Source organism: Myxocyprinus asiaticus, chromosome 12 (assembly GCF_019703515.2).
Source record: "Myxocyprinus asiaticus isolate MX2 ecotype Aquarium Trade chromosome 12, UBuf_Myxa_2, whole genome shotgun sequence".
Lineage (NCBI taxonomy): Eukaryota > Metazoa > Chordata > Actinopteri > Cypriniformes > Catostomidae > Myxocyprinus > Myxocyprinus asiaticus.
In genome coordinates this window covers 25,797,825-25,869,913 of record NC_059355.1, presented here as the reverse complement: position 1 = coordinate 25,869,913, position 72,089 = coordinate 25,797,825, and the positions used below count along the sequence as shown (strand labels likewise).

Genomic DNA, 72,089 nt, shown 5'->3' with positions numbered 1-72,089 from the left:
GGCAACCCCCGGGCTGAAGGTTCGGTGAATATTCTTGCTTTAGTGATTTTGTATTGAAAAAACTTAAATCAAATACATTTCTAAATTAAAATTGCACTCCAAATGAAATGGAAAAGCAATTAAAATAATGAAGTGAAAAATAATATATATACTGTATATATATAAGTAACCACCTTTCCATTTACTGTTAGGCAAGTATCTGTCTAAACATGTAGGTGGAAAATTACTTACACAAATGAAGACATAAACAGTTATAAATGTAAAAATAATAATTATAATCATGATAATAATTGTAGCGAAGACGCCGGGGCAGTAATGTTAAGATCCATATGCAGTTTAATTAAAGTATAAACAGTACAGCAAAGTAGCAAATCAAAGGGTAAACAAAAAGCAGGCAAGGGTTCGGTACACAGGAAGACAGTCCATGAAAGGCAAACCATGTAAATCCGAGAGACAGAGGGGTAATCCAGTAAACAGGCAGTAGGTCCAAAAACACACAAGCAGGCTGGGAAATACAATGAACAGGCAGGAGTCAAAACACAGGGAAAACAGTAATGGTAAATAATGCTCAGAACTGCAGACTAGGCAAAACAAGACTTCGCACTGAATGCGTGTAAACAGAGAACTTAAATAGACAGAGATAATGAGAAACAGGTGGGTGAGTAATCAGTCTGAGAGGAGGGTTATGGGAAATGTAGTTAGTGAATGAAGGGTTAGTACTCTGGAGATGGCGACCTCTGGCGGCGTTCAGGAGAGATAGCAGGCGCTGCCGGTGTAACAATAATAGCTGAAATATAAATCATGGTTCGAGGCGAACGTATTTTTGATTTATTTTGTGTTTAAATCACAGATGTATAGGCTGCAGAGTTGTGGTCACAATGAACTGCTCTGAGGAAATAAAGCGAATTGAACTCAAAGCACCTCCTGAGCTGAGATGTCTGAAGTCATTTGCAGCACTCATTGATGATACTGTTCTTGCAAAAAACAAAATTCAGAAGACAGAAACAAAGAAAGAGTGAGAACCTTTTACATGCACGTGTTCCACGAGTGACGCTTCCTTACAAGTAGCCTGTCATACATGCGCATAGATGGTTTTTCTGTCATCTGTTCTTAATAATATAATAAAGTGTGTTTCTTCAAGCACGTGTCTGTGTGTCTACGGGCAAATTATTTGTAATATTAATTTGATAATAATAATAGCCTAATAATAATTATAATATTAATAATAATAATTTAATACAGTAATGGGAAAACGAGCCAAATATCGTCTTGACATCATCAAAGGCATCAGCTATTGGTGATCACTCTGTCCATCGTCGATCCCAGAGATCATCATCTGTCGGCACAACCCTAATGTACATTTCTTTCTATAAATTAACAAAATGTTCAGACAGTCTCCTTTCTGGTTTTTCCGACACATTCATAATCATTACCGCTTTTGCTGGCGTCGCTGCGGCTCGTTTCGAGTGTGCGCTTTTTTAAAATTTTATATTTTAAAGGCTCATTATTACGGTTTAGTATTTCTCTGTAATGTAGAACAGTGTTAGCCGTGTTACTTATAACATTCTTTCTCAGCCCTGGAACTCAAACCATTTTCTGATGCCCCCCAAAATATATATAAGTAATTAAATTAATATCATAAACGTGTGACAACTTGTCGACTAATGGCTTAAACTAATGACTACTAGTCGATTAGGAAAATCTTTGGTCGAGGGCAGCCCTACAAAGGACCTATCAGCTGCACCATGCGGGCTGATTGGCCTAACATATTACATTCCAAAGGACCTACAATATCGGCTTGCACCATGTAGAGTTTCATGACTGAACTTAGAATCATTTATTAAGAAAATAATTTCTACTGGGTTTAATTATTTTAGCCTTAAGACTGTTAATCAACATCTCATTCCTTGGCCACAAACAGCAATAGTCCTTCTTTCTTTTTCCTCACTCTTTGATAAATCTGTATGTTTTTAAAGTGTGTGCACAGACAGCTTTAACAAAACCGAAGGGCCAAAATGAAAACATGAGGCCAATGCCAGGTCACATATGCATGTGTATGTGTGTGTTGGAATACATCCCTTACTTAAACCCTCCTCCGGGCTTTGAGCCTGAAGCACTTTTTACTTATCCTGTTGGACAATGTGCAACTTCATCAGGAAAGCACAACCAATCATTGAAGAGGCACTTTGTGATCACATCAGAAGCATCAGAGAAAAAAAAGGCTGTTTAACATTAAAGCAGTTATGATCAAAAATACTTTCAGAACAGGTGGCTTTTCTAAGGTTTTGTAACAGTAAATTAATTGTCTCAGTCATGTTGCTTGGACAAATAAACAGGGAAAAATGGGGAGCATGCAGAGGTGGGTAGAGTAGCCAAAAACTGTACTCAAGTAAAAGTACAATTACTTAAAAAAATTATTACTCAAGTAGAATTAAAAGTAGTAACATAAATAATTACTTGAGTAAGAGTAAGAAAGTAACCAATTAAAAGAGTACTCAAATAATAGACGTTAACTCTCCTATATTCCATTACATATTACACATTTAACATGCATTACAGAATTATTATTAATGGAAATTCTGTCATCATTCACCATCATGTTGTTCCAAACCATATGACTTTCTTCCATGCAACAAAATATGGAGATATTAGACAGAATGTTTGCCTGAGTCATTATTTACTTTCAGTGAATGTTTTTTTTTCTCCATATTTTGAAAGTGAATGGTGACTGAGACTGTCAGTCCCTAACATTCTGTCTAACATATTTTGTGTTCCACATAATACAAAGGGTCACCCAGGTTTGGAACAACATGAGGGTAGGGAAATGATGACAAAATATTAAATTATGGCTGAGCTATCACTTTAAAGGGATAGTTCACCCAAAAAATATAATTCTCTCATCATTTACTCACCCTCATGCCATCCCAGATGACTTCCTTTCTTCTGCAGAACACAAATTAAGATTTTTAGAAGAATATTTTATTGATGCTCCAAAAAGCACATAAAGGCAGCATAAAAGTAATCCATAAGACTCCAGTAGTTAAATCCATATCTTCGGAAGTGATATGATAGGTGTGGGTGAGAAACAGATCAATATTTGTCATTTTTTGCTAGACATTCTTCTCCCTGCCCAGCAGGGGGCGATATGTAGAGAAGAACGTGAATCACCAAAAACACAAGAAGAAGAATGTAAAAGTGATCTGTTTCTCATCCACACGTTCTCATATCACATCGCTTCTGAAGATACTGATTTAACCATTGGAGTCTTATTGATTACTTTTATGCTGACTTATGTGATTTTGTTTAGCTTTAAAATGTTGCCACCCATTCACTTGCATTGTATGGACCTACAGAGCTAAGAAATTCTTCTAAAAATCTTCATTTGAGTTCAGCAGATGAAAGAAGGTCATACACATCTGGGGTGGCATGAGGTTGAGTAAATAATGAGAATTTAAATTTTTGGGTGAGCTATTTCTTTAAGGGCTCTTGACAGACATGGATGAATTTGTCAGTAAGAAGAGAGGTTTGGAAACATTTCTAGTAATTATTACAGTGAAAATGTGAACATATCCCACAAGGAAATTATATATAAGGCTGAAATATAAACCAAAGCAAGATCATTCTTTATTAATGCCTACTCTCGCTATTTCATAGCTTTTAAAGTGCTGTGTGGATTCTTATTTCAGTGTAGTTACAGTTTTCAGTGTCGAAAGAAATTAGATCATTAGTTCTGTACAGTAGTACTGCCTAATTCTGTACATTTGATGTACACTTGACAATGGTTAATTGCCTACAATCCACCACGGGGAAGATGTACGAGCTGGGAGTTTACTGCTTCCTTCACTCCTGCAATGTTTTATTTCATACTGAATGTATTAAATTATTTTTTGACAAATCATTACTTGATAAAAATATAATAACATTTAGAGATGCAAAACATACAGATACATTTTAAAATGTATTCTTTATTTGATCAAATGTGTTTACTCTTTATATTTACACACAGTATATATTAAAAATGACAAACAGAATGAAGATTTATTGTATTAATATATTATTTAATAAGAATAACAAGTAAGGCCCAAGTATTTTAAAAGTGCATATGTGACGTTGTTTCTACGACAGCCCCAGAGCTCCGACACTCGGTGTATCCATCAGCATCCGAATTCACTCACTCATTTTGTTCACTCACTGCTGAGATATAGTGCACTAAATGCCATTCACTGCATAGGAATTAGTGTATGAGTGAACGAGTGAATGATTTCGGACATAGCCACTCTCTTCACCATACGATCGCCTCGCACCCGCACATCTCTCACGCGCGTGCTTCGCGCCCCTTGCTGTGCATGCACAGAAATGCTGTCTGTTTGCGCTCCAGTTGTCAATCACGCGAACAGCACAGCAAAAGGCATTTACACTTAACTTGGATGTTTACATGGATTTATACAGTTAATCCGCCCGAAGTAGCTGCAATAGTTTCCAGTAAATGCGTAAATACTGCTCATGACATGCTGGACACGGGACAAAGCGCACTGATATATTGCTACACTGATTTAAAAATGTACACTTAAAAACGGATGTCATAAGTGCCCAGTTACATTATCACCCTGAAAATTACCATCATATTACACAGAAAAGCCCGCATTAGAATTAGAAGCAAAACTTACCTCGACGTGCTGCCTTAAGTTGAAGCTGTGAATTTAATCTTGAAATATCAGCTTGTCTTGGTGTTAAATGAAGGCACTGCATGACGAAACTATTCTTTTTTTCACTGTGCGGAGCGAAGGAAGTGTTTCACTTTGAAGAGTTTGATGCTGCAGCAATATACTGCATCTTCTTCTGGCAACCACCACTTAGACAGGAAAAAATCATCTGGCTGACAAGTAAAGTAACCAATCACAGTTGGTTTCACCTTTACAATTACAATAATAGACCATGCGGCATGGGAAAAACTAGAATTATAGTCTCTGCAATGGTTGTACACAATTAGTTCTTCAGCGGTTTAATACATTGATCGTAACTTCCAGGCAGATACATTCTACTGCATAACAGAATAGTCTATAAATGCTTTCTGAAAAGTTACGCTCAGGACTACAGTCATAAAGTATTGTCAGTTATCTCGCTCTGGATCTTCTCCATATTCAAAGGATAAACAGCATAAGTCTGTGAGTGTAGAGTCTACAAATAACAGACATGCAATGTGCCAGATTCCATTGCTTCACTCCTCTCTTTTCCATCTTTTAACCTCAGATAGCTCCTACTGGCTGCTTCTTGCATACTTTGACTCCATAACTCTCATAGCTCATAATGAGTCATGGTCTGACTGACTTCTCCAAAGTCTTCTTGTGGTCTTTATTTTCTCCAAAACACTTCACCAAGACTACAACAGAATATTGGCCCTGTATTCCTGTGAAACTCAAGGGCCCTGGAGCTAAGATATTACATAAGGGGCAGATACACTTGCAAAGTTATTGAGTGGAATCCATAATTCTGTCTTCCTTACACTGGTTTAGGGTTCATTTTAAAGAAATAGTTCAGCCAAAAATGAAAATTCTGTAATAATTTACTCACCCTCATGATGTTCCAAACCCATATGCCTTTTTTTTTTCTTAATGTGGAACACAAAATAAGATGCACATTGCTTCACTTTAAAGTTTAAAAAGTATCATAAAAGTAGTTTATGTGGCTCGTTCGACAATTCCAAGTCTTCTGAAGGTTACTAAATAATTTTTCAGTGAAAATTTTGACTTCCGTTGTGCACTTAAAACCTATCTCATGCTTTTGGAAGACCTGGAATAAGATGCATGAGCTGCATGGACTAGTTTTATGATATTTTTGTCTTGATAATTTGGTCCTATTTTAAGCTTTAAAGTTAGGCACTATCCACTGCCATTGTATTGAAAAGATGGGCCGCAATATTCAATAAAATATCTCCTATTTTGTTCTGTATTAGAAAGAAAGTATAGGTTTGGAACGTCATGAGGGTGAAAAAATGATCATATAGATTGTATTTTTTTGGTGAACTATTCCTTCCTTTTCGGTAGTCCCTGATATGTTATGTTTTTCTTTTTTTTTTTCTGAATACCAGATCAACAGTTTATTTAAATGTTATCATCAAAATGGTGTCTAAATAAATGAATTAATTAAAACTGTAATGAAATGAATATTGAAAAATAAAATTTCAACATAATGTTACAACATTGGAGTTTTTTGTCAAATAAAGTGCTGCATAACAGAGCATCGTAAATGTGAGATATTTCTTAATGGGGGGTTGGGGGGAATGTTCTCCCGCCGATGTTCTCGGGAGGGCGCATATTTAAGCGTGTTCTGTGGGAGATGCTTATGTAAACACAGAGAGGGTGCGCAATGGCTAAACCCGTCCGTGTAGTGCATGATCATCGAGTGATAACGATCCACTCCCCCCGCTCTGACGACCGGTAGGGGCCAGTGAAACGGTAAGCCCCGGGGTCTTAGACCACTTTATTGCGACCCTGATCTTGCCCACAAGTCACCATCCGATGCATCCTCGATATTCGTCCTGATCAAGAACATATCTGGGTAATTTTATGCATTCTCTGTACTTACGTTCTTGAAGATTGGAATCGAACTTCGGCACTGGATGATGATGTTGAACGAGTCCACGAGAATGTAAGAACACATAAGAACGCACATTGAGAAACAGCCAAAGTGTTTATTGAACCACAAAAGGCTGCTATTTAATCAAATAAATATGTAGTCTGTAAGTGCTTTGCACTACAAAATGAATTTAGCACTCTGTTCACTGTCATCTGCTACAAACAGAGTGTGCGATGCTCTGATTGTGTTTTTCGTGTATGAGCTAAAGAGCTCTAAAAGAAGTTGCCAGCGCTGGCACAACACCGGCTCCACACATTTATAAGCACTCACATTTAAATTGCACAGCACATGCAAACAATACATTTATCAAATTCAATTATCAATTGAATAATCACATTAGAACATAACGTGATTTTAATTTGTGCGCCGAATGTTTACGTAATGACATTTCAACTTCAGATGGTATTGGTTTTTGGTATCGGAGCATTTTTACAAGCACAAGTACAAGTACATGAGCATGGTATCAGCTAGTTTATGCTATGAAAAAAAAAACACTTTCACAGACATACAGTATGTTTCAAGGTGTGAAGTAGAGATTAATCCACAACATTGGTTAGAGTCTACCACTTTATCGGGAAACCCTAAACCACTCTCTACTGTACATTTTCAGATGTCTTTGATCATGTAGCTTCTTATTGATTTACCATGAAGACGAGAAGCATGCCAAAGAAGCATGGCCAGTATGGGATATGAGTAACCGGCAAAACACGGGAATCAGGATCACCCCAAGAGACTCCATAAAACATTAACAGGGTGAAGGGTTCGGGGGCTTATGGCTGCCGAGTTGATTGAACAGTAGATACCCAATTAAACCCATCAAATGATCCATCTACACATGAGAAACAACTTCGTGTGTAATCCAAAAACAACTCATACCATGAGCATAAATGACAGAAGTGAGAAATCTTTGCACACATGATGCAGAGATCAAGGTGACAGAAAAAAACAGTAAAAAGATTGAAAGATATAAGGACCAAATGTGATCCAAGATGATGCCGTTTCACTCGTCAGCTGAATAATTAACAAGACTTGACAAGATCTGATGTGTTCTCACAAAGTTGATGTAACACATCTGAAGCTAGCCTTTTAGAACATAGAGATACACTCTAGTCTAGGGGATAAAAGGTGTCAGGAATATTTAAGCATTTAAGCATGAGACAGAGGGTGCTTTCACACAAGAGCTTTTGGTATGAACTCGAGTCCATTTGACGTCAGAGTTCAGTTCGTTTGGTATGTGTGAACCGCACCTGAGTCCGCTTCAAATGGTGGTTTAAGGGTACGGTTCATGTGAATTATTTTTACTGTTCACAGTTTGTATAAAAGCAATCCATCCAAAGGGTACCTACACACTAGAGTTTATGCTGCATCAGAGAATGCTGCAAATAATTTGATTTCAATAGGGATGAAGTGTTGGAAAAACCAACCTGGTCTCATAGAATCACTTTTCTATACCTACATTTTTGAAAAAAGATTTTTATGTGGCTCATTGTACAGTACGTTTCATGGAAGTTTCCTGGTAAAATAAACTCTAGAATACTTTAAAATACTTTTGTTTACTTTCATACAAATCACGAGTAAAATGGCAGATTATCAGTTTAAAAAGACTATTCACCCTGTTCCTCACAGAATGCTTTCTTATGACATCAAAATATTTTATTAGAGTGCATAACTTGTCAGACGAGACATTTTAACGTTTGCATAAAATAACAAAATACATTTTAAAAGCTTGTTCACGTGCAACCAAATTAGCTCAACTGATGTTGCACGAAAGACCACGGTACAAGACCTGGAGAGCAAGTGAGTCTACACGTGAACCCAAAGTGTCATTAAAGCACCATAAAATGAAATGGTTTGCATTTTTCATGTCACAGTTGCTGTTATGACACTATCTGTTAGATTTAGGTTTAAGGTTTAGGGCAGGGAGGTCAATTATTATTATTATAATTTTTTATTTAAAACTTGATAGAGCATTAACCCTAGAAAACTCATCTGTTTGAGAGAACAACTTATGAGAACTAACTTGCTTTTAGTGCCACACAGCTGTAGGACTTTGATGCAGAAGATAACCATGAGAAATTCAACAATTCCACACAGAATGATTTAAAAACAGAATCTACACTGACTTTCTCCTGAGCTATAAAAAGATTTGGACTAGCGCCAGCAAGTCTAGGTGTCATGCATCTGGCAAATCTTAACTTCCGTAAAACAGTGCGGAATCTTGGGAAAGGCACAGTGAAGCTCATCTGTCTTTATTGTTAATCAGATAAACCCCCAAACTAACTCCTCACATTACTGGCCATTTGCTGAGGGACTACTCTTTTCATGATCACCAAAGAAACCTATTGTTGGAAACCTAGTGCTCTTCAATATTGTAACACAGACTCCGAAGAACTAGGATTTAGATCCATGTGCGGTTTATTAGAAAAGGTGCAAATCATAAACAGACAGGCAGGGTAAATCTCCAGCAATAGAACAGCGTAGACAGATGAGAGACATGGTCATAAACAGGCAAGGTTCAGGGCAGGAAGCAAACAATCAAAGTATAAATCCAGGTGAACAAGACGTGATCAAAAGGCAGGCAGCAGAAAATCAACGGTGGGTAAACAGGCAGGAGTCAGACACAGGCAGGCAATATCAACAGTATAAACGCTCAGAAATGTTAGCAATGGCAAAACAAGACTTCGCATTGATTCTAGTTAGAACAGTGCTTAATTAGTCCTTGAAATTGGGAGCAGGTGTGAGTGTAATCGGTCCAGGTAGGCATGCTTGAAATTGAAGTTCACAAGCTCTTAGAATTCAGGTGAGGGAGACCTCTGGTGGTGAGCAGGAGAATTTCTTGAGTTCGTGACAAATATAACCATCTTTCCACATTTAAAACTATTATACTAATCATAAGGCAAGTTTCCAGCTCACATGAAGCTTCATTCATGAACAGCTGATATGGACCTTGGCCTTTTCTATTTCACTTTAATCCAAAGCTGTGGGCAGCTTGTGCAGAGGGATCAGTCGACATGCTTTAGAGAACCGATCAATAACAGTTAGAATGATGGTATTACCTTGGGAGACAGGGAGATCTGCGATAAATTCGATGGCGATATGAGACCAAGAATGATGTTGAATTGGCAGAGGTTGGAAGATTCCTGCGGGAAGTTGCTTGGAGGATTGGTTGCTGCACAGGTGGGACACCTGCTGATGTAAGAGAAGGTTTCAGCCTGCATAGTGTTCCACCAGAAAAAGGTTCTGAAGCAGTTGAAGTGTGGCTGCGATACCTGGGTGTCCAGAACTGGTGGTGGTATGGACCCATTGTTAGGTTTATTCCAGAAGGAGTTGTGGTACATTGGTCTCATCAGGAGGGCAGTCAGGGGGAGTCAGGTCCTGAGTCTGAGCTTGGGGGATTTCGGTCATGATGTCCCATTGGACTGGAGCTAAGATTAATGATGTGGGAATGATGGGTTCCGAAGTCTGGTTTTGGGTGTCAGACTCAAACTGATGAGAGAGTGCATCGGCTTTGGAATTCTTTGTACCAGGACAATATGTAATGGTAAAATTGAAACGGGTAAAGAACAAAGCCTACCTTGCCTGCCTCGGATTCAGTCTTTTTGCCGAGCATAAATATTCAAGGTTTCGATGGTCTGTTAGCAAGAGGAAAGGATGTCTTGCCCCCTCCAGCCAATGTCGCCATTCCTCGAGAGCTGCTTTCATAGCCAGTAATTCTCGGTTGCTCACATCGTAGTTTCACTCCGCAGGAGATAGCTTTCGAGAGCGCAAGGGTAGAATTTTGGAGGTTTACCATGTCGTTGTGAAAGTATGGCTCCGATTCCTGTGTTGGAGGCATCTACTTCAACTGTGATTGGGGTATTGGGGTCAGGATGGTGCAGAAGGGGGCGGAGGTGAGACGGGACTTCAAGTTCTTGAAGGCCTGGAGGGTCGTTGTAGACCAACACAGTTTGGTGCCCCCTCCCCTTAACATAGATGTCAGTGGAGCAGCGACTGAACTGAAATTCCTGATAAACCGCCTGTAGAAATTGGTGAACCCCAGGAAGCATTGCAACTCCTTCACGGATGTGGGTTGAGGCCAGTTTAGTACTGCACGTACCTTGCTGTCATCCATGGCAACCGCTTCTGAGCTGATGACGTAGCCTAGGAATGACACAGAAGTCTGATGGAATTCACATTTCTCAGCTTTAGCATAGAGTTGGTGGTGGATTAGATGCTGAAGGACTGCTCTGACATGAGTGATGTGTTCTTCCAGGGAGTTCGAGTAAATGAGGATATCGTCAATGTATACAATTACTCACCGGTTCAGCATATCTCTGAACACATCATTTATGAATGACTGGAACACTGAAGGACTATTAGCCAATCCAAAGGGCATGACCAGATATTTGTAGTGTCCACTGCTGGTGGAGAATGCTGTATTCCAGTCGTCCCCCTCCCGGATGTGAATGAGGTTGTATGCACTGCGAAGGTCGAGCTTGGTGAAGTATCTTGCGGTACGTAACTGTTCAAGTGCTGCTGGAACCAGAGGTAATGGATAATGGAACTTTAACGTTATGTCGTTGAGAGCACAGTAATCAATGCAAGGACAGAGCCCGCCATCCTTCTTGCCAACGAAGAAGAACCTGGCTGCCGTGGGTGAGGTGGATGATCGAATGAAACCCTTTGACAGTTCCTCTTCAATGTAATTTCTCATAGCTTCAGCCTCGGGTTCAGACAAAAGAAAAATCCATCCTCCCTCGTGGTAGTGTAGTGCCGGGCAACAGTTCAATGGCAATGGAGTTGAGATGCTTTGGTCTCACTAAAGGCTTCGACGAGGTCGTCATACTCAGAGAGTAGGTTGAGCACTGATGTGAATTCCTCCGTGACCATAGTGGTTCCGATGGAAACAGGTGAAACTGGCATTAGGCAGCCGGAGAAACAAGTTGAGTCCCACTGGGAAATTTGTCCTTCACGCCAAGAAATTTGAAATTTGAAATTTGAAATTTGTTGTTGAAGCCACAGTAACCCAAGTATTACAGGGTTGTGTGGCGAATGAATGATATAGAGGCATGTCCTTTCTGTGTGAATCGTGCCAACTTAGAGAGTGATGTCTGTAGTGGTGTAATGAATGTGGCCGGTCCCCAGAGAGTGTCCATCTAATGCTGCCACTGCCAAGGGAGATTCACAGGGGATTAGTGGCATCTCAAACCTCTTGGCTAAATCTTCATCAATAAAGTTGCCTGCGGCACCTGAATCGATCATGGCTTGAGTGGTGATTATGTTCTGAAAACCAGTTATAGTGACAGGCACCTTAATACAGGAAGTGAACAGTGGAATCATGACGTTACTCACCACCGGTTTAGATGATTGGGCTGGCCGTAAGGGACAGGTTGCTCATAGATGTCCGGCCTGACCGCAATATAAACACAGACGTTGCTTCATGCGGCGTTGTCTCTCCTCCATCGTCAGATAAACGTGCCCAATCTGCATGGGTTCTGTTTCACCTGTGCTGAATGTGGTTTGCGATGTGACTGTAGGGAAGTAGACTGGTCTTCGTGAGCGAATGAGATTATCTAGGCAAATGGCTAGATCAATAAACTGGCCCAGGGTTCTCCCTTCATTGCAGCATGCCAGCTCAGATTGTAGCTCCAGATTGAGTCCCCTTTAGAAAAGTAGTTTGAGTGTGTCCTCTACCAACACTGTCTGAGCGGCGAGAGTGCAGAATGAGAGCGCATACTCGGCAGCGGTGTCTTTCCCTTGTCGGAGTGAGAGTAACAGCTCACCAGTGTTCTTTCCTCCCTCGGGATGCTCGAACACTTCTCGGAAACGCTGGAGAAAATTATCGAAAGTGGTGAACCTCAACCCCTCATTAGACCATATTGCGGTTGCCCAGTCCAGAGCCCTTCCAGTTAATAAGGAGCAAACAAAAAAGTTGCGACATCAGAGGGATATAGCGTGGGTTGTTGCTTCACAAACATCAAACACTGCATCAAAAATCTCTTGCACCTAGATGATGTTCCATCAAACTTTTCTGGGAAAGCAAGTCATGGGTTGGCAATGAAGGTGTTTGGAGAGGGAGGGTTATTTACCGGAATGGGTTGAGATGCCTGTGGTGGTTGGCCCAATGCAGGAATGCGTAGGTTTTGTAAGGTCTTTACTAATTCCTCCGTTAAAGCAGTCAGCCTTGTGAGTTGTTGTTGATGAACAACCAACACATTTGCTTGATTGGAAACCTCTGTAGACAATTGAAGGAGCGCCGCTGGATCTGTAGTTGGCAAAGACTTCTGTAACACAGACTCGGAAGAACTGGGGTTTAGATCCATGTGCGGTTTATTAGAAAAGGTGCAAATCATAAACAGACAGGCAGGGTAAATCTCCAGCAATAGAACAGCGTAGACAGATGAGAGACATGGTCATAAATAGACAAGGTTCAGGGCAGGCAGCAAACAATCAAAATATAAATCCAGGTGAACAAGACGTGATCAAAAGGCCGGCAGCAGAGAATCAAACTGTGGGTAAACAGGCAGGAGTCAGACACAGGCAGGCAATATCAACAGTATATACGCTCAGAAATGTGAGCAATGGCAAAACAAGACTTTGCATTGATTCTAGTTAGAACAGTGCTTAAATAGTCCTTGAAACTGGGAACAGCTGTGAGCGTAATCGGTCCAGGTAGGCATGCTGGGTATTGAAGTTCACAAGCCCTTAGAATTTGGGTGAGGGAGACCTCTGGTGGTGAGCAGGAGAAGTTCTTGAGTTTGTGACAAATATAACTAACTTTCCACATTTAAAACTATTATACTAATCATAAGGCAAGTTTCCAGCTCACATGAAGCTTCATTAATGAACAGCTGATATGGACCTTGGCCATTTCTATTTCACTTAAATCCAAATACACAGACATGTGTAGGATTACACTACAAATATGGAAAAATGCATCCTATGCAGATGATAATCCTGAACATTATGTTTTTCATAACATGTAATGTATTATCCGTGTTAAAACTAAATAAACTAATTAGTAGGAAGTTTTATCATGCATTATAACTGAATTGTAACTGTAATTTAATAAGAAAGTAAAAGTGTTTGGTATGTAACTGACTCTCTCTTAAATTCCAGTATGATGGTGTGAAGTATTTTCGGGTTATTTGCAGTTATAGTTTTCTTAAGAAATTCATGATTAAAATGTTCATTTAGTGAGCGGGAAACTGACAAACCTTAGAACAAAGGCCATAAATTAATTATCTTGAGGGGAGGACACTTCGACCATGGGCCCTCTGAAAAGCCGCCTCTAATTGGCTAAGAGCCTCTTTGGGGTGTGAACAAACCGGATGGGTTAAAAGACCAGCTTGGACAACCCCCTCAGTTCTTCTCTTGCTCTGTGCGTCCACTTCCTCTTTGGCTCCTCATCCTCCACACTCTGGCCCTCGTGGCTTGCAGCCTCGCTTTGGCATCCTTCAAGTTCCGTACCATGTAAAAGTCCAAGAGGGCTCGGATGCCAGGGTCCGAGGAACTTCTTTTCTCTGCGCTATGACCCACACACATGAAGGGAGTCACGAGTCTTCCATGCGGAAGGCCTCGCTTCAAAGCCTGCCTCATCATCCATCGATGCAACAGACAACAGACATCAACGATCTTAACATAGGTCCAAAAGCATTGATGGAACAAACTTTCTACAAAGAGCCAAAGAACCAAGCAATGCAAGGAAATGCAATGACATGCAAGTGCAACGCCAGACATTTGCTGAAAGTGCTGGTGTATTATTTAAATACTTTGGGTAATCCGATTGCAAATCAATTTAGATTTAAAGAAGTATCAATGGTTCTTAAGGCATTGTCTACAGACTACATAAATTTCCTTTTCTCTGTTTAGATAATTAAGAAAGTCACTCTGTTCACTTTACTCACCAACATGTTTGTATGTGTTAGATTAGTTTTATGTTTAGAGTAGCAATAAAGTCTTGTTTGTATTCAAAGATTAATTGACTGTGGTATATTTTGATAAATAATCTCGTCACTTGATTTTCAAAGATCTGCACCCCTAAACTCGAACTATATCGGAAATAGTTGTGATATTATTTTCAATAAGCCATGAGAATAATATTACTCCAATAAGTGAATTCATCATAATTCCATTATTAAAGCTAATTCCTTACAATAGAAATTGTGAATGGATACAAGGAGAGGTTGTATTACGATTTTAATGGTGGAGAATTTTATACAGACAAAAAAATCAAATTATTTGTCATTTACCATTCTTATAATGGTTGTCAAACGTGACTAATTCTGTTATAAATTCCTTACATAATGATTGAGGTACATGGGCACCTTAACCCATACCATGTACATTTACATTAACCAAAAATTCCTACACAGTGGACATTTAATCTTTGAACTGCTGTGATAAGTGTTATGAAACACGTAATATAATTTTGAAAAAATGGCGCCACAGTCACGGACTGTAACTCGAATGAAATCCGCCTTTGTCATGCAATCAAAAGTTGAGAACATTTAAACTTTTGCTATAACACACTCTGATGTAGGCATCCATTGACAAATGACAATTTTAGAGAGGCAGGTCCAGTTGGGCGTTCGGAAAACCAATTCACTCTATTGTATTCCCACTTGATTTAAAACTGACACTGCACTTTTTACACCTGAATTCATTGTTAGGACCAAGTAATTGAACAAAGTGTGAAAACAGCTTGAAACACATTCGAGTTTTATGGCTGAAATTTCTGCTCCTGAATGGTTTCCCTTGTACAAAGTATTGATTGGCTATATTTTTAATGGAATTCACTTGTGTTGGTATGTTAAAACTCAGAATAATAGGAAAGAACCAATCACATGCTGAGCCTTTGATTGCTGCAACAATCATCCTTGAGATAATGTCTGTGCTGAGCAGAAATGTGAACCACTACTAAGTGATGACTTTCCTGTCTCTCTGTGTGTGTGAGGCAGTGTGAATGAGAATAAATCGAAGAACCCAGAGGTTAAGCCAGGGCACATTTACAAACAACGTGCTATCTATTTGGCTAGTGCGTCAGAGCAGCTAGCAGAGGCGGGGGTTGTCATAGTTACATATTAAAATTAACAGTGCACCCTAGCAACTGAAAGGTCAAGGCAATTCGTGTCCGGATGAGATTTCTTGTAGGAACATATTTTCTCACTCTTACTTGCATTCTAACAGCACACCTGACTGCTGTTCAACATGGAGGGGGTTGGAGCTGGGATTTATTTTCACTGTTACTGAGCATTATATGCAGCCACATAAGGATTTATAAAATTAAAAGTGCAATAAAAGTACAATAATGGATCTGTGTAAAAAACCATAAAGACTAATTACTCTGTAATGTGGCCTCTGCATCTATATATGCTCACAATATTTTTTTTACATGGAGAACTCTTTTATGAAAAGATAGAGAAAGAGCGAGCATAAGAGGATGCTTATAAGTTTTTTTATGTCTATGTCTAGAAAAATCACACAGAACAGATATTCAGAGATCTTCCAGTTTAGAGTTGTAACACACAGAGCCAGAAAGAGCTTTTCTCCAAAATAAAAGCTTCCGGCAAAAGAAAAGCTCAATTTAAAGGGGAAAAAGTACAACAGAAATGTATCACTACTGTGTAATAATATGTATGTAATATAAATACTACTACTACTACTACTAATACTACTACTACTTATAATAATAATTATTGCAAATCAATAGTAATTATATTATATTAAAGAAATATCTCACATCTGCGATGTTCTGTTATGCAGAACATTATTTGACAAAAAGAACTGCAATGTATTTTGGATTATGCTGTGAGGTTCTGTATAAAAGCACTTTATTTAATAATAATAATAAAATAATAATACAATATTATGTTGAAAATTAATTGTTCTTTTTTAATTGGATTAAAATTTAGAATTCATTTATTTAGACATTTTGATGATACAATAAAAATAAACTGTTGATATGAAATTCAGAAAAAAATAACAACAAACAAACAGGTATCGGTTATTTCAAAAAAGGAAGTATCGGTACTCGTACTCATTCTAAAAAAATAAAAAATAAAAAATGGTATCAGGACATTCTACACTGAAGTCACTCTGTATAAATGTTATAAAACATATTGTGGTTGAACCCACTACCGTGTTTTGTGTCATTCAAACAAAACCCTTGTGCAGGAATCCTTTGGGATGAAAGTCACTACAATGACATTTCCCTTATGAGGCTGCCCTGCAAAGGAGGTTAAGAGGCTGTGCTTGAAATGCGATGCTTCACAAATCACAGGGGGAAAAGTGAGAGCAAAGTAATTCATGCAAAACATCAATTTGCAAAAATAATATTCTATTTAAAAAAAATAGCAGCAAGATCATCCACAAGTTTGAGTCCCAATAGAAACTTCTAATCTAGAAGTGAACCAGAGCCAAGCTAGCTTTTCATAATGCTTGAGTGTGAAACATTTTTAATGTGAGACTACACAAAGCTGATTGCCTGTGTAAAGCATCACCTTTAGGGCTCTGTATTCAGTGACCTGTCTGTATACAAGGGTGCTAATGCTAGGAAGCACTAGCATAGACTAAATTGCAAATTAGTAGAGCAAAACCATTAAAACAGACTTTAATACATGCATCTGAAGGTTGCATCTTACAGAAAGGAGGAAAACGAGGGAAAAACAACCCAATGGTCTCTAGACTTTGAAGAGTGAAGCCTTTGTAAAACACAGTTGATTTATATATCCTCAGGAAAAGATTCCTTTGTAACAAAGTCACAGGCAACTCCCTCACAGAAACTAAAAAGGAACAGAAGAGGTTCATGAAATAGGCAATCTTACAATAATATCTTGCATACAGGTGCATCTCAATAAATTAGAATGTCGTGGAAAAGTTCATTTATTTCAGTAATTCAACTCAAATTGTGAAACTCGTGTATTAAATAAATTCAATGCACACAGACTGAACTAGTTTAAGTCTTTGGTTCTTTTAATTGTGATGATTTTGCTCACATTTAACAAAAACCCACCAATTCACTATCTCAAAAAATTAGAATACATCAAAAGACCAATAAAAAAAACATTTTTAGTGAATTGTTGGCCTTCTGGAAAGTATGTTCATTTACTGTATATGTACTCAATACTTGGTAGGGGCTCCTTTTGCTTTAATTACTGCCTCAATTCGGCGTGGCATGGAGGTGATCAGTTTGTGGCACTGCTGAGGTGGTTTGGAAGCCCTGGTTTCTTTGACAGTGGCCTTCAGCTCATCTGCATTTTTTGGTCTCTTGTTTCTCATTTTCCTCTTGACAATACCCCATAGATTCTCTATGGGGTTCAGGTCTGGTGAGTTTGCTGGCCAGTCAAGCACACCAACACCATGGTCATTTAACCAACTTTTGGTGCTTTTGGCAGTGTGGGCAGGTGCCAAATCCTGCTGGAAAATGAAATCAGCATCTTTAAAAAGCTGGTCAGCAGAAGGAAGCATGAAGTGCTCCAAAATTTCTTGGTAAATGGGTGCAGTGACTTTGGTTTTCAAAAAACACAATGGACCAACACCAGCAGATGACATTGCACCCCAAATCATCACAGACGGTGGAAACTTAACACTGGACTTCAAGCAACTTGGGCTATGAGCTTCTCCACCCCTCCTCCAGACTCTAGGACCTTGGTTTCCAAATGAAATACAAAACTTGCTCTCATCTGAAAAGAGGACTTTGGACCACTGGGCAACAGTCCCGTTCTTCTTCTCCTTAGCCCAGGTAAGACGCCTCTGATGTTGTCTGTGGTTCAGGAGTGGCTTAACAAGAGGAATACGACAACTGTAGCCAAATTCCTTGACATGTCTGTGTGTGGTGGCTCTTGATGCCTTGACCCCAGCCTCAGTCCATTCCTTGTGAAGTTCACCCAAATTCTTGAATCGATTTTGCTTGACAATCCTCATAAGGCTGCGGTTCTCTCGGTTGGTCGTGCATCTTTTTCTTCCACACTTTTTCCTTCCACTCAACTTTCTGTTAACATGCTTGGATACAGCACTCTGTGAACAGCCAGCTTCTTTGGCAATGAATGTTTGTGGCTTACCCTCCTTGTGAAGGGTGTCAATGATTGTCTTCTGGACAACTGTCAGATCAGCAGTCTTCCCCATGATTGTGTAGCCTAGTGAACCAAACTGAGAGGCCATTTTGAAGGCTCAGGAAACCTTTGCAGGTGTTTTGGGTTGATTAGCATGTCACCATATTCTAATTTTTTGAGATAGTGAATTGGTGGGTTTTTGTTAAATGTGAGCCAAAATCATCACAATTAAAAGAACCATAGACTTAAACTAGTTCAGTCTGTGAGCATTGAATTTATTTAATACACGAGTTTCACAATTTGAGTTGAATTACTGAAATAAATGAACTTTTCCACGACATTCTAATTTATTGAGATGCACCTGTATATAAAATTATTTTATATGAATGGCTTGGAGAAAGCAAAGTACATAAGATTTTGGTGAAAATTCCAGGTGAAGATACCTTTGAATAAATTGCTGGTGGGTTGGCATAACCAGATGCTCAACTTCTGAACAAAAATTGTTTTTCACACCCACTCCAAACTGCAGGAGACAAACACTGATAGAGCTGTAACACTGAGCAGCCCAGAAATTGCACTTTATCAATTAATTAAAAAATGAAGTTGTAAAACCACACTTAACTCAGGCAAATTAGAAAACATAATTTTCCAAATGATTGTCCCTACATTTAATTCCAAGTCCATTGTGAGTTCTTGGTGATTTAAAGTATTCCCTCTTTGTTCACTTTCACTCAAAGATCAATTTGGTGCAGGGAAGAACAAATGTACTAGTACTGGCTGATAAATCAGGATTTAGGTTGTTGGTTCTTAGAATGGGTGTCAAGCTGGCCAGCGATATATTTCCTGAGACTGTGTTTTCTTTACCTAAAACTGTTAAAACTGGGATGACCATCCATAGACAGACTGTACCTTCTGCCTCCATGATGCAATGATAAAGCAATATACTGTACACAGCACTTTTCCCACAGTTTTTATTCCATAAGGTTTAAAAAAAGATAGGCGTTAAAAATGAAAAGAAAACGGAAGTACCATTCAGCATGTTTTAATGAATTAATTGATTAGTGCTTCTCAGTTAATCCATTCTGCTGATTAGAAGTCAGGATCTGCCAAGCTAAAATTCCACTGTTTATTTACAAATGTCAGAGCTGTAATCTGCAAAATCCCACAATCCCCTTAAGCAAGACCACTTAATCCTTGACAACATTTTTAGTAAGACCACCGTCGTTCGGTGAAAGAGGAAGCTAGAGGGTTCTGACACAAAGGAGACATTCATGTTTTTGATCAAATGTAGGTTGAGTTTTAATATCCAAGTCATATAAATGGGAGACCGGGGCTAGTTGTCAAATGGGGAAGTTGTCACACGGGGTATATCTCAGTAATGCCAGCTTACCCCATATAGTATGACAACATGCACCATTATTGGGACAAGTTGTCACAGACAGCTATTGTGTGCTTCATGAATTGTATCTTTTACTTTGTACCTTTTCATGGGCAATAATGGTGAAAATGTTCGATAGGTTTTTTGTACTCAAGACTTTAAGAAATGTGGCTATTCAGAAATTGACTTTATAAAAAAGGAGGAGGAGGGTTTCAGTTAGGAATAAGTGTGACAACAAGGCCTGGTCCATCCATCTTCTATAGCCGCTTGTCCTATGTAGGGTTGCGGGTAGTGCTGGAGCCTATCCCAGCTGTCTCGGGCCGAAGGCAGGAAAACACCCTGGACAGGTGGCCAGTGTATCACAGGGCAACACAGACAGACATACACATTCACACACTCATTCACACCCTACAGGCAATTAACAGTCTCCAATTCACTTAACCTGCATGTCTTTGGACTGTGGGGGAAACCGGAGCACCCGGAGGAAACCCACTCGAACATGGGGAGAACATGCAAACTCCGCACAGAAAGGCCCTGTTGAGCCAGGACTCGAACCCAGGACCTTCTTGCTGTGAGGCGACAGTGCTACCCACTGTCTACATATCATTAAATCTTAAATCAAAATCCATGTTTTTACAAGTAACTGTGTCGATTATTCGGCTGAGCACATCAGATTCTCCAAATAATTTAGAGAACACAGTGAAAATATCAATGATTATTTGTAATCATGATTTCATGCATTACATAAGTAATTAATTGGCACAGTAGAATTGTTTCTCAGGTAATTTTTGATTCATTATATGTGAATTCATAGAAACTATGCCGATAGTTTAGCATGTATGATAAAGTTACAAAATAAAGCTATCCCACCAAATCCACAATCCCTTTTACTTAAGAAATATTAATCATGATCCTCGGTATGTTGTGCTCAAAAGCACTCTGCACATGCATGCCATGAACAACCACAGTCTCTATAGGGATTACAATGTCCATTACCTTAAATGACATGCAACATTGGGTAGACAGTTAATGTCTGTATATGTGAAGGAATGAGAGAGAGAGAGAGAGAGAGAGATAATGAGAGAGAGAGAGAGAGAGAGAGAGAGAGAGAATGAGAGAGAATGAGAGAGAGATAAAGAGAGAGAGATACCAAAACAAGGGAGGAGAATGAAGAGTTTGAAGCATCTCTAAGCAACACACTTTCAAACATGGGGTGGGAGAAAAGTTTGACAAGTTTGATCTGAATAATTTATCATGCCTGTATTTCGATGCGCTTTGTTCTCTATCCAAAGGATATGCATTTTAAGCTTTAATACCATTTATGGCTGAAGTTATTATGTGTGATCAAATAATTCTCAGTCCAGGGATTTTCAAAGAAGGCTTCTTGTTTTAGTCCTCTCAGCTGTCAGAACTTATGCAAACCACATGGGCATGCTATCTTTTAGCTCTGTCTCCCATCCTCATTTTAAAATTACAAATATATAACTGTGTCCTGGGTGTTTAGAAACTTAGCTCTTCATAAGAAAGGCCTAAATTATTCATAGCGTTAAACATTTATTTTGTTAGAATTTCACATTATCAAAGCTAACATTCTCCCAACAATAAATGCATGCATCTTATCATTCTACAGTTACGTGGTCTAAAATAATCTCTCACCGTGATTTAAGGTTATTAGATAAAGGGTCTCCAGGAACCTGGCCTAGATTTAATCACACACTTTGTTCATGAATTACATGCATATTGAAAGACACAATAATTTTAAAAAGACTAATTTAACCAAGAGTTATCTTTGAAAAATATTTGAAAACGTACACTGGTGAATAATAACTAATATGTCTGCGTAGAGCTAAAGAGGCTTTATGATTTTATTACTTATACACAAACATATAAGTATCTAGAAACTAGAGTTAATTGCACTTCATGGAAGGATGAATATTTCAGGAGCTACCAACATCCTCACATGGGCGTTGTTAACTTCATCAGTGAGTGACTGAGTTCATCTAAATCAGGCGTGCACGCCATGCAGCTGTGCTAAATTATTCACCATATTTATCTCTGTACATTCAATATTCATATGCTTAATAAATGTGGATTTACAGGAAGGGGGAAAACTATACAACACTAAATACACTGGACTGCGCACATGCCTTTAAAGGTTATAAGGTCAAGGGAATGAAAGATCTCTTTAAACATATGAAGACTCTATTAGCTTTAGATGGGGTTGGACCATAGGGCCTCTAATGCTTTGGTGGGTAAAGTCTGTGGATTTAGAAGGATCTGAAGGGGTGGTTTGAGGTGCATATAAAACAGGCATCATCCAGGACTGGCTTACCAGTTAAGGTTACTCAAAGACCACGTTGATCCAGGAAGAGAACGAGGAACCTCTCACAAACTCCTGTCATTGTAAAAGGCTTGGATTTTTATACTGATTGTATCTCGTCAACTGAAATATAGTGAATGGGTGAGAATTTATTTTAACAGTGCAGTACAGACTGCTGCTAACACTGGATGATGTGATTAAGGATCAAAGGTAAGGACATAACTGAGTGACACGGGAAAGCACACTGAGATGAGATTTGAAGGGCAGAGGCATTCCTCTCTTAGCATGAGGTCAGTTTAGAACAGAAATCTGTCAAACACATTTTACTGAAAAAGAAGCAGTGACTAAGGATTAATGTCTTCATAGAAAAGGACTGTTATCCTTTATCTACCCTGTTTGTGAAAAAAAGTAAAGAAAACCAGTTTAAAGGGATAGTTCATCCCAAAATAAAATGGTTGTCATTATGCACTCTCATGTTGTACAAAACCTGTATGACTTTCTTGGAACACAAAAGGTGTTAGGGAGAATGTTAGTCTCAGTCACCATTCACTTCCACTTCCAAAGAGCGAAGGGCAGACAAGTGTTAGAAGTGAAAAATGAACCCAGTTGCCTTGAGAAAATTAACATACATTAATACATTTAGAAGAAATGAGGTAGTGCTTAAGCCTTGACCTCAAGTTCAAACAAAGGAAACCTAAATGAGACCTTCAAGATTTCAAGATACCAATCAGAACACAAGCCACTGAAGTAAAATACCTTGTTACATTATTTTAGAGGTTCTTGGCTCTCATAGGGAGGCAAACTAGTGTTTGTATGAAAGCATGAAAATAATATCTCAGCATATCTCAGCCTCTAATTGTCCCAGACTCAGTGGGTATTTCTCTGCTTCTTTGTTTTGGGTTTTGGGGTAAGAGTTTACAGTCATAGAGAAGCCATAAACAAAGAGATCATGCGTTAGAGTGTGCAGCCAGACCGAATTAAAGGAGCATGAGGTTGTAAATCTTTATGAGGGGTGCTAGCAGGTCTCATAACTGATTAATGGTTGTCAATGCAGAGCAAACAGCAAGAGCAAACACCCATGTGCTTACTACTCATGAGCACTGAGAGAGGGAACTGATGAGGGAATATAATAATGTTTATTTGGCCTTGTCGTCAACACAATGGAATGGGTTCTCGATGCAAGGGAGGGATTTGCACACTCTGCAGAGGGCCATTTCGCTTTGTCAAGTGTATTAAATGTCTCTTCATGAATTAAAATTAAAGGGCACATCATATTTACCCCGTTCCTGCCCAATATAAAAAAAATCGATTTAACATTTAGCTTAGTTCCTGTAGCTTAACTGGTAGAGCATGCTGCTAAGAATGTTAAGGTTATGCATTCAACATAATAACACAGGAAATCAGTATGTTAGTTCATATTTTTTTTCCACCCAAATTTGGATCTTATGTGCCAAATTCCCACTAAGTGCCACCTTGTGGCAATTGGTCATACACCGAAAATCACCCACACTGAGTTCTGTTTTTTATTCAGTCATGCTCTACATGGCGCAGGCAGATACTGTAGGTCCTTTGAACACCTAATTTGTTATCCAGTTAACTTGTGTACTCTCTCTTTGTCTAGCATTTTAATTGCCTCAGTTGTTTGCAGGATAGCCAGTTTCACTGCATTGAAACGCTATGAGAGTTTCTCTCTGAAACCCTCCTCCTCCCCAGCACCAATGCTCTAGATATGTTTATCTGGGATTGTATGTATGTCTAATTGCGCAGCAGCATCATTTTCTACATGCTTGATGCAGGATGTCTTATGTAAGTATTGTGCAAAGAGTCTCATGACCAACACTCGCTGGAGGGACTTTTTCCCTGCACCATTACAGTTTTTCTCAATTGCTAAAACACTGTAACCAGGTTTTTGAACTAAAATTTCAAAACCATAATGCCATTTATCAAAAAGCACACCCATTTCCCTAAACTATAAACACTATTCCCCTGTTTTGACACGAGTCAGATTTGTTGAACTGTCACTGCAAAACTCAACACACAAATCCCTTCATTTCTCATTGCCTACACCATGTGGTCATTTAGAAAGCATTAGCATTCAATATTGTTCACTCAAGTCAGCACAACTTGAGCTCAATTAGCACACAATTACCCAGGTGGAAACACTAAGAGTCAAAATTGATCACACACCAATCAGAAATTTCAGTAGATAGATAAAAGGGCCCGAGTCAGTTCATTCAGTTTTGGAACAATGGATCCAGAGAGACGTGAAGGAAGAGGTCGAGGACACTGGAGAGGAGGAGGAGGAAGAGCAGTAGGGAGTGGAGGAAGAGGTGAAGGAAGAGGAAGAGTAGGAGGTGGAGGATGAGTAGGGAGAGGAGGAAGAGGAGGAGGTGGAGGAGGAGGAGGGAGTGGAGGAAGAGGAGGAGGACGATGACAAGGAAGAGGAAGGGCAAGGGCAATGAGACAAGCAGTCTTGGATGAAATTCGTCCCACTCTAGTTATCCATGTCCTTGTCCATGGTACGACTATGAAGGAGGCTGGGCAACGAGTACAGCCAAACTTGAGTCACTTCACCGTCGCCTCGATCATAAGAACCTTCAGGGAGGAAAACAGGTAGGTGTAATTCAGACTGCTCTCTACTGTAACTTCTGAGTGCTGTACTCTGTGCTGTTACAACACATATATGTACTGTAGCTGTTGCACTATACTAATAAAAAGATATGCATCAAACTGCCTCACATACAGATAGAGTTTCTGTATGCTCCCATTTTGTAAAAAGGATGTGTTACAGTTACAGTAATCAGTACCTCTATTTTTGTAGGACACAGAGACAACCACCTGGTGGAGGCAGGCTAAGGCTTTTGTCGGAGGAGCAAGAGAGGGAGCTGGTAAATATGGTCATTGCCAACAATGTAATCCGCCTGCAAGAGATTCAAAGGAGAGTGATTGAAGACAATCACCAATTTTGAAGGATAAATGCCTTCAGCCTCTCCACAATTGATTGCATCCTCCGAAAGCACTGTTTCCAGATGAAACAGGCCTACCGCATTACTTTCGAACAAAACTCTGACAGAGTGAAAGACCAACATCTGGAATATGTTAAAGTATGTGTTTTTATATTGTATGAAGTACTGTGTACCGTCACAGTATAGCAGTACAGCAGTTTATACTGTAGCACAAAGTACATCTGGTGGTCTGCCATTTGTGCCCTCTTGAACTGTGTTTCAGGGTAGTCATTTACTCTATTGTGTTTCATGTGTTTTGCAGAGAATATTTGAGATTGAAGGCCAGCCTGTTCCCCATGAGATTATCTTTTTTGATGAGGCTGGATTTAACTTGACCAAAAGGAGAAGGGGGAGGAAAATGATTGGCCATCGGACTATTGTGAATGTCCTGGGCCAGCGAGGAGGGAACGTCACTATATGCACGGCCATCAGCCAACGAGGGGTACTCCACCGCCATGCCATTCTTGGACCCTATAACACTATGCTCCTCCTTGGTTTCCCTGATGGTCTAAGAGAGTGTGTGTTCCAGCTTAACCAGAGGGAGCCAGCACAACCAGAGCAGCCTCGCTACATTGTTGTTTGGGATAACGTCAGCTTCCATCGCGCTGCTCTGGTTCGTGACTGGTTTACCAATAACCCAAGGTTTTCCAACATCTTTCTGCCTGCATACTCTCCCTTTCTAAACCCGATAGAGGAGTTTTATTTGCGGAATGGCGGTGGAAAGTGTATGACCGAAAACCTCACATCCGTGTTCACTCCTCCAGGCCATGGAAGAAGCCTGCCTAGACATTTCAGTTGATGCGTGCCAAGGGTGGATCAGGCATGCAATGTGATTTTACCCCCGCTGCCTGGCTAGGGCCAATATAGCCTGTGATGTTGACGAGATTTTACATTAAGGACTAAAAAATGTGCAAATGTATACATTTGTTGTGTCTTTTGTTGTGTTCATCATGCGAAAAGGTTTTTGAGGGGGAGAACCACAAGCAACATAACTTATTACCGGTTTTGTAGTATTGTTCTGAATTTATCTCGCCGGTGTGTAAGACTATGTTGTAGTGTGTGTGTTTTTGAGGGCTTGTGTGTCATGTCTGAGGGCAAAGTTTGGTTTTTCAGCAAGATTGAATGGTTTTGAGTGGAGAGCTTCATTTTGACCTGAAAATAGGAAGTTTGGGGAATTGGGTGAGAAGTTATGGATTTGTGTTTAGAGTTTCGAGAAAAGGGGGCATAATTTCAAGAACTGTGTTTAAGCAATTGAGAAAAACTGTAATATGACAAAGACACAGAGAACAAGAGGACTTATTTATACAAAGACTAAGTAAACGAGACACACCTGGGATCAATCAAGGGGAGCACACAGAACAGAGACAAGAAACAAAAATATACTTCAAAATAAGTCCTAATCCTCCTAGCGACCTCTAGTGGCCGCTAGGGGAATGTCCCATGTATAAACAGTATATACAACACTGGAAAAAATTAAGAGACCACTGCAAAATTATCAGTTTCTCTGGATTTACTATTTATAGGTATGTGTTTGAGTAAAGTGAATTTTTTTTATTTTATTCTATAAAGTACTGACAACATTTCTCCCAAATTCCAATTAACAATATTGTCATTTAGAGCATTTATTTGCAGAAAATGACAACTGGTACAAATAACAAAAAAGATGCAGTGGTTTCAGACCTTGAATAATGCAAAGAAAACAAGTACATATTAATTTTTTTAAACAACACAATACTAATGTTTTAACTTAGGAAGAGTTCAGAAATCAATATTTGGTGGAATAACCCTGATTTTCAATCACAGCTTTCATGCATCTTGGCATGCTCTCTACCAGAGACTTTATGCCACTCCTGGTGCAAAAATTCAAGCAGCTCGGCTTTGTTTGATGGCTTGTGACCATCCATCTTCCTCTTGATCACATTCCAGAGGTTTTCAATAGAGTTCAGGTCTGGAGTTTGGGCTGGCCGTGACAGAGTTTTGACCCAGTGGTCCTCCATCCACACATTGATTGACCTGGCTGTGTGGCATGGAGCATTGTCCTGCTGGAAAAACCAATCCTCAGAGGTAGGGAACATTGTCAGAGCAAGAAGTTTTCTTCCAGAATAACCTTGTACGTGGCTTGATTCATGCATCCTTCACAAAGACGAATCTGCCTGATTCCAGCCTTGCTGGAGCACCCCAGATCATCACTGATCCTCCACCTGGTCGTCTAATGGTTAGACGGAGACCTGGAGAGGCCTTCAAGCCACAGTGTCTCGCACCCACTGTGAAATTTGGTGGAGGATCGGTGATGATCCAGGGGTGCTTCAGCAAAGTTTTTTTCAAAGTGATTTGACCAAATTAGCAATTTAGCATGATTACTCAAGGATAAGGTGTTGGAGTGATGGCTGCTAGAAATGGGGCCTGTCTAGATTTGATCAAAAATTACTGTTACTGTAATGGTGCTGTTTTATACATCAGTAATGTCCTGAATATACTTTGTGATCAGATGAATGCCACTTTGGTGAATTAAAGTACCAATTTCCTTCTGAAACAGCAAAATCTGCACATTATTCCAAACTTTTGTCCAACAGTGTATATATATATATGTATACAAACATACTGTGACACATCATGTTTGTTTATGTTTGAGGTAACCTGTTATGTCACCGTTTGGCTCTCAGGTCAGTGGAAAAGCGTGGCTGGTTTACGATATGCTCCAGATTGCTCCGGCCGTGAACCAGCAGAGCAGAGGCTCGGAACGAGAATCATCGCAATTTCAGTGGAAAAGGCCTATCAGAGAGCAAGGCACTAGAGAGCCAGGTACTAGGGAACTCAGAGGGCAAGGCATTGGAGAGCAAGGCAATAGGGGACTCAGAGGGCAGGGTACTAGAGAGCAAGGCACTAGGGGACTCAGAGTTTGAGGCATTAGGGAGCAAGGCACTAGGAGACTCAGAGGAAGTTGCACTAGAGAGCAAGGCACTAGGGGACTCAGAGGGTGAGGCACTAGAGAGCAAGGCACTAGGGGACTCAGAGAGTGAGGAACTAGAAGGTACTAGAGAGCAAGGCACTAGAGAGCAAGGCATTTGGTAACTGTGGGGGCAGAGCCACTGGGGACTCTGGAGGTGGAGACTCAGGGGGTGAGGCCACTGGAGGCGGAGGCTCAGGGGGCTAAACCGCAAGAGGTGGAGTCTCAAGGGGCTAGGCCGCTGGAGGCAGAGACTCAGGGGGCGAGGCCGCAGGAGGCGGAGGCTCAGAGGGCGATGCCGCAGGAGGTAAAGTCTCAGAGGGTGCATGGTCACGGCGGCCGGGGACAAAGCGGGGTGCTAAGCACACTCAAATGAAGCTTAGAACACCCTCAATTGCAGACCAGGGCAAACTGCTGCCCTCGGGTCAATTTTTCATGAATGTTTTTTATTAAATCTTTCATTTATCTGGCTTTGGGACCTATTGTGCATCCATAAGCTTTTAATATGCTCAGGGTTGCCAGATAATCAGAGATTTATACTTGCACAAATATGAAATATTTCACCTTATGTCATAACTTAATTGATGCAATCTGGCAACCATGCGTGCGAGTGTGGGCACTCTCTCCTCTTTGGAAAAAAACTTTAAAGTGCTCAATAGTGCAATATTCTGCTCAAAGAAAGGTGTGATGCAGCCACTCCGTGTCCATTCGTGATGCCGCATGTGCTGTTTAGTGCCAAGTCTGCGAGCAAACCTTTTCAGTGATGAACTTTAGTAAAATTCCAATAGATTTTCACATCATTCGCACACGGAGGGGACACGCGAGCAAAACCAAGCAAGAGAGGAATATGTTTGTTCTTTGTGTTATTTGTAAAATGCTGAAGTCACTCACACCTGTGTGTGAATGTTACTCTGGCAGTAATCATTTATCAGTGTCATGCAGCCTGTTTTATTCAGTTGTGTGCTGAATGGGATGCCAAATAAACCATTGACAACACTCACATCATGATCCATGAGCGTGTGAACAGGTTGATAATGCTTTCAGAATAAAACAACTTTGTCCACTTTGCGACTGTAACATCCAAGGTTGTTACCCCTCCTACCAACCACCAGAGGGAGTCCTCTCCCGAATACTGATCGTCTCCCATTTCTTCTCTGCTCATTTCCTGTTTTCACCATGTATAACTAGCCATTCACTCCATTGTTTCTTTGCGAAGTATTGCCAGTTTACCCTGCCTTACCAAGCGTTTTTCCATTGCCTTTACTGTTTGTTCTCGTGTTATGACCATTGCCTGTTTTACTGGATTTACTGCTTTTTGGATAACCCTTTGTTTTGTTTGCCTGATTGGACTCATTGTTTGTATATTGTATTTAACCGCCTGCTTACCAACTACGTCTATCTGCCTGCCGATTTGGATTGTTTGCTTGTGTTCTCTAATAAACTTCCTGCACATGGATCCTAACACCGTCTCCACCTCTAATTCTACAGTCTCAGTACAGACCCAGGCATCCACTGTATCACCTGAACCCATGCAAGTTGTTTACGCTTGTGTCTCTATGGAAGAATGCCAATGGTGACAGAATGAAAAGCTTTGCTACTACTGTGGTTTACCAGGCCATATCAATGCTGCATGCCCACGCAAGAAATCAAGTTCCATGAAATCAAGGCAGCATATGAGTACCCTGAACTTTGTATCACCCACCTTTCACAGGTTTTTGTTGCTGGTAGAGGTTTCCATTGGTGATCTTGCAAGATGTTTTTCGGCATTAGTGGATTCTGGGGCTGCTGTGAATCTCATTAATCAAGAGATCGTCCAAGAGCTCAATATACCCACAATTCAATGCTTCCCAACGATCAACATCACCACTATTGACAACGCTCCTATTGGTACTGGTATAACCCAACAGACCGTTCCTATAACCATCAAGATTGGACTATTTCATGTGGAAAACATTTCACTATATGTCATCAACTCATCCTTGGGTCATCCTTGTCTGGCCGTCCACAACCCATTGATATCCTAGAACCAAGGTGAGCTCAAGCAATGGTCAAGTTCTGTCATGAACATTGTCTCCATGTTGCTGTTTCCATGCCTTGTTTACTACCAGTGTGGAAAGTCCTGAGTCACAAAGAAAAACCATGATACCTGAGGAATATGCAGCGTTCCATGATGTGTTTAGTAAGGTCAAAGCTACACAACTTCCTCCTCATCGTCCATGGGACTGTGCCATTGAACTTCTTTCCAATACGGCCCCAACAAGAAACAAGGCCTACCCATTGTCACGCCCTGAGAACCTTGCCATGGAAAATTACATCGAGGAGGCAAGGGCATTCATCCCTCCACCTCCCCAGCAGCTGCAGGCTTCTTTTTCGTGGAGAAGAAAGATGGGGGCCTCCGTCCATGTATTGATTATCGAAGCCTGAACTCTGTCACCACTAAGTACCGTTACTCACTGCCACTTATCCCCTAAGCCCATGAACAACTCCGAGAGGCAAATATCTACACCAAGCTTGTTCTAAGAAGTGCTTATAACTTCATCAGGATGACATGAAGCCCTAGTCGGCTGAGGTGTGAGAGCACCAGTTCCCTGTGTGCACACAACACATCCCGAGAGTGAGCTAGAATTGGCCAATCATTGAGATAGTTGAGGATACGAATGCCCACTTCCCTTAGCGTGGCAAGGGCTGCCTCTGCGACCTTCGTGAAGACGCGAGGGGACAAGGACAGGCCGAAAGGGAGGACCTTGTACTGATACGCCTGACCCTCGAATGCAATCCGCAGGAAGGGTCTATGTCGAGGTAGAATCGAGATGTGGAAGTACGCGTCCTTCAGGTCTACTGCCGCAAACCAATCTTAATGCCGGACGCTTGCCAGAATGCGTTTTTGCGTCAGCATCTTGAACGGGAGTCTGTGTAAAGCCCGGTTCAGTACTCACAGGTCCAAGATTGGCTGCAACCCACTGCCTTTTTTTGGTACAATGAAATAGGGGCTGTAAAACCCCTTCTTCATCTCGGCCGGAGGGACAGGCTCTATCGCATCCTTCCGTAGGAGGGTAGCGATCTCCGCGCAAGGTAGCAGCATTTTCATCCTTCACCAAGGTGAGGTGGACACTGCTGAATCTGGGCGGACGCCTGGTGAACTGAATCGCGAAGCCGAGTTGGACGGTCCGGATCAGCCATCGTGATGGATTGGAAAGCGCAAGCCATGCATCCGAGCTCCGGGCAAGGGGGACCAAGGGGACAATCTCGTCTGACGTACTGGTGGGTGGGGCCTCGTGGCGGGGCAGAGCCTGAGGTGCCATGCCATGTTGTGGCCATGCTGAGTTCGGGGACATTGAAGCACTTAGCTGGCTCCTTGTGACCACCCCTGGAACAGCCTGGGACAGGGGAGGAAGAGGTCTGTCCTCATGACCCATGGAGACTGTCACATCGGGGGTGGATTTGTGCCACAGCTGGGCGCGCAGGGGTGGGGAGACCGCCGCTGGAGCACCAAACCTGCCAAAATGGAATGGTGGACAGTGGTCATGATGACAGTCATGCACACCGGGTATGTGACCCAGGGAATGAGAAAACCGCTCTTTTGCTGAACTGTTGGGTACCGCAGCCACTTGGGCATGCGGCGAAATTAAATAAAAAAAGGCAACAAAAGATTCTCCTCCCGGCCCTCCACTGGGGGATGGAGTGGTCTGCTTACCAGCTCCAAGGCAGTGGGTTTCGTTGTCCCTGGGTCACCCGTCTCAGGGGTGCTTCGAAGCCTTTCGCGGGTTCTAGGCGGCCGGCCGTGAGACGGGTGGGTAGCATCTGCTTCCTGCGGTGGGCTCCACGCCGGGGCTGGGCCGAAGGGGCGGGCTGCGGCGGAGCCGGTGCAGTCACTGCAGGGGGACATCCTTAACGACAAGCTGGCAGGGTGCGGGATCTTGAGCCGCGCCAGGGCAGGATGTGCCAGATAACCTCCGTCTGCTGCTTCAATGTCGAGAACTGCTGGGCGAAGTCCTCGACGGTGTCGCCGAATAGGCCAAATTGGGAAATGGGGGCAGCAAGGAACCGTGCCTTGGTGGCCTCTCTCATCTCGACCAGGTTGAGCCAAAGGACCACCAAGGTGGACATCGCCTGCCCGAGAGACCGCGCTGTGACCATCGTCACCTGGAGAGCAAGGTCAGTTGCCGGGCACAGCTCCTGCATCAAATCGGGGGCAGAACTACCCTCGTGCAGTTCCTTTAGTTCCTTTGGCTTGGTGGACTTGCAGGAGAGTCATGGCATGCAGGGTGGAGGTGGCTTGTCCAGCGGCACTGTAGGCTTTGGCCGTCAGGGATGACATAAACCTACAGGCCTAGGACAGGAGCTTTGGGCGCCTGCGCCAGGTGGCGGCGCTCTGCAGGCATAGGTGCACCGCGAGTGCCTTATCCACCGGTGGAATCGCCAAATAAACCCTGGCCGCACCGCCATCGAGGGTAGTGAGGGTGGGGGAGCTGAAAGATTGGGACCTGGCAGTAAAAGGTGCTTCTCACGATCTTGTCAGCTCCTCGTGCACTTCCGGGAAGAAAGAAACTGGAGCGGGGCATGGCTGTGAGTGGCACCGCGAGCCCAGGAACCAATCATCGAGCTGCGAGGGTTCAGGGGAGAGCAGAGGGTTCCACTCTAGCCCAACGCTCACGGCTGCCCAAGAAAGCATGTCCGTCATTTCTGCGTCAGCCTGTGACTGGGCGACCGTACCCAAGGGGGGGAGCCCAGCTGAGGCTTCCGTGTCCAACTGGATGAGCCTGCTCTCCGATGCTGCGTTCAAGAGCTCATCAGCTTCGCGGGCTTCAAACAAGACAATCCGTGAGACAAGCCGACAAACTCATCCAGAAGCCCGATCGGGGCAGACAAGCGTGCTGGGGAATGGGAGGTCCGTGGGGGGATACCCGGTGGAGGTGGTCCCATTGGGGTCCCCAGTACTAGCCGCACTGGCCTCATACCCGTAGGTAGAAGGACCGAGGCAGGGAGCCACTGGGGTGGCTTGCTTTCTTACGAAAGCAAGCCGTGACCGCAACATTGCCATGAGTACATAATCCATCCACGAATGCTGTCTCCGCATGGGTCGCGCCCAGACACGAAAGACAGCGGTCGTGACCGTCAGAAGTTAAGAGATAACGACCGCAACCAGGAATTTTACACAAACGGAGAGGCATCTTTAAAAAGACGCATCTTTAAAAAGACGTTCCGTGTGTGCCGCTCTTTTAGAGAAATATACTCTTTTAGAGAAATATACTCTCGTATTTCTGCCGAAGCGCCCAGGGGTGTTCTCTGCAGTGCACCAGTGCAGAGGAGGGAGAAGCCGCTGAAATGCGCCGTCAGATCCAGCAGAGGTGAATGAACAGTCAACTCAGTAAACATCGACCGTTCGGCTCCGAAGAGAAAATCTGAATGAGTGGTTGCATATCAGCTCCTTTTATACCTATATGTCTGGGGGAGTTGTATGCAAATACCACTCGCCAATTTTCACTGGCCTTTTATCAAAGACCAGAGGTGTCTCGGGCTCCCAAGATTGACCCCTAGTGTCACTACATCGACACAATGTCGAGTGAGTGACAGATAGGGAACTGCATTCATCACCACCAGGGGGTACTATGAATATATGGTCATGCCGTATGGACTTGCTAACAACGAGATTTTCAGAGACTTATTGAATCATTGTGTGGTGGCCTACATTGACGACATCCTTATCTACTCTCAAGACAAGACACAGCATATACAGCATGTCAAGATGGTCCTATCACGTCTCCAGAAACACCAGCTTTTTGTCAAGACAGATAAATGTGAGTTTCATACCTCTCATACCACATTCCTAGGCTACAATATCAGCCACCAAGCTGTAGAGATGGATGTATCTTAGATAACTTCAGTTACTGATGGCCTTGACCTTCCACACTGAAGGAACTACAGTGGTTCCTGGGCTTTGCAAACTTCTATCGCTGTTTCGTCAGAAATTACAGTATCATTCCAGCACCACTCATGTCTTTGCTCAAGGGTAAGCCAAACAATTTGACATGGAACGATGGCGCATACCAAGCCAAAGAACTATTTCCCTGGTATGTAGTTCCTTCTGGTGGCCATCTTTGGTTCATGATGTTACTAATTATGTGATATCTTGTCAGGTGTGTGCCCAATCCAAGACCCCCAGAGAACTGCCCACGGGGTTGCTCCAACCACTACCAATACCTCAAAGACCATTGTCCCACCTGTCCATCGACTTCATCACAGACCTGCCAAACTCCAATGGATACACTACCATTTTGGTAATAATTGATCGATTTTCAAAATCATGTAGACTTGTCCCTCTCAAGGGTTTACCCACTGCCATGGAAACCGCTAATGCTTTGTTCCACCAAGTATTTAGAGTCTATCGTTCACATCCCGAGTTTGACAGGCGTTCTGCAAGCAACTGGACATCAATGTGAGTCTCACCTCTGGCTATCACCCTCAAGCCAACGGACAGGTAGAACGTTTAAACCAGGAGATTGGAAGATATCTTCAGAGCTATTGTAGCTGTGAACAGGAGAAATGGAGCGACTTCTTGCTACCTCTGCGGGACTAACCCCCTTCCAATGCGTGCTGGGCTACCAACCCCCGATCTTCCCTTGGTCAGGAGAACCTTCTACAGTGCCAGCAGTGGACGATTGGATTAGGCGAAGCGAGAGGGTGTGGGACAGCGCACATGTCACAACGCTTCCAGGCTGACCGACGGAGGTGCCCCCATCCCAACTATCAGCCAGGACAGAGGGTCTGGTTGTCCATAAGGGATCTCAAGTTGCGGCTACACTGCAGGAAGCTCAGTCCAAGGTATGTGGGTCCTTTCAGAATTATCCATCAAATAAACCCTATTACTTACCGTTTAGAGCTTCCTGCTAACTACCGCATCTCTCCTTCCTTCCATCCTTGCTGAAACCCATCCACCGTCTGGCTCTGGAAACACAGATTCTAAGCCTCCGCCTATGGACCAGAGGAGAGATCATGGGTAGCCGCCAAAGACATATTGGACCTGTTCCTGATCCAAGAATTTCATCAAGCCCATCTTAATCATCCAGCACCACGACCAAGGGGATTGGGGGGGGGGTTCTGTAACATCCAAGGTTGTTACCCCTCCTACCAACCACCAGAGGGAGCCCTCTCCCGAATACTGATCGTCTCCCATTTCTTCTCTGCTCATTTCCTGTTTTCACCATGTATAAATAGCCATTCACCTCCATTGTTTCTTTGCGAAGTATTGCCAGTTTACCTTGCCTTACCAAGTGTTTTTCCATTGCCTTTACTGTTTGTTCTCATGTTATGACCATTGCCTGTTTTACTGGATTTACTGCTTTTTGGATAACACTTTGTTTTGTTTGCCTGGTTGAACTGATTGTTTGGTATATTGGATGTAACCATCTGCTTACCGACTACGTCTATCTGTCAAACAATTTGGATTGTTTGCTTGTGATCTCTAATAAACTTCCTGCACATGGATCCTAACACCGTCTCCATGGCCAGTTCATTACAGCGGCCAACATTAAAATAAGCTTTTAAAATCTATAATTTCCGAATATTTTATTTTACTATTAAACCAGACTCCTGGTGTAGAGTGTTACATTGAATACTAAATTACCACTGCATTGAAGTATGGTAAAATAAACCATTAATAATTTTATTCAGCCTTTATTCAGTTTTACTAACACATGATAAAAAAGTAGCAGCAAAACTTCAAGCAATCGCAGAATGGTCCCATCAGCATCCACTTCAGAAAATTGTGCATCACTCATTGAGTGAATGCATGAATGCACTACTACTTCTGGGCTTAAAAGATACAACTATGCTGAACTTTTTATCTTCTCTCTTCCATGTTCTACTTAACAGCTGATGTGGCCCCTATACCAAAACAATTGCACACCTCTGCTCAATTGAATATGCAAGTCTAATACTGTAAATTGGCAAGCAGATTTCCTTGAATCCCATCAAACACACAAAAATCCCTGCAGTTTGTGAACACACAATTGCTGCATCAAAACTTAAAAACATGTATGATTGTGCAAATCAGTATGTCCTATTCTGCAGGTGCAGCATTTTGCTGTCAGCGACAGATCATGTGAAAAAAAATGAAGCAATAAATGTTTTGTACATAAAAATAAAAACTGTTATTTACGTTGTTTTAGTAGCATTTAAACATGATTTAATATATTTTTAAAATGTGTAATTACGATACATCTCCACTTTATACAGAGCACCCCCACTATTTTCAGAAGCACCCTCAGTGATTTTGATCTGGAACCGGGCCCGCCTAAGGGTGTGTTCACACTTGGCAGGTTTGGTTCGATTAAAACGAAATCTGGTGCGATTACTCTGTTAGTGTGGTTCATTTGAACAAGTGTGAACGCTGCCACCCGAACCTTGGTGCGCACCAAACAAGCAGACCAAGACCACCTGAATAATGGGTTTTGGTCCGCTTCCAAACGAAATCTGGTGCGGTTCGATTAATATATGAACGCGGCATGGACCAAAGACGTCTATATGGACCAATAACAGGAAGTCATTTGCCTAATACTGACCTTAAGCACACCTGGTCCTTCTCATCATGGAAGCTATGTTGCCCATTACTGTTCGGTACAGGCGTTGGAACCGCCATCAGCCGTCCTTGCAGCATATCTTCATTTTTGTGTGCAACGGAGGAATCCCTGGTGCTGTTTTGACTCCTTTACACATTTTATTAGCTCTTTGTTTGTTCTCAGTTGGTATACATATATAAATCCAACGAGTGCATTTAGCCCAGCAGCCAGCATTGTTTTGGATGTTCAGCAAGTTCCGTCGCAAAATATATGTCATAAAAGCTGTCCAATCAGGTTGTGACCTTATCCTTATGCCTTTTGTTTTGTATCTATAGATTCGGTGTTAAAAATGCCAGTGTGAACACTAAGTGAACCAGGACTAAATGTATCATTTTCTTTTTTGGTCCAGACCAAGAGAACCAAGAGAACCGAACTACAAGTGTGAACACACCCTAAGTGTCTCCAATTCTTAACGGTGTTGGAAAAACATGGAGCCACTGATGATGACCTCGACAGTATATATTGCTCTCTGATAAGACTGTGTCTTGAGTATGCATATGTGCTTTCAGTTGATTGCACAAAAAAAGCAAGTGACTGCCTTTGAAAGAGTACAGAAGAGAGCACAAAAAATAATTGAGAGAATGTCATGGTTACTTGTGTAACCTCCATTCCCTGATGGAGGGAACAAGACATTGTGTTGATGTAGTGACACTAGGGGTCACTCTTGGGAGCCCGAGACACCTCTGGTCTTTGATAAAAGGCCAATGAAAATTGGCGAGTGGTATTTGCATGCCACTCCCCCGGACATACGGGTATAAAAGGAGCTGGTATGCAACCACTCATTCAGGTTTTATGCTGAGGAGCCGATATAAGGTCCGGCCATTTTAGCGGGTAGTTCAGCGTTGTGGCAGGAGGGACACAACGTCTCGTTCCCTCCATCAGGGAATGGAGGTTACACAAGTAACCATTACGTTCCCTATCTGTCACTCACTTGACGTTGTGTCGATGCAGTGACACTAGGGGTCCCTATACGAAACGCCACAATTGGCTGAACTGTGTTACGTGAACTGGCGGTGTGTGACGGGCAGACTACTGTGTGCCTCATAGCCAGCACACCAGGTCGACACGTAACCTCCCCCAACATAGTTATGAGTGTCGAATGGCCCTTTGGGGACAAATCGACTACCCAAAAGATAGAGACAGGCTAACCCAGGCCTCTTTTCCCCTTCTTTTTTCCACTCCCTAAAAAAGAAGGGGGATTATCCGACTGGGCCGCCAGGTCTAGTCTGGGGGTGTCCATCCCAAGGGGAAGACACCGCGGAGACCACACCTCGCCCAAAGGGGGGGGGGGGATATTTAAGTGGAAGAATACGTCACATGGTCTTTCCGACCATGTGGAGAGTCTTCAAGGTAGATCCTACCCAACGGGGGAGGAGTTACTACAAACATGGAGACTGGGGCAGAGGGGCTCTGCCCAAGGAAGACGCAGTTTGCCAACAGGGAAACAAACTAGCGGAAGATATATAAATCGCATGGGGTTAGCCTTACAGGGAACCGTCACATGCGGAGCACCTACCCCAGAATAGGACTCTTAGTTAGCACATGTACTGGGCCGGCAGCGAGTCTCTCCGAAAACTCGACTGCTACAGGGCTTGGAGGAAGTCAACCAGGGAAAAAAACTTGTGAACACTACTGGGAATTAATGGTGCATGTCTTCAGCTCCAAAGGAGTTGGAAGGCGCTATGTGCAAGCGATACACCCGGCCGGCTATCCCGGGCTTATACACTTATGTTGCGTGCCACTACCTGGGACGAAACTGGTTCCACCCGGAGGTTGTAGAACCTTGCAAAGGTGTTAGGGAGGCACTCCTGGCCAGGGCCCAGGAAGCCGCTTCACCCCTGGTAGAATGGGCTTGCAGCACTACCAGGGGTGGCATGTCCTGGGCGTGATATGCCATAGTTATGGCGTCAATGAGGCAGTGGGCGATCCTCTGCTTGGAGACAGCGCTTCCTTTCCGCTGTGCACCAAAGCAGACAAAGAGCTGCTCAGAGATTCTAAAGCTCTGCGTGTGATCCAAATAGATGCGTAGAGCACGCACCGGACACAGCAACGACAGGGCAGGGTCTGCCTCCTCCTGGGGCATCGCTTGCAGGTTCACCACTTGGTCTCTAAAAGGGGTGGTGGGAACCTTGGGCACATAGCCCGGTCGGGGTCTCAGGATCACGTGAGAGTAGCCCGGACCGAACTCCAGGCACGTTTTGCTGACAGAGAATGCTTGCAGGTCTCCTACCCTCTTGATGGAAGTGCACGCAGTCAGGAGGGCAGTCTTCAAGGAGAGTGCCTTAAGCTCGGCTGACTGCAAAGGCTCAAAGGGGGCTCTCTGTAGACCCTGAAGAACTACAGAGAGGTCTGATGAGGGAACGAGGCACGGTCTGGGGGGATTCAGCCTCCTGGCGCCTCTTAGGAACCTGATGATCAGGTCGTGCTTCCCTAAGCACTTACCGTCGACTGTGTTGTGGTGTGCTGCTATGGCGGCAACGTACACCTTCAAGGTGGAAGGGGACAGTCTCCCTTCCAACCTCTCCTGCAGGAAGGAAAGCACTGATCTGACTGCGCATCTCTGGGGGTTTCCCATCGGGAAGAACACCACTTAGCGAACAGACGCCACTTAAAGGCATACAGGCACCTCGTAGAGGGGGCCCTAGCCTGAGTGATCATGTCTACCACCACAGGTGCCAGGGGGCCAGCTGTGTGCCAGCGCGTTTATGCTGAGGGGGGCCTCGTTCAGGGCGTACCAGAGCGGGCAGTGGGGAGGATTCTTGGGAGGCGAACAGGTGCACCTGTGCCTGTCGAATCGACTCCAAATCAGCTGGACTACCTGAGGGTGGAGACTTCACTCTCCCCTGAGGGTAACCTGTTGTGACAGCGCGTCCGCTGTAGTGTTGAGGTTGCCCGGGATGTGAGTGGCTCGCAGCGACTTGAAGTGCTGCTGACTCCAGAGGAGGAGATGGCGGGCAAGTTGTGACATACAACGAGAGTGCAGACCACCTTGGCGGTTGACATATGCTACCGTTGCCGTGTTGTCTGTCTGAACTAACACGTGCTTGCCCTGGATCAATGGCCGAAACCTCTGCAGGGTGAGCAGACTTGCCAACAACTTGAGGCAGTTGATGTGCCAATGCAGTCACGGGCCTGTCTACAAGCCGGCGGCTGCGTGCCCATTGCAAACATTGCCCCAGCCCGTTTTGGAGGTGTCCGTCGTGACCACGATGCGCCTGGAGACCAGTTCTAGGGGAACACCTGCCCGTAGAAATGAGAGGTCTGTCCAAGGGCTGAAAAGACGGTAACAGACCGGCGTGATGACCACACGATGTGTCCCGTGGTGCCATGCCCATCTTGGGACTCGAGTCTGAAGCCAGTGCTGAAGCGGTCTCATATGCATCAACCCGAGTGGGGTGGCCACCGCTGAGGATGCCATATGCCCCAGGAGCCTCTGAAAAAGTTTCAGTGGAACCGCTGTTTGAACGCCTTCAAACAGACCAACACCGACAGGGCGTGCTCGTTCGTGAGGCGCGCCGTCAAAGAGACTGAGTCCAACTCCAAACCGAGAAAAGAGATGCTCTGAACCGGGAGAAGCTTGCTCTTTTCCCAGTTGACCCGAAGCCCTAGTCGGCTGAGGTGTGAGAGCACCAAGTCCCTGTGTGCGCACAACATGTCCCGAGAGTGAGCTAAGATTAGCCAGTCGTCGAGATAGTTGAGAATGTGAATGCCCACCTCCCTTAGAGGGGCAAGGGCTGCCTCTGCGACCTTCGTGAAGATGCGAGGAGACAGGGACAGGCTGAAAGGGAGGACCTTGTACTGATATGCCTGACCCTCGAACGGCAGGAAGGGTCTGTGTCGAGGAAGGATTGAGACGTGGAAGTACGCGTCCTTCAGGTCTACCGCCACATACCAATCTTGATGCCGGACACTCGCCAGAATGCGTTTTTGCGTCCGCATCATGAACGGGAGTCTGTGTAAAGCCCAGTTCAGTACTCACAGGTCCAAGATTGGCCGCAACCCACCGCCTTTTTTCGGTACGATGAAGTAGGGGCTGTAAAACCCCTTCTTCATCTCGGCTATAGGGACAGATTCTATTGCGCCCTTCCGTAGGAGGGTAGCGATCTCCGCGCAAGGTAGCAGCATTTTCATCCTTCACCAAGGTGAGGTGGACACTGCTGAACCTGGGCGGACGCCCGGCGAACTGAATCGCGTAGCCGAGTTGGACAGTCCGGACCAGCCATCACAACGGATTGGAAAGCGCAAGCCATGCGTCCAAGTTCCGCGCAAGGGGGACCAAAGGGACAACGTCGTCGGACGTACCGGCAGGTGGGGCCTCGTGGTGGGGCGGAGCTCGAGGTGCCACACCATGTTGTGGCCGTGCTGAGTCTAAGGACATCGAAGCACTTACCTGGCTCCTTGTGACCACCCCTGGAACAGCCTGGGACGGGGGAGGAAGAGGCCTGGAGGAAGAGGCCTGTCCTCATGACCCGTGGAGACTGTCACATCGGGGGCGGATTTGTGCCACTGCTGGGCACTCAGGGGCGGGAGACCGCCGCTGGAGCACCAAACCTGCCAAATAGAGTGGTGGACGGTGGTCGTGATGATTGCCGTGCACACCGGATACGTGACCCAGGGAACAAGGTAACCGCTCTTGCTGAACTCTTGAGTACACTGGGGCGCAATTAAATGCAAAGGTAACAAAAAGATGGAGAGGTCTGCTTACCAGAGCAGCGGGTTTCGTCGTCCCTGGGTCGCCCGTCTCAAGGGCGCTTTGAAGCCTTTCACAGGTTCTGGGTAGCCGTGAGATGGGTGGCGTCTGCTTCATGAGGTGGGCTCCACGCTAGGGCTGGGCTGAAGGGGTGTGCTGTGGTGGAGCCGGTGCAGTCACCGCAGGGGGATGCCCTTGGCGACGAGTAGACGGGGTGCGGGATCTTGAGCCGCGCCGGGGCAGGATATGCCGGATAGCCTCCGTCTACTGCTCCACCGTCGAGAACTGCTGGGCAAAGTTCTTGATGGTGTCGCCAAATAGGCCAGCCTGGGAGATGGGAGCAGCAAGGAATCGTGCCTGTCGGCCTCACCCATCTCGAACAGGTTGAGCCAAAGGCAGCGCTCCTGGACCACTAATGTGGACATCGTCCGCCCGAGAGACCGCGCCGTGACCTCCGTCGCTCGGAGAGCCGAGCGCAGTTCCTGCATCAATCCCGGGATGGAACTACCCTCGTGCAGTTCCTTTAGCACCTTGGCGGACTTGCAGGAGAGCCATGGCATGCAGGGCAGAGGCGGCTTGTCCAGCGGCACCGTAGGCCTTGGCCGTCAGAGACGACGTAAACCTACAGGCCTTGGACGGGGGCTTTGGGCACCCGTGCCAGGTGGTGGCGCTCTGCGGGCATAGGTGCACCGCGAGTGCCTTTATCCACCGGGGGATTGCCGAATAGCCCTTGGCTGCCCCACCATTGAGGGTAGTGAGGGTGGGGATGCTGAAAAGATCGGGACCTGGCAGTAAAAAGTGCCTCCCACGACCTTGTCAGCTCTTCATGCACTTCCGGGAAGAAAGGAACGGGGGCGGGGCGTGGCTTTGAGCGGCGCCGCGAGCCAAGGAACCAATCATCGAGCCACAAGAGCAGAGGGTTTCACTCTAGCCGATGCTCGCGGCTGCCCGAGAAAGCATGTCGTCATCTCCGCATCAGCCTGTGACTGGGCAATCGTCCCCGAAGGGAGGAGCCCAGCTGAGGCTTCCACGTGTGACTGGACGAGCCCATTCTCCGTTGTTGTGCTCGAGAGCTCATCTCTTTCGCGGGCTCCGAATAAGAGGTCGAACTCGCCGTGAGACGAGCCGGCGGACTCATCCGGAAGCCCGATCGGGGCAGATGAGCGTGCTGGGGAACGGGAGGTCCGTGGGGGGATACCCGGCAGAGGCGGTCCCATTGGGGTCCCCAAATCTCCCCCAGTGCTAGCCGCGCTGGCCTCATACCCGTGGGTAAAAGGACCGAGGCAGGGTGCCTCTGGGGTGGCTTGCTTTCTTACAAAGGTGAGCCGCGACCGCATCGTTGCCATGGACATGTCCTTGCAATGAGAACATGACCATCCACGAACGCTGTCTCCGCGTGAGCAGTGCCCAGACATGAAAGACAGTGATCGTGACTGTCAGAAGGCGAGAGATAATGAGCGCAACCAGGAATAACACACAGTTGGAAAGGCATCTTTAAAAAGACGTTTTGTGCCGCTCTTTTAGAGAAATATACTCTTTTAGAGAAATATACTCTTATTTCTGCCGAAGCGCCCAGGGGCATTCTCTGCATTGCACCAGTGCAGAGGGGGGAGAAGCCGCTGAAATGCGCCTTCAGATCCAGCAGAGGTGAATGAACAGTCGTGGGAATTCAGCTCAGTGAGCACTCCCAAGAGTGACCCCTAGTGTCACTACATCGACACAACGTCGAGTGAGTGACAGACAGGGAACCACAAACACCTCAATACATCTACCTGATTTGCAACTTCAATTGCCTGTGAAATTAATTACTGAAATGTCCCAGGATCATCCCCTTCACAATCTTCTTACACCAACCAGGGGTGAAAAAACTGGATGGCTTCTTCGGAAGGAAAATAACTTAATATTAATTAAAGCAAGGATCAAACGTTTTGCGAATTCCACCATTCCCTTTGTTATCAGACTTTTTAATAGTAATAGAGCTGTCACTGAGAATTGATGACAGTACTTTTGAGTATGTTTAATCTGTTTGTTAATGTGATTTTATATTTGTCTTTTTTATATTTTTTATGTATTTTCTACATTAATTAAATTATGGTGTTGCTAAGCAGAAAGTAAAATAAATTTTAACTTCATAGTCCAGGAAAAAAGTAGCAATGGTGACGTTTTCATCATGAGACTGCCCTGATTGTGCAGAGGCATGTGTATGTTGTAGCAGCAATTCTTTGTTCTTGCTGTGCTTCATAGCAGTGTAAGCAAATGCAGTTTGCCATGACCAAAATAAAGAGAGTTGTTATGACTGAACTTTATATAAAACACTTTAAAAAAATTTTAGGCCAAACATTTGATTGACATCTTTGATATGACCTTTTTCTAAACTCAGAAGAAAGCATACAATAATGTACACACATGCAAACCACACAACCTCGCATTACTAACCAATAGCGCAGTCCACATATGCCAAAGATAAGCACAGTGCACTGCACAACTGGGGGCTTAATTACCCGGTGTAATCTCATTATTTTGTTTTCTAAACAGACTACTGAACAGCCTGCTAGCTGTGCACAGCTAATTGCCATTTCTCGAGGACAGAGTCACTGAGAGGAAAATCAAAGCCAACAGCAGAGGGTAAATTAGGACCACAACAGAACTAAAATATCAACCCCCAGGTCGCAAATCAGCATTTTTGCCACACCATTGACCTTTTTCGCATGTCTAACTGCACATTGAATAACACAACAGAGTGAAAAAAGATCTACATTTGAGATTAAAAACATATTGTGCACATTAAATACAGTAAGCTTGTTATTCATCTCCATCAACATTGTGAAAGTTTTCAGTTTTCTGGAAACTTTTCTAAAACCATTTTTTGTCTTATTCATCTACTGTTTAAGGGTAAATTATATTTATTGTGTCAAAATAATTGTCAGTAATAAATCATTAAAGAACAGTATTAGAGAACTAACCACTTGACCATTCTTTATACCTTAAATACAGATCACAATCCTTCATGTAAGTCACATTGGATTCAGGTCAGAACTGTGTTGGCCATTACTGAATTTTAAGCTTTTAACTGGCATACTGCTACTTTGTAGATTTAGCTGTATGGCATCATTGTGAGTATATAAAGATAATGTTTGTTGCCTGTTGGCTTTCTTGCAAGTGGACAGAATGATCTCACAGTGAAATTAGAAAGTGATTTATTTTTAGCTGAAATCAGGATGTGCTTACTGAAATTTGAAACACTGCCCCAGTGGCCAAAGCAGTAAATGTTGTTGGGCGTATGGGCATATGTGAGCTCAATTTTCCAGGTGTAATGTCCATGGAGGGTCGCCAAAATAGCATTGTGAAGTGAATTGTTTACAGCTGTAAATGCTGCAATACAGTGAAGGGGAATGCATATTTTATGAACTGTACCCCCCAACCCAAAGCCCCAAACCTAAACCTATGCATCAGTGGAGTAAAATTGTAATGTTAGAGGTAAAAATGCAACCTCAGAATAGAACTCATCAGTGTGATTACTTCCTGGTTTCAATGCGGGATCTGAACCAGGTCTGCCACACTGCTGACGCAATACGCTTCCGGTCATGCCACAAGGTAAGGTAAACCAATGAAGCTGCAAAAATGACTGATGGGAGATGCCACTTGTCAGTGAGTTGGCATAATGCGGGCAATCCTAGGGTACTGGAACTCCCAGAAACAACATGCTGTCTTCCTGTGTGTAGCGAATTTGGTAGTATAAATGTACACGGGATGGGTTAAAGTGCCCGCGTACCTCCACCATTATATGTAGGGAAACATTATGTGTGAGCTAGGAATTAAATTAAACTGTCTTTATTCTACATTATTATGTAAGGAAATTTATAATGGAATTAGTCGCGTTCGACAACCATTATAAATTAAATAAATTAATAATAACTAGATTATTTGTCTGAATAAACTTCTCCACCATTAAAATCAAAAAATTAAAATAACGTCTCGTTATATCCGCTCAGAATTTCTATTGTAAGGAATTAGCTTTAATAAGGGAATTATGATTAATTCTCTTATTGGAGTAATATTATTCTCATGGCTTATTGAAATTAGTATTACACATATTTAGGTACAGCTTTGAAGCGAAATCTTTAAAAACAGGGATGAGATTATTTATCAAAATATACCACTGTCAAATTATCTTTAAAAGGGAAATATAATTAATTAATCATAACTCGTTATAATCAATTATACATTTTTGGATCAGTTAATAGGATTAACTTGATGTAGCTGAATTAACATTACAATCAATTCATCTGTACATCCAGCGAACACTCAGTATTGATCGTCTATCAACTCTCAGAAAGGATATTTTTCATGGCCACAGAAAAATAACTCTTTCTTAGCATGTAGCTGTGATCAAATCGTTAAATTGACATTGATTTACAGGCCAGAATCATCTTGCAAGAATGTACACAAAAGCTTTATTTAACTAAATCACGAACACATAACTAATCTAAACAAACACACACACACACACACACAAATCACGCATACATGGGAAATGGAAAAGTGAAAGTGAATGACACCGGAAAAGAACAGGGGAATGAAGCTATGAAAAGAGTCATTTAACCATCTGAAAGAACCATCAGTTTCTTACTTCAAAGCACCTTTGTTAACAAAGAGGTTCACAGCTTATACTAAACTTCTGTTTAGTTAGTTAATTGTACGATACTTGCAATGCCTTGGCTGTTGAGAGAGCACCCGGATGCAGTCTCAGGAGAAAGTCTTGATGGTTCCTTGAGTCGATGGTATTGAAGTTGCAATCAATTTCTTCCAAGTTGAATGAAGAAATGATGATGAACTTGTGGTGTTAGTTTGACTCTGTTATGGTCGAGGAAGTTACACATGGCTTGATGTGTTAAGGTCTGCCGGCCCGCGACCTCATGGTTGGACTGGGTGTTTCCGGTCCCACATGAACAGCAACCATGAGAAGAAGGGAGAGAGAGAGAGAGAAGAGAGAGAGGGGGGTCACTCTGACAGTGCCCTTTAACTCCTGAGTTTGGCTTGACCAATGAGAAAGATGCAATTTTCCAGTGGGAAATGTTCCTTTGTTTGGCTGACTCATTTGCATGATTGGAATAAGCTGGCAGTTTGTACCCCTTTACGCTCTGATTAATATAACAAGCATATAATGCATGCTATGCTATAAGGGGGTGCTATACTCCAATGTGCAGGACGTCACACAAGGATTAATTTGATAGGAAGCATGATACCAATACTTTTACATTTTCTAGTGGTTCTGTCATAAAGCATGCATAAAACTGTATACAGTACAAAAGACACTATACGAGACACTATACACAATGCCCTGGGGATATGCATGTTCATTAAAAGAACAGTTTGTCTATAAATTAATGAAGAAAAGTCTGTTTTATGGGCTTTATGTGTCTTTCCTATGGGGGAATGGAGTGAGTTACTTTCCCCACATTCCTCTGCTTTTGCATGTGGCTACCTTCCCCCACCTGGAATGTCTCTGAGGTCCACTAGTTGCTGGACCAGTGTCAGCAAAGGGGGAGTAAAAGCTGATAATGATCAGTGGGAAAGCAGACATCTTGGAGTCTGCTTGGGCCTACTTGGACCTTTGCTTGTTATGGTCTTGAGACATCTGTTGGATTATTCATTAAATAATGAATAATTGTGTCTGATTGGTCCAGATGCTACATGTGTGATCATGTTGATGAGGAAGAGGTATGGATATTGGTACCATGTTCTTTTTATTGAAATAGGACATAACACATAAACACTTTATGAGGTACTAATACTATGAGGTAGTTTCAAAAGAGGCAACTAACTTAAAGGAATTGTTCACATGAAAATGAATAATTAATAATTTATACATAATTTAAATCATAATCTACTCACCCTCATGTCAAAATATGAAAGATAGAAGAGTAACATCTCTTAACATGATCTACATTTGTTTCTGCTCATAAATATTCTCTAAAATGAGTGAGTCCACCTAGACAACAATTAAAAACGTTGCAGTCCAAGAGCACTGTATGCCTGCAAACAACAACAAAACACATGATGTAGTGCCCCAATTGGAGAAAAAACAGGATGCATCTACTTTTAGAAGTGTTTATGTGTGAATACATGATGACAAGTGTGATACTATTCTCCTCCATCAGTGCTTTACAGATGTGTGGTTGTTTCCGAGGCACACACATATGAAATATTACACATTGGAACTATAGGAATTCTATTTTTCTACTGTAGACCCCAAAAAGACTTAACCTGATCTCTTCTTACCTCTATCAACCAGTGGGATGAAGTATGTGAACCTTTTGCTGCTGGTATGAACACATGCTCTCGACTATTGATATCAGGAGATTTCACTGTTCTCTAGCAAAGTACAGGAATGTACTGTGTAAGTGATGCACATACCTTGAAGTCCTTTGCATGTGCCAGAGCTTGTTATTTATGCACAACTATGATGCCAAGTGTTAAGGAACTTTGGCAAGAAATACTTCATTTGTACACATCCAAACACACACACAGAATAAGAACACACTACAGCATCATGGCATGACTAACCCCCCTGGGCGACATGTGATCGTGAACTGGGGTGACAGGCTGCTCCAACATTGGCCTCCATGTTTTGACGTTCTCTGAGCGTCTTTGCACGTTATTTACACAGCAAACAGTTTGTGCCCTTTACTTCCCTGTTCGTTTTCCATTCAGACCCTGCAGACTGCACTTTTCTCAGCTCTCATCCAGCACTGACTGGAGGGCAATATGCTCTCTGAGTTTGAACAAGAATAATAGTTTAGACCAGTGGTTCTCATTTATCTTTGTAACTCACCTATTGTATTTTTTATACAATATTCAAAGGCTCCCAGACAGGCAATGATATTTTATCCTGTGTTTGGGATGGAATGATGAGAAAGGTCCTTTTTTTTCCTTTTCTTTTCAAACTAGGGCTCAGTATATTTAAATTATATATATATATATATATATATATATATTTATTTTTTTTTTTTTTTTTTAATGAATTGTCCCTTTCAGAAAGAAAAAAGAATATATACTGTAATAAATCTGTTGTTTTTTAATGCAAAAGTTCTCCAGATGCAGAATCTGATAATGTGGACATTCATTCTTTGCAACTTAAACTCACTACTCACTCTTTTCAACTTTGACAACTGACAGTTGTTAAGGGGATAAATAAAGTGTTTTGGCATGTAAAGGTCCTGATAATGATGCCATGTTGCACTATATCTAGATTTTTTGTAATTTTAGCAATATTTCTAATGGTATGTTTATTTTTGAAAGTCAGTTTCTGCATAGCTACATATCTTAAAGTCTTGACTACAAAAATACAATAAAAAAATAAATAAAAATGTCATGGTTACTTGTGTAACCTCCATTCCCTGATGGAGGGAACGAGACGTTGTGTCGATGTAGTGACACTAGGGGTCACTCTTGGGAGCCCGAGACACCTCTGGTCTTTGATAAAAGGCCAATGAAAATTGGTGAGTGGTATTTGCATGCCACTCCCCCAGACATATGGGTATAAAAGGAGCTGGTATGCAACCACTCATTCAGGTTTTATGCTGAGGAGCCGATATAAGATCCGGCCATTTCAGCAGGTAGTTCAGCGTTGTGGCAGGAGGGACACAACGTCTCACTCCCTCCATCAGGGAACGGAGGTTACACAAGTAACCATGACGTTCCCTATCTGTCACTCACTTGACGTTGTGTCGATGTAGTGACACTAGGGGTCCCTACATGAAATGCCACAATTGACTGAACTGTGTTACGTGAACTGGCAGTGTGTGGTGGGCAGACTACTGTGTGCCTCATAGCCAGCACACCAGGTCAACACGTAACCTCCCCCAACATAGTTATGAGTGTCGAACGGCCCTTTGGGGACAAGTCGACTACTCAAGAGATAGAGACAGGCTTAACCCAGTCGTGACCTCTTTTCCCCTTCTCTTTTTCCACTCCATAAAAAAGAAGGGGGATTCTCTGACTGGGCCGCCAGGTCTAGTCAGGGGGTGTCCCTCCCAAGGGGAAGACACCGCGGAGACCACACCTCACCTAAAGAGAGGGGGGGATATTTAAGTGGAAGAATACGTCACATGGTCTTTCCGACCATGTGGAGAGTCTTCAAGGTAGATCCTACCCAATGGGGAGGAGTTACTACAAACATGGAGACTGGGGCAGAGGGGCTCTGCCCAAGGAAGACGCAGTTTGCCAACAGGGAAATGAATTAGCGGAAGATATATATATCGCATGGGGTTAGCCTTACAGGGAACTGCCACATGCAGAGCACCTACTCCAGAACAGGGCTCTTAGTTAGCACATGTACTGGGCCAGCAGCGAGTCTCTCCGAAAACTCAACTGCCACAGGGCTCGGAGGAAGTCAACCAGGGAAAAAAAACTTGTGAACACTACTGGGAATTAATGGCGCACGTCTTCAGCTCAAAAGGAGGTGGAAGGCGCTATGTGCAAGTGATACACCTTATCCGCTTGTATTGTGTGCCACTACCTGGGACAAAACCGGTTCCACCCGGAGGTTGTAGAACCTTACAAAGGTGTTGGGTGTTGCCCAGGCTGCTGCTCTGCAAATGTCTGTTAGAGAGGCACCCCTGGCCAGGTCTCAGGAGGCCGCTACACCCCTGGTAGAATGGGCTCGTAGCCCTACTGGGGGTGGCACATCCTGGGCATGATATGCCATAGTTATGGTGTCAATGAGCCAGTGGGCGATCCTCTGCCTGGAGACGGGGGCTTTGGGCACCCACGCCAGGTGGCGGCGCTCTGCGGGCATAGGTGCACCGCGAGCGCCTTTATCCACCGGGGGATTGCCGAATAGCCCTTGGCCGCCCCACCACTGAGGGTAGTGAGGGTGGGAAAGCTGAAAAGACCGGGCAGTAAAAAAGTGCCTCCCATGACCTTGTCTGCTCTTCATGCACTTCCGGGAAGAAAGGAACGGGGGCGGGGCGTGGCTTTGAACGGCGCCGCAAGCCAAGGAACCAATCATCGAGCTGCGAGGGTTTAGGGAAGAGCAGAGGGTTCCACACTAGCCGACACTCGCGGCTGCCCGGGAAAGCATGTTGTCATCTCCGCGTCAGCCTGTGACTGGGCAATCGTCCCCAAAGGGAGGACCCCAGCTGAGGCTTCCGCGTCCAACTTGATGAGCCCACTCTCTGACGCTGCGCTTGAGAGCTCATCACTTTTGTGGGCTCCGAATAAGAGGTCGGACTCGCCGTGAGACGAGCCGGCGGACTCATCCGGAAGCCCGATTGGTGCAGACGAGCGTGCTGGGGAATGGGAGGTCCGCGGGGGGATACCCGGCAGAGGCGGTCCCATTGGGGTCCCCAAATCGCCCCCAGTGCTAGCCGCGCTGGCCTCATACCCGTGGGTAAAAGGACCGAGGCGGGGTGCCTCTGGGGTGGCTTGCTTTCTTAAGAAGGCGAACCGCGACCGCATCGTTGCCATGGACATGTTCTCGCAATGAGTACATGACCATCCACGAACGCTGTCTCCGCGTGAGCAGTGCCTAGACACGAAAGACAGTGATCGTGACCATCAGAAGATGAGAGATAACAAGCACAACCAGGAATAACGCACGATCGGAAAGGCATCTATAAAAAGACACATCTTTAAAAAGACGTTCCGTGTGTGCCGCTCTTTTAGAGTAATATACTCTTTTAGAGAAATATACTCTTATTTCTGCCGAAGCACCCAGGGGCATTCTCTGCAGTGCACCAGTGCAGAGGAGGGAGAAGCCGCTGAAATGCACCGTCAGATCCAGCAGAGGTGAATGAACAGTCGTGGGAATTCAGCTCAGTGAGCATGACCATTCGGCTCCGAAGAGAAAATCTGAATGAGTGGTTGCATACCAGCTCCTTTTATACCCGTATGTCCGGGGGAGTGGCATGCAAATACCACTCACCAATTTTCATTGGCATTTTATCAAAGACCAGAGGTGTCTCGGGCTCCCAAGAGTGACCCCTAGTGTCACTACATCGACACAACGTCGAGTGAGTGACAGATAGGGAACATTGAACATTTTCTCTAATAATGCCCAGAAAAAAGATACAGTTCACTAAACTATTCACCTTTTTTGACAAATGACCATGTGAGTTTATAAATGTTATAAATTCATGACATTTAAAACACATGTGACAACCTTCGCAAAAATCAGACACATGCCCCAACCTGAAAATATATGTCCTAAGAACACATTTAAAACATTTGGTAAAAATCTGCCTTCATAATATAGTTGACCCTTACCTGAATGTATGCCAGTGTTGTTTGATTATATTCACTTGTTTACCCATAAGAGCTATAACAAAAATATAATGATAGTGAAAATTTACTTTGGAGGGTAAACTCAAAAACATATTCTAATTTAAGAGGGTTTTGAATAGGTGTTTGAAACCAACATACAAAATCTCTGTAGAGAGAACACACTTTTGTGCATTTTGACTTTTGACTCTAAGGGCCCTATGTTAAAGGGATAGTTCACCCAAAAATGAAAATTCTCTCACAATTTACTCACCCTCATGCCATTCCAGATTTGTATGACTTTCTTTCTTCTGCTGAACACAAATGAAGATTTTTAGAAGAATATCTCAGCTCTGTTGGTCCAAATAATGCAAGTGAATGGTGACCAGAACTTTGAAGGCCCATTAGACTGTACAAAAGTAATCCATATGACTCCAGTGGTTAAATCCATATCTTCTGAAGCGATATGATAGGTGTGGGTAAGAAACAAATCAATATTTAAGTCCTTTTTTACAATCAATCTCCAAATTTGACCAGCCCCAACCAGTAGGTGGCTGAATGTGAAAGTGAAAGTCACTTTAGATTTATAGTTAAAAAGGACTTTATCACTTCAGAAGATATGGATTTAACCACTGAAGTCATGTGGATTACTTTTATACAGCCTTTTGGCCATTCAAAGTTCTGCTCACCATTCACTTGATTTTGAAGACCAACAGAGCAGAAATATTCTTTTAAAAATCTTTGTTTGTGTTTTGCAGAAGAAAGAAAGTCATACACTTCTAGGATGGCAGAGGGTGAGTAAATGATGAGAGAATAAAATTTTTTGGGTGAACTATCCCTTTAAGAGAATATGCCATAAATCAGGGGTGGGGAACCTTTTTCCCATTATGGGCCATTGGAGTATTTACCTAATTATTCATGGGTCAATTGCTTGCAACTTATACAGTAATTGTAAACTAAATGAAAATATAATCAAAATAACAAAGTGGTAAAAAAAAAAAAAAAAAAAAAAAACATCCAAACATTTTACCCTCTCCAACTTTTTCCACTGGCTACTTTTTCAGTGACATAAAAATCACTCTATGACAACAGGTGGAAAAATACCAATATAAATGAGTTCATAAATACAATTGTAAATATAAACATACTACTACTACTACTACTAATAATAATAATTAAAAAATAAACCATGACCTATAAATAGTTTAACACAAATCTCATTAAAAAAATGTCATAAACTGCTACAACAGTGATTTTCATGGACTTAATTCGATGTTCCACTATATTTTCAGAGTTTGAACATGAATTTTATTATCACCTGCTGGTGTAATCTCCAAACTGCAAATGTTTAAACAGTTTAAACTGAGTTTAAACTATGTACTGAGAAAAGACGTTGTTTTGAAACGATGTCTCAGTGTCTTGAATTATAAACTTTGGCAATGCACTGTCATTGCTGTTAGATTTAATGTTTATTTCATTCAAGCTCTTTTTGAGAGGCTCTTTTTGTTAGTAAAAAAGAATGGAATACATTTTCTTTCTCTTTGAACTTTTATGTTAAAATAATTATCCTACTCAAATGCATGTGACAAAATAAAATAGAATTTAGTTGAAAGTAATCCACAAGTAATCAGATCAGATTACTCAAAAATGTAATTATGATATTACGTTACTGATTGCATTTTGTTTAGTGTAATTTGTAATCAGTATCGGATTACAATTCACAAATAATCCGCACAGCACTGTGCCCACTGACTCTCATGTTTTATGACATAATGCTTCGCTTAGTGCTAGAGGTCTTAAAATAGGATCCCAGGTCTCCCATATTTCATAGTTTATTTAAAATAATTTCAGAACATCTTGTGGTCCCCTTTGATGTTTCATGTTTTTTGAGTCTCCTTAGTGGGCCTCTGGTTGAGAAAGTTTAGACTCAGGTCCCCATTAGAGTTGTTGCAGACTTAGTGCACCTGTAAATATGCAACTTTGATTAAGAATGAACCATGAATTTTCTTGATAATTCTGCAAATTGTGAGTCTTGATATGTGATTTTGGAGATTTATTTCCTGCAATCCTGTACTTGTTTGAAGGTGATGTTTGCAACAATATACCACCAAGGTAGTAAACCTGACTTCTAGTTCTATCAGAAAGACTTGAGATTATTGGAATTAGTAAGAACAAAAAGATACTTATATAATTTGTAAGCCCCGTCCTATGGTTCAGCGCTCCAGTGCTTGCTTGAACCGTCAGATCCTGCCAGAGGCGATGATAGCAGGGGAGGGGAGATACCCCCACCCAGGACGGGACCTAAACTGGTGGTGATGGAGTGGACGGGAGTGAAAACAGCGGAAGTATGCAAACAATGAGAGGCAGCCAAGCAGGCTTATAAGGCTCAGGCTGTATTGCGAATGCATGAACTATGCTTACATTTCCTTCAAAAACTTCACAAAGCCATTGTCGCAATATTTTTATTAAAAGACGTCTTATACTGAAAATACCTCAAAAGCTCAGTCTTCCTAAAAGTGCCTCTCCAGTGGTGCCCTTTCTTTAGAGATACTTCTTTAGGGCTCAGTTAACTTTACATCAGAAATCTTGCAGGAACCAGAGACCCGCAAAATTGGGTTTCTGAAGCAAGCGCACCACTGCGGGCGATTCATTTGAAAGCTAATGATGACAGCAAGCTCAGAGCACATTAAGCGACCAAGACAACAATGTCGACCTACATTGTAATGTTATGTAAATCTGACCTAACAACTGTTTTGTTTAAAGGAGTGAAGCTTAGCGGGCAAAATCATGCATGATCGGGAATCCCACTTCCTGAGTATTAAAGGCAGACATTCAGAAAGGCCATAGCTGGCTCCTGGGGGGACCCTCCTGGCTCTCTCACTTATATGCACTCATACACCCATAGACACACACACACAGATTAGCAGCCACATCATATTAGCCAGCGGGACACACACACTCATCAGTTTGTTTGTAAACAGCAGATTAGCACACAGTAAAACCAAGTGCTACACATTGTCCCTGAAGGGAACACACACAAAAAACTAAACACACACACTCACAAAAAAGTACAGAGATGTGCAAATATCCATGTGCACACATATGTAGATTTATAGAGCTCTTCCCCTTTATTTCAATATTAACATTTGGATAATCTTCCTGTACAGAGGAAATAAAGTCATTCGTTTTTTTTAAATCACATGCTTAAAGAGGAAAATGAGAGGTCAGAGATATACTAATGCAAAAGAGCACATAGAACAGAGAGATTAGGTGAAATAATGTTGCACTGTGGCCCCAATCCCAAACGGATAATGCTATAATATTATTAAAATAATATTGTGGCATTTTGTGGTCTCTTAGGGCCTGATTTTACTATCTTTACCTCACAAAGTCTTCAAATAAAACCAAAACAAACATGTCATTGAATATTGCGCTGTTTTGTACTCTTTTTAAACAATTATTAATGTGAAATGTTCTCTGCATTCCTCAGGGATCCCTTTCAACTCTTATATTTTGGATGGCTGCTCCAATTTAGCAATCTGGAAAGAATGAAAGATTGTTTGTGGCTTATTGCCGGTTCCTGGAACACAGGAGGGATGACAAATTGAAAGGATTAAATCAAGAAGAGTCTCAGAGGGCCCAAGAAAAAGGTCCTCTTTTGAGTCTCTTAAATTATTTTAACAACTCCATCAACCTCATTCTAGCATGAGCAACAAAACTCATTTTATATCTCAATGCTTTCACATACTAAATACCTAAGACAGCAAAGAGGAATAAGGCTGTCAGTCAGTAGCATTTTGAGTTTATCTAAATCGTGACTGTGCTGATTGTCTCTCAAATAACAACTTAAGTAGCTCAGTATGTTCTGTATACAGTATCACTGATGTAAGTATTGTGATAAATGAATTCTCTCAGAGCACTCTTTTAGGGTGTGCACATAGTACAATGGAAAGCGGTCTGTTCATTACCTGGGAATCTTGCCGGATGGTGTAAAAAGCTGAAATATGAATTAACATTAGCATTTGAAAGCATTCATAAAAAAAGCAGAGAAAAATGTCTGGAGACTGGCTGAGGTTTTTATAAGGTTTTACATGGAGAAAAAACAACTGACAACAGAAATAATCAGATAAACCACTATGGAGTTTTTCTTAAGAGGTTTATTAATTATAGAGGAAGTTGTATGTGATAAACATGGAGTGGAAGAACAGAATCCAAGTATACATTTACAATTTCACCACGGCACATATTAGGTTCTTTTCAAATATTCTTTCTCTATGAAAGGAGGAAAAAAACATCAAAGGCACTTAAATGTTGGTATTTGGAATATGTTGCAACAACAGTCTTATATAATCATCAAGTTATTGCTAATATTCACAAACTGGCACAACATGAAACATAGTGTGTGCACAATGAATTGCACCCAGATCAAAGACTTGAACAGAATAACAGAATACACCTTACACATAAAGCTTAAATGGGTAAGGAATGCTGGATAGATCAAATCTGGAAATAATAACAATAATAATAATAATAATATTACACTACAACGTTAGAACATCATAGTACTGTACAACACACAGCACCAGCCACAAACAGCTGTGTCTGTGCACAGTCATAAAAGGCTGGAAAAGGCAAATATAGAAATAGTGCTGAGAAAAGGAGGTATAGATTGAAGCACTGAAGCACTAATGTAGCTCTCGTGGCTTAAAGCCACAGTACATTTAATTTTACATACAGAAAAATCCACAAACTACCATAATAAATCAAGAAGGGTCCGTGACCGGGTATTTACACTGGCGGCTTTACTACTTTAATTCACCAAAGTGGCATTCAGCTGATCACAAAGTATAGTCAGGGCATTAATAACGTGAAAAATTACTATTACAATTTGAAAAAAAAAATAAAAATAATTCAGAACTTCTTAAGACATGCCAGTCTATTGCTACTGTTGCAACTCAAAAACAAACACAAAGACAATGTTAAGCTTCGTTTAACAAACCAAATAGCTTTCAACTGTGTTTGATATTATGGCAAGTGATTTTCTATTATCAAATTAACAATTTAGCATGATTACTCAATGATAAGGTGTTAGAGTGATGGCTGCTGGAAATGGGGCCTGTATAGATTTAATCAAAAATTACTTTTTTCAAATAGTGATGGTGCTGTTTTTTACATCAGTAATGTCCTGACTATACTTTGTGATCAGTTGAATGCCACTTTGGTGAATTAAAGTACTAATTTCCTTCCAAAACAGCAAAATCTGTACATTATTCCAAACTTTTGGCCACCAGTGTATATATTTATATTCAGTTTGCATATATATCATGATTTTCACATCTGAATTTACCATTGCAACCAGAGGGGAAGTTGCCTGGGCCATTACTGCAGTAAAGCGATATGACTGGAATTTTCCTGAGGTGTTAACTCTTGAAACCTCTAAATTTATGATGGCACTCTGTAGATAAATATCTATCATTTCCAATTTTCCAAAACGGTGTGCACTGTAGCTTTAAGAACAACAGTTCAAACACATTCTCGTTGAACAAAACAGAATATCATTCTTATGTAAAGTGTCAATGCAACAAAGAAGAACTCTGCATAATGATATCATCCATTTACAAAATTATGAAAGTAGAATTCTTATCCTTATATGTTTTTTCCTATTTTTAATAATACTTTCTTGTCTATCCAGTAACTAATACTACAATAAATTCACAATTTGAGGATATGATCGTTGGGCTGTAAGAGTGAAAAAGTCTTAGATCAAATTAGATAAAATACAATTCCAAAATCCTTTCAGCCCTGACTGTCACACTTTAAACCTAATCTGAGATCATTCATTTTTCCTCTGAGACATTTAATTTAATACTAAATTATTTTCATTCTGCTATTACACAAATCACTGTGCATGCTGTATCTTACGGCACATACATTTTTATCCCAAAACCTCCTCACTAGTTTTCACTCATGATATACAAATAAATGCAAAAACTGAGTGCAATTAGAAAAAATAACACCAAACCAAATCTTTAAGCATAGGATATTTCAGGTTAAATTCACGTGAATTAAAGTGTTCCATTGAGAATGAAACAGGAGATCGCACTGAACAAACCACAGCATATTTGGGCTTTGAATCTGACATCAGTTACTGAAGGTTATTCACAGTCCTTAGAGGATAAAATACTGTTCCCAATAGATTTCATAGGCATACAACATTATACATACACACTTTCCCAGAGAAAGTAAAAGTAGCTCTTTGGTAACTTTAATCTCAAAGGGTTATTTCAGAAATGTGTTCATAATCAGTGTTTAAACCTGTATGTACTCAAAAGATGCTCATAATAAAGCATGATGCATGAATCAAGGTCAGGGTCAATGTCTATACCTGTATATGTTGTGTACCTTGGCAAAAATTAAACCTCAATGTTCACAAGATACTATCATAGGCATCATGAGGTGTCAGGTTTCAATGTTATATCCATTTAATATGCCATTCAGCTGTGTTTGAATGATACATATTGAAGCATGTTTGTATCTGCATTATGAGATAAAGCTATGAAAAGCCATTGCACTGAATGTGTGTGTTTGAATACTGGTATACATTAGTTTGACTTTAGGTGCATTCCAATTGACCGTTAGGGTCCTCCGAAGTGGACTTCACATGGTATTCAGCCAACTTAAGGGAGATTCCAGTCCGAAGGGAGCATATATGTTCAGTTGGAAGGGCACTCTAGACGGCATAGGGAATAAGTGTACATCGATACATCACGTATCAGTAAGTGGAGAGCGAAATTGACCCACCAGTCATTGTGAACCATCAGAGTACTTATGTAGCTTGGCTAAAAAAAACTTTCAAATGAAATAAACAAATGGGGTTTGAGACACTGGCATTTTAAATAAGCCAAATTCACCTTAGGTGTGCTTTCTATGCAGTTATGCCATAATAAAATTATCATAACAACTGGTCATTTAACAATTAAGATGACATACATATTAAAAAATAACCAAATAATTTTTTTGTTTTTGTTGTTGTATTAAACAACAACAGTTATTAACTTATGGGTAACAAGTCTGGATAAATATATTAATTTAAATACACCGATGAGCCAAAACATAAGGTCATAATGTTTTGGCTCATCAGTGTATTTAAATTAATATATTTATCCAGACTTGTAACCAGAAAATTAAATAAATTATTGTTTAATACAAAAAATAAATGTTATTTGGTTATTTAACTTACGGTTACAAGTCAGGAGAAATATATTAATTTAAATACTATATAACAATACATTTTAAAAGTATACATATGGATGTATTATACAAATGTATGTATATATATATATATATATATATATATATATATATATATATATATATATATATATATATATATACAGGTGCATCTCAATAAATTAGAATGTCATGGAAAAGTTCATTTATTTCAGTAATTCAACTCAAATTGTGAAACTCGTGTGTTAAATAAATTCAATGCACACAGACTGAAGTAGTTTAAGTCTTTGGTTCTTTTAATTGTGATGATTTTGGCTCACATTTAACAAAAACCCACCAATTCACTATCTCAAAAAATTAGAATATGGTGACATGCCAATCAGCTAATCAACTCAAAACACCTGCAAAGGTTTCCTGAGCCTTCAAAATGGTCTCTCAGTTTGGTTCACTAGGCTACACAATCATGGGGAAGACTGCTGATCTGACAGTTGTCCAGAAGACAATCACTGACACCCTTCACAAGGAGGGTAAGCCACAAACATTCATTGCCAAAGAAGCTGGCTCTTCACAGAGTGCTGTATCCAAGCATGTAAACAGAAAGTTGAGTGGAAGGAAAAAGTGTGGAAGAAAAAGATGCACAACCAACCAAGTGAACCGCAGCCTTATGATTGTCAAGCAAAATCGATTCAAGAATTTGGGTGAACTTCACAAGGAATGGACTGAGGCTGGGGTCAAGGCATCAAGAGCCACCACACAGTCGTGTCAAGGAATTTGGCTACAGTTGTTGTATTCCTCTTGTTAAGCCACTCCTGAACCACAGACAACGTCAAAGGCGTCTTACCTGGGCTAAGGAGAAGAAGAACTGGACTGTTGCCCAGTGGTCCAAAGTCCTCTTTTCAGATGAGAGCAAGTTTTGTATTTCATTTGGAAACCAAGGTCCTAGAGTCTGGAGGAAGGGTGGAGAAGCTCACAGCCCAAGTTGCTTTAAGTCCAGTGTTAAGTTTCCACAGTCTGTGATGATTTGGGGTGCAATGTCATCTGCTGGTGTTGGTCCATTGTGTTTTTTGAAAACCAAAGTCACTGCACCCGTTTACCAAGAAATTTTGGAGCACTTCAGGCTTCCTTCTGCTGACCAGCTTTTTAAAGATGCTGATTTCATTTTCCAGCAGGATTTGGCACCTGCCCACACTGCCAAAAGCACCAAAAGTTGGTTAAATGACCATGGTGTTGGTGTGCTTGACTGGCCAGCAAACTCACCAGACCTGAACCCCATAGAGAATCTATGGGGTATTGTCAAGAGGAAAATGAGAAACAAGAGACCAAAAAATGCAGATGAGCTGAAGGCCACTGTCAAAGAAACCTGGGCTTCCATACCACCTCAGCAGTGCCACAAACTGATCACCTCCATGCCACGCCGAATTGAGGCAGTAATTAAAGCAAAAGGAGCCCCTACCAAGTATTGAGTACATATACAGTAAATGAACATACTTTCCAGAAGGCCAACAATTCACTAAAAATGTTTTTTTTATTGGTCTTATGATGTATTCTAATTTTTTGAGATAGTGAATTGGTGGGTTTTTGTTAAATATGAGCCAAAATCATCACAATTAAAAGAACCAAAGACTTAAACTACTTCAGTCTGTGTGCATTGAATTTATTTAATACACGAGTTTCACAATTTGAGCTGAATTACTGAAATAAATGAACTTTTCCACGACATTCTAATTTATTGAGATGCACCTGTATATATATATATATATGGATGTTAGGTTATTTATTGTATATTTACAATATATGAATTTACACTAGTATATTGTGTCATCTTACTTGAACCGCAAAATCTGCATGACTCAAGCATTGTCTGTTTGATGATGTTGCAGGGTATTCCAAAAATGTACAATTTTGTCAAATGAAGTGAACTTCAACAGATATCCCATGCTCAGTGAGTAAGGAGCAGAGAACACTGCGTAGGCACCCTGTGGATTGGAACGCACCTTTTGTGTATATAACTAGTAGCTCTGAATGAAAGTGTATTTCCATAGATCTTGCCTCTGTGATTGATGGTGAAATACAGTTTCAACATAGTTCAGAAGTCAATATTAAAATCAAAGCCATAGGTCAGATACATACTTAAAGGCATAGCTACTGTAGAGCATGGTCCCTTTTCAGAGGTAGAGTCTGTGATGTTCTATGAGTTTTAATAAGTATTATTAATGGGATAGTGCACCCAAATGTTAAAATCAACTGTCATGTCTATTGTTCAAAAGCTATATGACTTTCTTCTATAGAACACAAAAGGAGATGCTAGGCTGAATGTTTGCTTAAAGAAATTCCTTGATAACAAAACTGCTAATTTGACAATCGAAAATAAGGCGGAAGTGCACGGATGAGGGTACGAAAGCAATGACAAGAGGTGTCAGCTGTGTGAGAGCGCTTCACTTTAGATTTGAAAAACAATGCAGGACCTAAAAAACAACAAAAACCCAAAACACTTCAGCAATGCAACAGCACTTGAAAAGTTGACATCCAGCTTTCACAAAACCACTGAACACAGCACGGTAAGTTAAGGCTGCAAGCAATTTGAGAGAAGTTGAGCTTTTTGTTACTGCACGGAACATGCTGAATTCAGAAAAAAAACAACAACAAAAAAAAACACTGGAATGCAATCTAAACCTATTTATCTACACAGGCTTTTATGAAAGGCCTTAATGAAGCAACATAAAATAATGTCGTGAAAAAGACGTCCTTTGGACTTGATTAAAGTTATACATGCAGTTGCGGATGCACAAACACACCGAATTCAATCTAATTAGGTTATTTTCAGCAAATTATCTTTTGAGTTCTGTTCTGAGTAAATTAGTAAATTAGATTTCATGATGATTATGTTTAAAAATTAATATTTGCTAGTTTATGGCCATTATTACAGGTAAAACTCAATGTGGGAATTCAGAGAACTTTATTTACTGAATAAAACCACAGGTCTGTGTGCTGTCAGTCAAAGCTCATCGTGAGTCTGCTGTTAAAGCCACAGCTGCGCGTCTCGTCCCACAGAAGCAGTATAAAACTTTGCCTTACCTGAGAAGAAATGGCTAGTCTTCGCATGTGAAATTATTAACAGTTTACTTAATACGGAACTGAATGTCCAGATGCTTAAGGGCTTTTTACACTGTACGTGGCAAGCAACAAGCTTTTGCGATCTGCAGAATGTAGCACAAGTGCAACAATGCCCACAACTGCTGCAGCTCAACGCAAGAGTGAAAAAATGTATCTCACACGAATACTGTGAATATTGTATTGTGTCTTGCATGCAGGTGATAAAAAACAACAAACAAGTTAAAACAAAAAACAAATAAAATGGCTCTTAATTGTCTGTAAATAGTTTAACCATGTACACCGATCAGTCACAACATTAAAACCACCTGCCTAATATTGTGTAGGTCCCCCTCGTGCCGCCAAAACAGTGCCAAATTCTAGAGACTGTTGTGCATGAAAATCCCAGGAGATCAGCAGTTACAGAAATACTCAAACCAGCCCATCTGGCACCAAAAATAATGCCACGGTCCCAGTCCAAATCACTGAGATCACGCTTTTTCCCCATTCTGATGGTTGATGTGATCATAAACTGAAGCACTTGACCCATATATGCGTGATTTTATGCACTGCACTGCTGCCACATGATTGGCTGATTAGATAATCGCATGAATTATTGTTGGTGCCAGACAGGCTGGTTTGGGTATTTCTGTAACTGCTGATCTCCTGGGATTTTCACACACAACAGTCTCTAGAATTTACTCAGAATGGTACCAAAAACAAAAACACCCAGTAAGCGGCAGTGCTGTGGACGGAAATGCCTTGTTGATGAGAGAGGTCAACGGAAAATGTCCAGACTGGTTCGAACTGACAAAGTCTACGGTAACTCAGATAACCACCCTTTACAATTCTGGTGAGAAGAATAGCATCTCAGAATGCTATTCTGCAATGCGGGTTGGCACTGTTTTGGCGGCACGAGGGGGACCTACACAATATTAGGCAGGTGGTTTTAATGTTGTGGCTGATCGGTGTATATAACTCATCCTCAATAAACAAGTTTAGTAGGCAGACATTGTTTTTTAAAAAATGTTTTTTTTTTTGTTTTTTTTTTTGCCATGGCCTGTTTTCCCATATTTGAGTTCTGAACTAAAATGGGTAGATCATGTTGAGCTAGTTAAAGAAAAAAGTAGATGTTGCATTACAAAAAAAGTTGGGCACACCTGGAGAAGCCAATCTCTGTCAGCTTGAATTGTATAATTGTTTTATATTATAGATCTGCTTTGGGTGTCTGTTATTGTTTTCAAAATTGTTTTATTGTTGTTATTCAGTCATACAATACATAAAAACTTTAGCCAAATGTGACTTCGCCTTGACAACTTTATGCAATCTGAGTTGGGTAATTTTTGATTACTCGATTATTTTTCAGAATAATCGCTAGATTACTCGATTACCAAAATAATCGATAGACCCTATTTGCTTTAATCACCATTCACTTTCATTGTATCTTTTTTATACAATAAAAGTGAATAGTGACTGAATGATCTCCTTTTGTGTTCCATGGAAGAAAGAAAGTCATATGGGTTTGGAACGACATGGTGGTGAGTAAACAATGACAGAATTTTCAATTTTGGGTAAAATTATTTCTTTAAAAATACATTGTTAAAAACTGATAGGAGCATTTTAAAACACTGCCCATCTCTATATACATTATCTCTTATAAGGTCTACATTATTTAGGTGTTCAAAATCAGCTGCTGTGAACCTTGATGAATACATATATGCTAGTAAGAAGGGATACTTTTCCCTGGACAGAATAAATGAGTGCAATTTCAATACAGTGTGTGGAGGCGCATAAGCAACAAGAAAAGATGTGTCCCCTTAAGTGGAATGACAGCTTTATGCGTGCATGTGCATTGGGTATGTCTAGGGATAAATATTTGTGTGCAGTGATGTGACAGAATATGGTGTTTCTCAGGAATGGACGAATGCATCTGCAGGGATACTAGGGATGTGCGTGTATATTCTGTATGTGTATGACTCAGAGGTCAGTCGTAGCCTTAGCAGTGAGGGCCTGGATGCGACTGGTGTTGCAGTTTTTGCAGAGAACATGCCCATCTAGAGGGTAGCAACCCTGACTGTCTCCCTCAGAGAGAAGACAGTCACAGCCCTATATTGTGCACACACACAAAATAGTACATTTTTCAGTATGTGAAAAATCAAGAGTCAGTACACAATTACATTTAGACAACATTTTGTTCTCGTCCTCAAATGTGATCGGCCAAGTCGTATTCAATGAGTGCTGATATTCCGCATAACAGCACTGGGTCAATTAAAAAATGTTATCACTCCACTTGACTGTGTTCGTGGCTTTCCAAATAGTGGTGGGGATTTCGATTAATCCCAGTGACTTGACCCTTTTGAATCCATCAACAATCCAGATCTCATGAAAATTACATGACTGTGTCCCCATTTTTGCAAAATGATTTAATGTGGTTCCTTACATATATCACAGCAGTTCCAAGATGAAATGTCCACTGATGAGGTTTTTAAGGTTAAAAAAAAAAAAACAATCCTCCCAACCCTAAACCTTAAACCTAAACCTTATCGATAGTGTCATAAAAAGTAAATGTGACATGAAAAATACAATTGCTGAAGCAAACAGGTCATTTTGTTGTGCTTCTATGACACTTTGGGCTCATGTGTTGACCTGCATGCTATTCAGGACTTGCACCCCAGTCCACTGCATTGTTAGTGCAACTCTTAATCAGTTGAGCTACGACACAATTTGATCACAGTCAAACAAGCTTGTAAATGTAGTTAATTATGCAATGCAAATGTTAAAATGTATCATCATCCAAATTATGCACTACAGTAAAGTGTTAAAGGGCCCTTTTTTAAGAGCGCTAAGCACAACGCTATGCGATATTTCATACGTGCAAAGTCAGTTGGCACTGGGCATGGCCATTAAGTTTTGGTATTTTCATATTGTATAGTCCATTCCCTGTCAAGCACCAGTGATATAAACAAAGACAGCCCATTCATAAGAGTTTGGTAGTGTAAATGGGCTGTGTGCAATGCATAAGAAGAATAGAAATATTAATTAAAATATGAATAAAAATAAAACATTAACTGCATCCTTGTTGAATGTCTGGCATATTTATATTGGCACGCTCCTTTTACGCATGGCAAATTTGGTTCTCATCAGAATTTGGATGTAGGCTCCATTAAATTATAGAGAATGTAAGTATTTTTAATAAAATTGTCTAGGATGATTTCAAGTTAGGCTGTGGACTGAGGGATGTTTTTTTTTTTGTTTTTGTTTTTTTGCACACACTTCACTTCTACCAGTTGATTTTGCTTCACAAATTAAATTAATTTATTGAAACACACATTTATTTAAAAACTTAAACCAAAACTATTTCTGAATTCAAATTACATTTCAAATAATGTGGTAAAAACAATTGTATATCTCCCCAAATCCAAACATTTTACCCTCTCCAACTTCTTCCACCAGCCTTTTGCAGTGACTTAAAAACCACTCTACGACAACAGGTGGAAAAATACCAATACAAATTAATATATATTAATATAAACAAAAATAAGCTATGACCTCTAAAAAGTTTAACACAAATCTCATACATTTTTGTTTAATAAAACGGTTACAACTGTGATTGTCAGGGACATAATTTCAGAAGCAAATTACCTCTGGTAATAAAGTTTATGTACAAAATCTAAAATATATATTGGAACATGAAATTATGACATTCCACTATATTATCAGAGTTTGGACTTGAACTTTATTACGACCTGCTGGTGGAATCTCCAAACTTTAGACTTTGCGTTCAAAATAGAGATGCTTCTAAAATATCTTTCCCACGAAAGTTTCCATTTACATACAATACACCCACAGTTTGTGCACACACACCCACAGATAGCGAAACACTCCCACCCATGCCCACTTGCACTTTGAGCTGCCACAAAATCATTAGATCCTCTCATGAATTTCAGACACGGTTTTGCGCACAGTTGTTTCACGTTGCGCTGCGCCTAGCACGGTCATGGAAATAGAGGCCAAAATGTCATAAGATAGCATTGTGTGAGGAACAGGCTGAAAAGTAAGTATTTATGAATTGATAGTCTGCCCTTTCACTCTTGATTTGTGTGAAAGGGAATAAAATGAATTGTCATAGTAGTGTCTCTAAGTGTTAATTTCAGCAGGAAACTGCCACGATACATACAATGAGCCATGTAAAAATCACTTTGCAAAAATGTAGGAATTGTAATGTGATTCTTTGAGGCCAGGTTGGAATACATTCACCAAAGACATTCTGCAGATTACAATTGTATGCTAACAGGTGATAACAATTGAGTGTCTTTTATAATATGAACAAGTCATTAAATCATTGACTCAACTGATTAGTTAAACAAGTCGTTTACTTAAAAGATTCATTCAAAAACACTGTTTTGTTCATGACTGATGCTGTGCTTGAGTTGTGCTTCATGATTTTACTTCTTCTGGAACTATTTTCCAAAAATAAATGATCGTTTTGTTTAAAAAATGTTATTCAATATTTTTTGTTGTATTAAAAGCAATATCACATTAGCAATCATGCTGTTGGTCTCTTGCACTCTTGCTCGTGTGCTATTGCTAAATTCTACAGACGTTTAGAAACTTACAACCATACTCAAGTACATTTACTCACCTCACAGCGGTAACACTGCACATGGAAGTCACGGTCCAAGGCCACAATACGCACAGTCTCCTCCTGGCCAGGAGCTGGCATTATGGGCTCTTTACACACAGAGCAACGCGGGGCAAATTTCCTTGAAAAAGGGAACACATTTTGTTATCTAATACAATTAAATGTATACATCTTTAAATATGACTTACTGTAAGTGTTAAAAGACTTAAGTCCAAAAGTGTCCAAACCACTGTATTTAAAGGCCATGTATAAAATATTACTCTGCTTTAATACATTTATATGGAAATGCCATCAGTAATGAAAGACCTACAATTACACTGGCAGCTTTTGAAATTTTCCAATGGAGCCCAGATGAAAAAGACAAATGTTTCGAAAGCTCCACAATGAATACATTAGTTTGTTCTGCATTTTGGGAACAAAGGACAAGAACAGAGATACCGAAATAGAGAGGCGGTGAGGATGTGTACACAAAACAAAACCTAGTCAGGTGACTAAACTTCTTCTTTGGGTTGTACAAACACACGTCTAAAAGGAGGATGTTCTGCAGATGGTGGTCAATATAAACCACAATAGTAACAATGAGTACAGTCCAGGTTTGACCCAACTGTTCCTCGACACAATAGCATTTCTGTTGTGATTACATTCTCACAATCAACGGATTCCATCTGAAACCTTTCAATTCCTTAACAGATACAAAAAGCTGCTTTCCATACTGTGACAACACTAGAGAGTCTATTCAAAAGACACAGGTACATATACCAAGACACAATTTTAAATAACATAATAATGCTTTTGAAAGGGAAAAATTTCATCTACTCTAAATGTTCAAAGTTTAACACAATGTCTTCATGTAACTGAGACAATGAAAAGACATATTAATATATATACTGGCGGCCAAAAGTCTGGAATAATATACTGATTTTGCTCTTATGGAAAGAAATTGGTACTTTTATTCCCCAAAGTGGCATTCATCTGATCACAATGTATAGTCAGAACATTAATAACGTGAAAAATTACTATTACAATTTGAAAAGAAATGTGCAGAACTTCTTAAAATACTTCAAAGAATTCTCAGCAAAAAATCCTCCACGTGCAGCAATGACAGCTTTGCAGATCTGGCATTCTAGCTGTCAGTTTGTCCAGATAATCAGGTGACATTTCACCCCATTGCCATAGAACTGGCTGTCTTGTCGGGCACTTCTCAGGCACCTTACAGTCTAGCTGATCCCACAAAAGCTCAGTGGGGTTAAGATCTCTAACAGTCTTTTCCAATTATCTGTTGTCCAATGTCTGTGTTTCTTTGCCCACCCTAACATTTTCTTTTTGTTTTTCTGTTTTAAAAGTGGCTTTTTCTTTGCAATTCTTCCTCTAAGGCCTGCACCCCTGAGTCTTTTCTTTACTGTTGTACATGAAACTGGTGTTGAGTGGGTAGAATTCAATGAAGCTGTCAGCTGAGGTCATGTGAGGTGTCTATTTATCAAACTAGAGACTCTGATGTACTTATCATCTTGTTTAGTTGTACATCTATGTCCTTGTTAGAGCCAGTTGTCCTTTGTCTTTGAAGACTGTAGTGTACACCTTTGTATGAAATCTTCAGTTTTTTGTCAATTTCAAGCATTGTATAGCCTTCATTCCTTCATTCCTTTTTTTTTTTTTTTTTTTGTGATTTTTGACCTAATATTGACCTTAAGACATGCCAGTCTATTGCATACTGTGGCAACTCAAAAACAAACACAAAGACAATGTTAAGCTACATTTAAGGAACCAAATAGCTTTCAACTGTGTTTGATATTATGGCAAGTGATTTTCTAGTACCAAATTAGCAATTTAGCATGATTACTCAAGGATAAGGTGTTGGAGTGATGGCTGCTGGAAATGGGGCCTGTCTAGATTTTATCAAAAATGACTTTTTTCAAATAGTGATGGTGCTGTTTTTTTTACATCAGTAATGTCCTGACTATACTTTGTGATCAGTTGAATGCCACTTTGGTGAATTAAAGTACCAATTTCCTTCCGAAACAGCAAAATCTGTCTTATTCCAAACTTTTGGCCGCCAGTGTGTGTGAATATATATATATATATATATATATATATATATATATATATATATATATATACACACACACACACACACACACACACACACACACACACACACACACTGGCGGCCAACACCTTATTCTTGAGTAATCATGCTAAATTGCTAATTTGGTGCTAGAAATAATCATACACTGCTGAAAGCTATTTGGTTCGTTAAATGAAGCTTAACATTGTGTTTGTTTCTGAGTTGCCACAGTATGCAATAGACTGGCATGTCTTAAGGTCAATATTAGGTCAAAAATGGCAAAAAAGAAACAGTTTTCACTAGAAACTCATCAGTCAATCATTATTTTGAGGAATGAAGGCTATACAATGCTTGAAATTGCCAAAAAACTGAACATTTCATACAAAGGTGTACACTACAGTCTTCAAAACAAAGGACAACTGGCCCTAACAAGGACAGAAAGAGATGTGGAAGGCCAGATGTACAACTAAACAAGAGGATAAGTACATCAGAATCTCTAGTTTGAGAAAAAAACACCTCACATATCCTCAGCTGAAAGCTTCATTGAATTCTACCCACTCAACACCAGTTTCATGTACAACAGTAAAGAGAAGACTCAGGGGTTCAGGCCTCATGGGAAGAATTGCAAAGAAAAAGCCACTTTTGAAACAGAAAAACATCTGGGGGTGCTTCAGCAAGGCTGGAATCGGCAGATTCGTCTTTGGGAAGGACGCATGAATCAAGCCACGCTCAAGGTTATCCTGGAAGAAAACTTGCTTCCTACTGCTCTGACAATGTTCACCAACTCTGAGGACTGGTTTGTCAAGCAGGACAATGCTCCATGACATACAGCCAGGTCAATCAAGGTGTGGATGAAGGAACACTGGATCAAGACCCTGTCATGACCAGCCCAACCTCCAGACCTGAACCCCATTGAAAACCTCTGGAATGTGATCAAGAGGAAGATGTATGGCAACAAGCCATCAAACAAAGCTGAGATGCTTGAAGTTTTGTGCCAGGAATGTCATAAATTCACCCAACAGCAATGTGAAAGACTTGTAGAGAGCATGCAAAGACACATAAAAGCTGTGATTGAAAATCAGGGTTATTCCACCAAATATTGATTTCTGAACTCTTCCTAAGTTAAAACATTAGTATTGTGTTGTTTAATAATGAATATGAACTTGTTTTCTTTGCATTATTCGAGGTCTGAAAACACTGCATCTTTTTTGTTATTTTGACCAGTTGTCATTTTCTGCAAATAAATGCTCTAAATGACAATATTTTTATTTTGAATTTGGGAGAAAAGTTGTCAGTACTTTATAGAATAAAACGTCCCGGTTACTTTCGTAACCTCCATTCCCTGATGGAGGGAACGAGACGTTGTGTCGATGTAGTGACACTAGGGGTCACTCTTGGGAGCTCTAAACACCACTGATCTTTGAAAAAAGGCCAATGGGAATTGGCGAGTGGAATTTGCATGCCACGGGAAACGATTAAGCAGAAGATATATCATATGGGGTCACCTATGGGGAACCAGCGCATGTGGAGCACCTACCCCAGTACAGGGCTTAGTTAGCACATGTACTGGGCCAGCAGCGAGTTTCTCCCCAAACTTGTCTGCCACAGGGCAAAGGAGGAAAATCATCCAGGCATCACAACTTGTAAACACGACTGGGAGTCAAAGGCACATGTCTTCACCTCATGAGAGGGGAAAGGTGCTATACACAAGCGGTACACCTGGCCAGCTGTCCCGGAAATTACCTGTTCAGACCTGACAACACACGGAACGAAACCGGCTCAACCCGGAGATCATAGAACCTCGCAAAGGTGTTGGGTGTCACCCAGCCCGCTCCTCTGCAGATGTCTGCCAAAGAGGCGCCACTGGTCAGGGCCCAGGAGGCCATACACTCCTAGTAGAGTGTACTCATAGCGCTACGGGGGGCGGCATGTCCTGCGCATGATATGCCATCACGATGGCATCGATGACCCAGTGGGCAATCCTCTGTTTGGAGACAGCGCTTCCTTTCTGCTGTCCACCAAAGCAGACAAAGAGCTGCTCAGAGCTTCTAAAGCTCTGCGTGAAATCCAAATAGATGCGTAAAGCAAGCAATGCCAAAGCTGGGTCTGCCTCCTCCTGGGGCAGCGCTTGCAGGTTCACCACCTGATCCCTAAATGGGGTCGTGGGAACCTTGGGCACATAGCCCGGTCGGGGTCTCAGGATCATGTGAGAGCAGCCCAGACCGAACTCCAGGCACGTTTCGCTGACAGAGAACGCCTGCAGGTCCCCTACCCTCTTGATGGAAGTGAGCGCAGTCAGGAGGGTAGTCTTGAAAGAGAGTGCCGTAAGCTCAGCTGACTCCAGGGGCTCGAAGAGGGCTCCCCGTAGACCCCGAAGGACTACAGAGAGGTCCCATGAGGGGATAAGATGCGGTCTGGAGGGATTCAACCTCCTAGCACCTCTGAGGAACCTGATGATTAGGTTGTGCTTCCCTAAGGACTTACCGTCCACTGTGTCGCGGTGTGCCACTATAGCGGCTACATACACCTTCACGGTGGAGGGGGACAGCCGCCCCTCCAGCCTATCTTGCAGGAAGGAAAGCACAGAAAGAAGGTCCTTCCTCAGGGGAATTCGCCAGGGGGGGCTGTCACAAGGATCATGAGGTCCGAGAACCACGTCTGCGTGGGCCAGTAGGGTGCTACTAGGACGACCTGCTCCTCGTCCTCCCTGACCTTACACAGGGTCTGTGCAAGTAGGCTCACTTGGGGAAACACGTATTTGCGTAGTCCAGGGGGCCAGCTGTGTGCCAGCACGTCTATACCGAGGGGTGCCTTGGTCAGGGCGTACCAAAGCGGGCAGTGGCAGGATTCTCGGGAAGCAAACAGGTCTACCAAAGGATGGCTCGACCGAATCGACTCCAGATCAGCTGGACCGCCTGGGAGTGGAGTCTCTACTCTCCTCTGAGCGTAACCTGTCGTGACAGCACGTCCACTGTGGTATTGAGCTCGCCCGGGATGTGAGTGGTTCGTAGCGACTTGAGGCACTGCTGACTCCAGAGGAGGAGACATGCAATGGGAGCGTACCATCCGGACCAACATGTGCTTGCCCTAGATCAATGGCTGGAACCTCCGCAGGGCGAGCAGTACTGCCAACAACTCGAGGCAGTTGATGTGCCAACGCAGCTGCGGACCAG

The 72,089-nt window shown here is 41.9% G+C and overlaps 2 protein-coding genes across 2 annotated transcripts in view; one reads left to right on the top strand and one right to left on the bottom strand.

The window, feature by feature from the left end:
* Positions 1–24,803: 24,803 nt before the first annotated feature.
* On the top strand, positions 24,804–27,988 carry LOC127449653 (uncharacterized). The gene is made up of 3 exons (XM_051713203.1): positions 24,804–24,979; positions 25,188–25,254; positions 25,634–27,988. Exons 1-3 carry the CDS (start codon positions 24,825–24,827, stop codon positions 26,168–26,170), a joined length of 759 nt encoding a protein of 252 aa, XP_051569163.1. The 5' UTR covers positions 24,804–24,824; the 3' UTR covers positions 26,171–27,988.
* Positions 27,989–60,833: 32,845 nt separating this feature from the next.
* The window catches only part of LOC127449647 (lipoma-preferred partner homolog), a 297,225-nt gene continuing 285,969 nt past the window's right edge, over positions 60,834–72,089 (bottom strand). The window contains exons 10-11 of the mRNA XM_051713194.1: positions 66,852–66,972; positions 60,834–64,315 (exon numbers count right to left, since the gene is read on the bottom strand). Of these exons, the coding sequence (XP_051569154.1) occupies positions 64,187–64,315; positions 66,852–66,972 (250 nt within the window). The 3' untranslated portion in view covers positions 60,834–64,186. The remainder of the gene's footprint in view (positions 64,316–66,851; positions 66,973–72,089) is intronic.

What these genes read in the sequence shown, in the direction of transcription:
- LOC127449653 (XM_051713203.1), top strand. Translation starts at nt 24,825, where the DNA reads ATGAGACAAGCAGTCTTGGATGAAATTCGTCCCACTCTAGTTATCCAT. An exon ending in ACCTTCAGGGAGGAAAACAG is followed by an intron (nt 24,980 to 25,187) that starts GTAGGTGTAATT and finishes CTATTTTTGTAG; the next exon opens with GACACAGAGACAACCACCTG. An exon ending in AGGAGCAAGAGAGGGAGCTG is followed by an intron (nt 25,255 to 25,633) that starts GTAAATATGGTC and finishes TGTGTTTTGCAG; the next exon opens with AGAATATTTGAGATTGAAGG.